The sequence below is a fragment of the Leucopleurus acutus genome (assembly GCF_964270905.1).
Source record: "Leucopleurus acutus genome assembly, chromosome: 4".
In the NCBI taxonomy this organism is placed as follows: domain Eukaryota; kingdom Metazoa; phylum Chordata; class Mammalia; order Artiodactyla; family Delphinidae; genus Leucopleurus; species Leucopleurus acutus.
This window is the reverse complement of record NC_139146.1, coordinates 219,019-290,325: the sequence shown is the minus strand read 5'-3', so window position 1 is coordinate 290,325 and position 71,307 is coordinate 219,019. Positions and strand designations below refer to the sequence as shown.

Here is a 71,307-nt window from a genome sequence, read left to right as displayed (position 1 = left end):
TGCCTTCCATCCCCGAATCTCATCCCTGCTTCTCACGTGGTAATTCTGCACCTCCAGGTGAAGGAGTTGGACACCAGCCTTTGTCTTTGGGGTGAATTCTGGGTGACTGTCCACACCAAAAGTGGACTGAGAAAGCAGGCCCTCAGGATGAGATCGGAGGGGTGGCTTTTGGCCAGTGGGGAGGGTTACACCCAGTGACCACACCTGTCCCCTGGTGACGTGCCCAGCACCAAGGCCATAACAGCCACGGCAAGGCTGCAAGGCAGCTAGCTGGTCACTGTTGGTGCCACCAGGATCCTTTATAAAGGGCGTCGACACCCTGACTCAAGGGGCCTCGGGCAGCCTATCCAGAGACCCTGTTTGTCCCGCTACAGCTGCCCAGGACAGGGCTGTGACGGCGGCAGGCCACCACGTCTCCTGCGCTGAGCTGGGCCTTGCTGGGGACGAAGCTCACGGGGTGGAAGTGCCTGGAGGGAGCCTGGGGCCATCTTGAACCCCTTTCCCTTGGAGGCCTGAGCGTGAAGGGCGGCCTCCCCGCAAGCTGTCGCCCTCCTCTTGCAGCTGCTGCCCAGAGAGTAGGGTCCTGCCTCAGCCAGACTGGGCTGGGTCGGAGGGGCAGGGCCACAGGGCCCTGAGCTCCGCCATCTGGGTCCGAGGGTGCCGGGCAGTGGGCAGGGCACAAGGCGGGTGCTCTCCTGCGGCTCTGAGATTTGAGTCCCGGCAAGGACTCTGGAGCTGGTCCTAAAGTGGAGAAAACCAGTGCCCTTCCGTGGACGGGATGGAATGGAGATGCTGTACCCAGCAAACACCGCGAGGGCCCCTCCCAACCCCAAGCTGCAGGGTGCAGATTCCAGAACAGATTCCAGAATGATGCGGCCGGTGGTCCCCAATGCCCCTTTACTTCACCAGACCCTCACCAAGCCTGTGACCTCACAGGTGCCGGAGGACGCCTCCTCCCCAGGGGTCAGCGAGGCCCCCGCACCTGGTGCGCAGCCGCTGGTCACTGTGTCTCGGGGTGGGCAGCCTGCACTCCCTGCAACAGCCAGCAGTGTGCGCTCAGCGCGGACCCTCCTCCTGGTGGCCATGTCGTCTGAAGAGTGCCCAGGTCCCCTGGACACCCTGCAGGACATCCCACTGGCCCGTGGCATCAAGGCGGGCAGAATGGGGCACGGAAGCTTGAGAGGGTGGAGAAAACCCCAGAGATCCAGGGGCCGCCGACACCAAAGTCTCCTTTTGTGTTCTTTCTTTAAATCGTGGAAGAATTTACATACAGAAATATGCACAGAACTTAAGTGCACAGTTTGATGATTTTTGACAAACTCTAGGTTACCTGTTCCTCTGGTCAAGATGCAGGATCTGCCCGTCACCCCAGAAAGCTCCCCCATGCCCCTTCCCGCGCAGCCGCAATCCTCCCCAACGAAGCAACTGCTGGGCTTCTTCCCACCTCCAGCTCCTGGTCTGTCTGCTCCTCTCCTGGGCGTGAGCGGGGTCGTGTGGTAGGTTCCCTTTTGTGCCCAGCACTTCCGCGTGTCTTGGAGGTGGCTGTGCCCACCTGACGGAGCCGGGCGTGTGGAGGCCCCACGCTCGCTGTGTCCCCACAGATGACCATGGGGTCGTGTGCACTTCAGTCGTAAAGAGCTGCAGCAGAGTCCCTTTAAGGACGTCCGCCTCTGCTTCTCTTTGGTAAATTCCCACGAGTGGCAGTGCTGGGCTGTGGGCAGGTCCGGCCCAACTGAGAAGAAACACCAGAGCTGTTCTGGGGGCGTCAGCAGAGCCAGCGATGCCTGGAGAACCAGTCCCACGTCTTCGTCAACTGGCCTGTCAGCCTCTCAATCCGTTTGGGCTGCTTTCAAAAAGCACTGCAGACCGGGAGCTTTGACAGCACAGTTACTTCTCACGGTTCTGGAGGCTGGAACCCCGAGATCAAGGTGCCAGCAGATTCGGTGTCTGGTGAGGGCAACTTCTCGCTGTGTCCTCACGTGACAGAGGGGTGGACAGAGCCCTCGGGGGCTCTTCTAAAAGGACACTAATCCGTCCACAATTGAATTGCCTCTGAAAGGCCCCACCTCCTAACACCATCACACCGGTGTTTAGGATTTCAACTCATGAATCTGGGGGGGGACACACAAACAGTCTGTAACAGTCTAAAGTTTTAGTCGTTTTGGTGGGTTTGTAATGGTGTCTCATCTTGGCTTTAACTTGCTTGCCTGAAGCTCACGGTGAACACTTCTTCATGTGCCTGTTGGTCATTGTCTATCTTCCTTTGAGAAGTCTCTGATCAAATCTTTTGTCCATTAAAAAAAATTCGGTCATATGGTAGCTCTATTTTTAGTTTTTTGTAAGGAACCTCCATACTGTTCTCCATAGTGGCTGTATCAGTGTACATTCCCACCAACAGTGCAAGAGGGTTCCCTTTTCTCCACACCCTCTCCAGCATTTATTGTTTCTAGATTTTTTGACAATAGCCATTTTGACTGGCGTGAGGTGATACCTCATTGTAGTTTTGATTTGCGTTTCTCTACTAATTAGTGATGTTGAGCATCTTTTCATGTGCCTCTCTAAAAAAAATGGTACTGATGAACCTAGTTGCAGGGCAGGAATAAAGCAGACATAGAGAATGGACTGGAGGACACAGGGTGGGAGGGGGAAGCTGGGGCAAAGTGAGAGAGTGGCATGGACATATATATACACTACCAAACGTAAAATAGCTAGCTAGTGGGAAGCAGCCGCATAGCACAGGGAGATCAGCTCGGTGCTCTGCGACCACCTAGAGGGGTGGGATAGGGAGGGCGGGAGGGAGACGCAAGAGGGAGCAGATATGGGGACATATGTAGGCACATGGATGATTCACTTTGGTGTACAACACAAACTAACACAGTGAAGTTTGTGAAGCAAACTTATAATTGTGAAGCAATTATACTCCAATAAAGATTAAAAAAAATTGGAAAGGTTCATGCACCCTAATGTTCACTGCAGCACTATTTACAATAGCCAAGGCATGGAAGCAACCTAAGTGTCCATCAACAGATGAATGGATAAAGAAGATGTGATACACACACACACACACTATAATGTACTCAGCCATAAAATAAAATAAAATAATGTCATTTTCAGAAACATGGATAGACCTAGAGATTATCATACTAGATGAGGTAAGTCAGACAGAGAGAGACAAATATCCTATGATATCACTTATATGTGGAATCTAAAAAATTGATACAAATGAACTTATCTACAAAACAGACTCTCAGACACAGAAAACAAACTTATGCTTACCAAAGGGGAAAGGAGGGAGGGATAAATGACGAGTTTAGGATTAACAGATACACACACTACATATAAAATAGACAACCAACAAGGACCTACTGTATAGCACAGGGAACTATATTCAATATCTTGTAATAATCTGTAATGGAAAATAATCTGAAAAAGGATATACCTATATATCTGAATCACTTTGCTATACACTTGAAACTAACACAACATTGTAAATTAACTATATTTCAATAAAAATTCAGTTGCTGTCTATTTAAAAACTTATTAGACTTTATTTTTTGGAGTAGTTTTAGAGTTACAAAAAAATTGAGTGGCAAGTACAGAGAATGTCCATACACCCCCTCCCGTCCCCTCCAGTTTCCCCTATTATTTTATCTTGCATTAGTGTGGTATATTTGTTACAACAGTGAACCTATGTGGATACACTGTTATTAACTAAAGTCCATAGTTTACATTAGGGTTCATTCTTTGTGTTGTACATTCTACAGGTTTTGACAAACGCATAATGACATATGCACTATTATCATATAAAATAGTTTCACTGCCCTAAAATTCCTCTGTGCCCCCCCTACTCATCCCTCCTTCCAAATCCTTCCAGTCACTGATCTTTTTTACTGCATCCATAGTGTCGCCTTTTCTAGAGTTTCATATAGCTGGAATCATACGGTAGGTAGCATTTTCAGATTGGCTTCTTTCACTCAGTCATACGCATTTAAGGTTCCTCTATGTCTTTTCATGGGTTGAAAGTTCATTTCTTTATAGCACTGAATAATATTCCACTGTCTGGTTGGACCACACTTTATTTATCCATTCACCTTCTGAAGGACACCTTGGTTGTTTCCGTGTTTTGGTACCTATGAATAAAGCTGCTATAAACGTTTGTGAAGAGTTTGTGTGGATGAGTTTTCAGCTCATCTGGGTAAATACCAAGGAGCACGACTGCTGGGTTGTATGGTGAGAGTATGTTTAGTTTTGTGAGAAACCACCAACCTGTCTTTCCATTGTGGCTGCACCATTCGGCGTTCCCACCGGCAGTGATGAGGGTTCGCCAGCACGTGGCGCTGTCAGTGTCCTGGATTTTGGACATTCTAATAGGTGTCTCATTATTATTTTAATTTGCAATTCTCAAATGACATATGATTTTGAGTGTCTATTCATATGCTTATTTGCCATTTGTATATCTTTTTTGTGATGTGTCTGTTAGGACTTTTGCCAATTTTTTGAGTTGTTTTCTTATTGTTGAGTTTTAAGAGTTCCTGTATATTTTAGATAACAGTCCTTTATCAGATGTGTTGTGTTTTGTGCTTTGCAAAGATTTTCTGCCAGTCCGAGGCTCCTCTTTTTATTCTCTTAATGGTATCTTTCACAGAGCATAAGTTGTTAATTTTAATGAAGACCAACTTACGAGTTTTTTCTTTCATGCTTTTTGGTGTTGTATCTAAGCAGCTGCTGCTAACCCCAGGATTATCTAGATCTTCTCCTGTGATTTTTTAGGAATTTTATAGTTTTTAACTTTACATGTAGGGTTATGATGCATTTCAAGTTAATTACTGTGAAGTTAATTACTGTTAATTACTGTGAAGTTAATTACTGTAAATTCTGTGTTTAGTTTCTTTTTTCTTTCTCTCGCTTTTTTTTTTTTTTTTTTGGCATATCAGTGTCCAGTTGCTCCAGCACCATTTGTTGGAAAGACTACCTTTCCTCCTTTGAATAGTCTTTGCTCCTTTGTCAACAGTTGGCTATATTTGCATGGGTCTGTTTCTGGTCTCTCTATTCTGTTTCACTGATCTGTTTGTCTCTTTTTTCACTGATACCACACTGTCTTGGTTATTGTAGCTTTATAGTAAGTCTTGAAGTAGGGTAGTGTGAATCCTCCAACTTTGTTCTCTTCTTTCAATATTGTGTTGACTTTTGTGGGTCTTTGCCTCCATATAAAGCCCAGAATGAGTTTGTCAATATCAGCAAGATAACTTGCTGGGATTTTAACTGGGACTACATGGAACCTATACATCCATTTGGGAAGAACTGACATTTTGACAGTATTAAGTCTTCCTACCCATGAACATGGACTCTGTCTCCACCTATTTAGATCTTTGATTTCTTACATCAGAACTTTATAGTTCCTCATGCAGATCTTATACATATTTAGTTAGATTTATACCTATGTATTTCTTTTTGGTACTAATGTAAATGGTATTGTGTTTTTAATTTCAAATTCCAATTGTTTACTGATGGTAGTTGCTGTTTTTTAAATTTATTTTTTAAATTATGATACACTAAGACCTTTTTCCTTTAGTGTACAATTCTATGAATTGTGATGTATAGAATTGTGTAATTGTGTAACACTAAACGGTGAAATACTGAATGATTTCCCCCTAAGCTAAGAAACAAGGTAAAGATGTCCTCTCTCACCACTCCTACTCAGTGTTGGAGGATCCAGCCAGTGCAATAAGGCAAGAAAAGGAAATAAAGGTAACAGAGATTGGAAAAGGAGATACAAAACTTTTCCTATTCACAGACTACATGACTGTCTATGTAGAAAATCCCAGACTAATCTAAAACAATATGTCATAGGATAACACACAAAAATCAATCCTATTACTATGTACAAGCAATAAAAAGCAATAAAATATTGAAAATTGCAATTGAAAACAACAGCAGCCTTGAAAGAAAGAATGCATGCGTGAGGGAGAGAGAGAAAGAGACAGAAAGAGAGAGAGAGAGAGAGAGAAAAGCAGACAGAGAGACTTAGGTATAAATCTAACCAAACATGCACAGGATCTGTATGCACAAAATCCTGATTAAAGACACAAAAGAAGACCTACATAAATGAAGAGACATAACATGCTCATAGACTGAAAGACTCAACATGTTATTGAACCAAACTTGGGTCCACTCACCAGCACACAGTAAAGCCAATCTTCTGACACTGGCTGTGGTGAAGGAAAGGGCAGCATTTATTGCAGGAGCCCAGCAAGGAGTCCAGGGCAGCTAGTGCTCAAAAGACCCAAACTCCCCGATGGCTTTCAGGGAAAGGGTTTTAAAGACAGGGTGAGGGAGGGGGGTCGTGGGGTGTGTGATCAGCTTGTGGACGTTCTTCTGATTGGTTGGTGGTGAGGTAATTAGGAGTCAACATCATCAACCTTCTGGTTTCAGCCAGTCTCGAGTCTATGTGTTTGTGGGCAGCATACAGTTAACTTCTTCCACCTGGTGGGGGGCTTTCAGAATCTGCAAAACAGCTCAAGAATATGGCTCAGAATAGTATCTATAGCCCTCGAGGTCCTTGACTATTTAATGGCTAAACTATTATTATTTTGTCTTGCTTGGCTGTTTTCCTTTGTCTCTGCATTTTCCCACTTCTCTGATTAAATGTATTCTTTGGAACTCAGGGAAGGCCTAGGAGGCTAAAGGTTTTCTATAAACAAGAGGCAGGCAGAGGACATGGTGGGGGATGTTTGTCCCGGGAAGGCTGCCCAGGGTCCTGCTCGGTTACCAACATAGTCGAGATGTCAATCTCCCCCAAAGTGATCTATAGAATTAACACAATTCCAAAACTCCCAGCAGAACATTTTTTAGATATAGATAAGAAGAGTGTAAAATTTATATGGCAGGGTAAATGAGCCAGGGTAGCTAAAATAATTTTTACAAAGAAGAACAAAGCTGGATAAATCACTCTACCCAATTTGAATGCTTTCCATAAAGCAACAACTATCCAAACAGTATGGTATCAGCAAAGGACAAATACACAGTCAGTGATCAGAAATTAATGATAAGGAGTCCAGAAACAGATCCACATAAATATGGCCATTTGACCTTGACAACAGTGCAAGTGAATCCAGTGGAGAAAGGACAGCCTTTTCAGCAGTGCTGAAAAGTTGATCGGTTGATCGTCCACATGCAAATAATCGAACCTCAACCGAAGCCTCACATCTCCCAATTAATTCAAAATGAATCACACATCAGTGTAAAACACGAAGCTGTGAAATGTTTGGAAGAAAACAGAAAAATACCTTCATGACCTGGCCTTTGTCAAAGAGTTCTTAGACATGATATCAAAAGCGTAATCCATAAACTAATTCATAAACGAAGAAATCAACTGGACTTCATCAAAATTAAAAACATTTGCTCTGCCAAAGACAGTGTAAAGAAAATGAAAACACAAGATAAATACTGGGAGAAATATTTGCAAATCATGTATCAAACTTAGGACTTGTATCCAGAATATATAAAAACTCTCAAAACTCAGTAAGAAAATAACTCAGTTAAAAAGTAGGCAAAAGACATGAATAGACACTGCACCAAAGATGATGTAATGACAGATGAGCACATGAAAAGAGGATCAACATCAAAGCCATTAGGGAAATGCAAATTCAAACCACAATGACATACCACTACACACCACCAAAAACGTCTAAAATCAAAGAGAACACTGGCACTTTGGGATGTGGGGTGCTGGAATGGCTCAGGCCTTGCAGTTGGAAATGCAAAGTCGGGCAGCCAGTCTGGAAACTGTCGCTCGGAGGTTTCTTTTCTCTTTTTCTGTTTTTTTGGCCCACAACACACGGCATGCGGGATCTTAGTTCTCCAACCAGGGATAGAACCCGCGCCCGCTGCATTGGAAGGCGGATTCTAACCACTGGACCACCAGGAAATCCTGTTCAGCAGTTTCTTAAACATACACTCACCATACGACCCAGAAATCCTACTTTGTAGAGAAACAAAGCTTACGTCCACATGCAAACCTGTACATGAGGTTCACAATCATCAAAAATTGAAAATGCAAGTCTTTTCATCAGGTGAACCGGCAAACTGTGGTCCATCCACGTCACAGGACATATGAGCCATTTGGCCACTCGGATGGATCTCAAAGGCAGTATGCTGAGTCCAGGAGTCCAGTCTCAAAGGTGACGCGTACAATTCTATTTACATGACATTTTTTTTTGACAGATCCTGCCTGAGGTTTATTTATACAAATAGCACAGGACACCAGCCCTATGCAGACAGCAGCCCAGGGGTCACACTAGTCCTTCTGTCCTCACATGGGCAGATAAAGGTCTCTACTTGGGAGCCTTTGTGGGGACCTGAGTGGGAGCTGGAGCCGCCTTGGCCTTGGTAAAGGCAAGATTACAATGCCGGAGATCAGTGGCTGCCAGGAATTATGGGGGGTGGTGGCAGAAGAGGACCGGCACTCAGGAGGTCTTTGGGATGATGGAGCTGTTGTGTCCTGACTGTAGTGGTGGTTGCATGAATCTGTGTATGTGTTAAAAATCCAAAAACAAAACAGAAAGGTTACTTAAAAATTTTTTTTTACTTAAAATTTGTAATTTAAAAAATGGAAATTACACATTCTAGACTAAAATGTCTAGTGAGCTTTAACAGAAGGAAATTTCTCGACTTAGTCAACGGTATTTATCAAAACTCCACAACTGTGCTTAAATGGAGACGTCAAGAGTCTTCCCACTCAAGTCTGAACGCACAGCAAGCTTCCTTCACCGCCAATATTCTTCGAGATGCAGCCGCGCACATGCAGCCCGCAGAGAAGCAAAGGGGTCCGTGTGTTTGCTGTGACACTGCTGCCTGGGTGGGCGTCCAGGACACCCACCCCGCCACTCCCGGAACCAGCAGATTGGGTACAAACACCAGTGTCTTCTCCATTCCATATAAGCAGGTGCCCCGCCTCCCTGAGGAAATACAAGAAATAAGCCAAACTAGAAATACGTGAGCCCTGTGGGAAGAAAACCCGGAAGCCCCTCTGCAAGACCCTGAAGGGGGTCTGGGCGCACGAGCGTCACGCGTGAAAAGGCAACACTGACACAGCGCGAGGAAGCGCTTTCCACGCTGGACGACAAACAGAACACACACCCTGCGATTCTGGCAGGCCCCCGGGGGCCCCACTTCACCCTTGGGAGCGTCACTAAGCAAGCCCCCAAAAGGAACCCTCACAGGGGCCAACCTGGGCGTTGAGGAAGCAGCCGCAGCTCCATCAGGCAGTATTTCGATCCGTGCTGGCTGCGTTCACGGGAGATGGGGCTCCCGGCCCCTCCCGCCGCCCTGGGTGTGGGGTCAGAGACAGCCGAGGGGCAGGGGGAGTAACACTGTAACACCTGCACAGCCAAAGCACCACGCGGGGCCAGGAAGAGAAGTGTGGATCCCGGGGACCCCTGACCCTCGGGAGCCCTGGCTGTCCTGGGACCACTCCCCATATCCCTCCAGAGCCCTGGGGTCGCAGGACCTCCCCGCCCAAGCCCTGGGGTCCTACAGACAACAGCCTGTAAGCAGTAGAATCACCAGAAACACCTCCCAGGACCGAGCTGGGATTAATGCCTGCTTTGTGCTTCCTGAGGTGTTAGTGGGAAAAGCCATTTCCCACCAACAAGAATACGCACTTAGCTGGTGCCTTTTCATACTTGGGCCAGATCTGTTTATGCCTCAAAAGGTTTTTGACTAAACATGTTCCTAAAGAAGCAACTTTGTTATCATAGTACCCAATACACATTAAAAAAAACAAACAAAAAACCCCGCAGGATTCATTGTCAAATGATTTATATTTTCACATTCAAATAAAATCCAGAGACAATCAGGCTGCAACAAGAGTCTGACGGACACGTCAGCCTGCTGGTGGCTGAGACTGACAGGCCTCCCACGGCCACCTGCACGTAAAGGCAAAACACACCAAATGATGGGGTGTTGCCTGCCACCTGGACGGAGGGGCTGCCTGCGCACCCTGCAGGGGCCTGTTACCTACAGGAGCACAGCTGCACTCCAGCGCAACTGGGAGTGGGCGCCGCGAGGTTACCGACCTAGCAAGAGGGCCCCATGCCCCGGGCCTGGCCACAGCTGCCCCAACGAGGACTGCTGGCCCCACTGGGGGTTTTATCTGTAAGAACCAGAAGTCAGAGGGAGACATTTATCCTCAGCCAGGCAGCAGGTGTGGCAGAGGCCCCTGGCTGTGTGTGCTGCGTGCTCCTTTCCTGCGGCCCCCAAAGCCTCTGTCTCACGGCAGGGGATGCAGGATCACACCTGTAACAGCAATGCCGGTTAAAGCGGGACTTGCACGTTTCATGCAAATGGAGTCTCGCTGGAGAAGCAAATCTCCTGTGTGAGCTACAGGCGGGCGCAGCCTCCCCTCAGTCCCTCGCAGCCCCTCCTCCCAGGCTCAGGGGCTGGGGGGCAGGGGAGACCTGGGCCTGGCTGATCTCCTTCTCACTCTTTCCTGGAGTCATGGGCCCTGATGAAGCCTGCTTCCTGCCGTCCCTGCAGCCCACCCAGCGCCCCGGTGAACGTGGACATTTACACGTGGCTTCGGCACCTTGACATTCGTTAGCTGGAGTAAACGATTTACCAAAAATAAGTAAAATAGGTAAAATTAGTTTCTTAAGACTAAATTTATCTTTAAAGTTTAATGATCTGAAACCCACGAGAGCATAATTTTGGTCAACATATTCTCCCTTTTTTTCAGTTCTGGTTTCCTCAGATTTTCAAGATTGCTGTAAATTACTTAACTTTAAAAATTAAAAGTTATGGATATAGTCAATTGTCTGCGAGAGCTGATCGCATGTGTCAACCTGACGGGGCCCAGTGCCGAGATTAAAATTATTCTGGTGTGTGTGTGAGGGTGTTCCCGGAAGAGATGAGTCTTAGAACCTCCCGTGTGGGAGGGCATCACTCACCGCCCCCACCAAGGCCTGGACAGAACAAAAGGGAGGCAGAGGGCACCCTCACGAGAAATGTGTATGCACACGTGTCCCAACACGCCAAGAGAGGGTCCACCGCTCAGGGGAATCAGAGGTTTTCTTTCACACAGGTTCCCTGGCACACACAGCTACCAGCCAAAGACAGTTCTCTCTCCAGGCAAACAGATGCGTGCGGGCTCCCAGAGTTCCCATCGAGCCTCTGGCGCCAACACTGGACCAGCTTCATGAAGTGCTGCATCCACGGTCAGTCACAAACGCCATGTGGGGCAGAGTCGTTAACCTGTGAGGGTCCAGGCTGGGGGTGGGTGGGGAGGGCCCAGTGTGGCGTGTGTGCGCCCTCACCAATACCCACGGCACTCTTCGTTACACCGTATCACCCTAACAGGGCACCTATCTCACGCTCTTACAAACATCTTAGGTAACAAACGTCCAGCCTCAGAGAACTAGGTAGGTTTTCCTTTTGCTTTTATTACAAGCATATAATATCAATTGGCAAAACACTGAATACAAGCTTCACTATCATAAAATCAAAACAGTTAAGCAATATTCCAAAAAAGATTTTAGATAAAACCTAGCCACCAAGAGTACAAAAAATTACACACCAACACGAAGCATAAAAAATGTAAACTTCCAAACTAAACAGTCAAAAACATGTGTCTGCAGCGCCACCTCCACAATCCCCCAGAGCCCCCGATCTCCACGCGGGATGCCAGGGTCGGCAAGGGCTCTCGCCCCTGAACGCCGCATCATACGGGAAAAATGGTTTTCTTGCACCCAATGAAGCTGTTGAACTAGACATTTACGCTAATGCTACACACGTTCTAGGGGACACGTAAACTTCAGGCCCCCTTCAGATGCACCCACGGACGCAGAGACCACGTGAGCTGGTGAGGGGCCCGGCGGTCCCCAGGAAGGGACAGAATCTCAGTGATGATTGTGGTGTCGCTTGAATTGTTTTCTAACCGACTTATCCCAACCTATGTAGTTTGTTTAAATACCAAGGCAGAGAAACACGTTGGTTTATCACGCTAAGGTCACATGTGATGTGCTGGAGTGTAAATGATTTCCTGAGGAAACAGAGAAACTGAACTTCTTGTGATCTATCTGCACTAAATGTGTTTTCAATGTTTTGAGAGCACATCAAATATTCACAAGGTAGAAATCAGCTGGCTTGTTCCTATGATATTCAATCCAATGACACACTTCAAAATCACTGTAAAATCCATCCTGTGGGCTTTGAAGAAAAAACAAACGAATTTCTAAAGACCTCGAATGCCACGAGGAGGCATCAAGGCCGCGCGCGCCGGCGGGCTCAGGAGCCTGGGAAGGTAGCGCCGTCACACCTGTGGTCGACACGGGGCGCGTCCTGGGCCACCAGCGCGCGGGCTCTGAGGCACGAGGCCAGCCTGGGCCGCACGCCAACTTGCGGCCGCGGGCCGGCCACTCACGCTTACCGATGGCCGAGCCCCTTGCACAGGCCCACGCACATTCCCAGCAAGTGTTTTCATGAGAACGACGACGGAAAAGGAAAACCAAAGGCTGGACGTACACGTTCTGCGAGTCCCCTACACTGCCTCCATTCAGCGGAGCAGGCGCCACGGACGCTCCACGTACGCGTGGCGCCGCCCGCTGGAGCCCATCGCGCAGAAGCACCAACCGCTTCTCATCCGGGTAACACAAAGCACACGAGTCGGAAGCTACTCAAAGCAAAAGGAAGAAGCTTGCAGAACGCCTCCCAATTTCATCTTATATGCCTGTAAATAAAGCTGGGCCACTGAAACCAAACAACTGGATGGGAAAATATGATAGAAGGCTTAAAATAGAATAAATAATTTTATAAAGTTAAGTTTTCTTCTTTTTAACCCCCCAAATCTTAAATTCAATATTATATATTCTATCTGAATCTTCTATTTTCATGACACCTGTACCTAGTGAGACCCTGTGCTGCTGACGAGCCCACGCTGCTGACGAGGGTGCCGGTCGGTAACTGACAGCGTTTGTTTTACCAGCATGAAGAGTTGTGAAAACTACTTCACAGTAACTCCATCTGTTCAAAACAAAAAACAAACTTAATAGGATCCAATCACTAACTGATCCTGGCTTTTATGCTGGAAAAGATAAAATTCTGCCGTTGATGTTAAACGGACACGAGAGAAAAGTGAAAGTTTCCCTCTGACGGCGAGGCCCCCAGCTCCGTCCCCGTAAGGCTGCGGTCAGACCGGAGGTGGCGGGAACAGGGATCTCCTGCAGTGAAGACGGTCTGCACGAGGACATCTTAGAAAAATGGGTACTTCTGCTGCTGAGGTTTCATCAGGGTAACACGGACACAAACGCGGGATCAGCAGGTGGCCAGGGCCCAGTGGGGATGGTGACGCCAGCTCTGACTCATCTCCACCTCTCTGTGTATTAAGTACGTCGACTTAGCACCATAGCAAATTCAAGTGATTGCAAAGATAGCTGCAAAGTTACAAATATATACTATGAGATTATACAGCCAGGTTCATTTTAATCTGACCTGTGAATTAATTTTATTTGAATTTGGACGCTCACACTGTTTAATCCTTCCTTCCTTTCACCACACAGGAAAATACCTAAATTCTAACGGTACGCTTCAACTGCATTGAGAACACACGGTTTTACAGAATGCTTCAGCAGAAATGTGTATTTGAGGTAGACAGGTAATACTTAGTCATACACATCTACTCACTGAACCCTTGAATAGTGACCCTAACAAATGATCGGGATGAACAGCAGGCGCAGGGAACTGATCATTCAAACGGTCCCGGGAGTAACGGGCTTAAAGAGAGAGATGAACTCTGACCAATTCCTAAGAAAAACTTGGTTTTATGTTTCTGAAAGGCCTTATATTAAAACCACTTGGACTGAGTTAATTTGTTTTTCCCATCACTAAGGGAGCTGCTTCTGACATCTGTAAGTATGAAACAGGAAGCAGAAAACAAACAAACAAACTTGAATGTCGATGAGCCCAACCACCACTTCCAAAGCAAGTTCGAGAAAAACTCTAGTCACCAAGGTGAAGTTCTTCATGGAAAACCCGGCTCTCAAGCCACCGTCAGGACCACCTACCAAGCGAGGCGGCCCCAGGACCCCAGCGCCCCGGTGATGCAGGAGGTGACAGAGGGGGAGGAGCCCAAAGGTCAGGCAGAAGCCACCGGACGCGGACAGGGACGGCCACGGAGCGGGGACCAGCTTACCACCCGGAGAGGCCCGTCTCCTTGCTCCCGTCTTTACACATTCCAAGTTACTATCTTAAAGGAACAAAAATGGATGTGCTGGCAAAGAGTTTATTCTCCACTTCCACAAAAATATTAACATTTGGGAGGAGAAAGGGCTAACAGAGGGTGTGCTGCGTCTGCCCGCGCTGTAGGTCATTAAGTCACTGGAAAAGCCGCTTCAGCCGCACAGGGGCCCGCCCGCCCGCCCTCTGTGGCTCTAGCGTGCCCGCCAACAGCGGCCAGAGCGCGCCAGCTGCTCCACGAGAGCACGGGGACGTGCCCACCTCTGAAGGCGGGTGTGGTGGGACCCGGGGTCTGCACACGTGGGGCTTTGGTGGAGACACGCCCCCTGGGCACCAGCCCCGCCGCAGACGGGGGCGCCGTCTCGGGAAAGGCCCCCCGCCACCACCATCAATCTCTTCAGCAAAACAAAAATGGGAAAGAATAAGCGGGAAGTTAAACGACGGCACTGAACAACGTGTGCCCTATTTAAGAGAAACAATTTTGGAGAACAAGAATCGTTCTGCGAACTGTCGTCTTCCGGGCCGCCCTGCTGACCGGGCGGGGCAGCCGCGTCGGGGTCAGGGTGCAGCCCCGCAGCTGGGCTGCGGGCCCCCCGGAGTCAGGGCGGCCCTCGGCTTCACGTTCCCTGACGTGGAAAATGAAATACCATGGTTAACTCACGATACTCATGGAAGCCTCTTTTGGTATGCTTTTAAATTAAATTTTTATATATCTTCTAAGTCTTCAGGAAGCTAAAGGCCACATAAATATCGTCATTCACGTGAAAAGACATTTTGTCAATAACTTAGGAAGGATTCAGTAAACGTACAAGTATTTTGGGGGCTTATCGTGAAACCTAACTCATAAACTGAACGGAAGTGACCGAGATTTTCAAGACCTGGAAAGCAAGCAAAGGTCACGGGTCGGCGAAGGCCGTCGCCACACCCTCCCGCTGGGGCAGAGGCGCCCCGGCCGCGAGGCGAGGCGAGGCGAGGCGCGTCCGTAACCCTGTGCCGCAGCGCCTCGCGAGTGTGATTCTCATACAAAAGTGATAAATATTCTCTGTTCGGGACCCAGTCCAAACGGTGCCCAGGGCAGCATCCTACGCGGTGGCGGCCCCGCCTGGCTGCGTACTCGCGGGGCGCCCGGCGGCTGAGTCTCTGCTGTGCCGCGGCTCACAGCAGGTCCATCTTGGGTCTGTAGTGCAGCAGGAGCGGTGCTTTCTGCAAGACAAGGGGGCGAGGGAACGGCACCGGTGACCCCAAGGGGACAGGCTGGCGACGGTCCCACACTCGTCAGCTCCGAGGGTGAGCCCCACACCCAGTCCCCACACCTGCTCCTGCCTTTTCTCTCTGTGCCCCACTCGCCCTCAGACCTCGGCTCCAGCTGGGGGCGTCGGCCAGGCTGTCTCTACCCTGCTCCCAGGCAGCCCCCGAAGATGGGGTCCCACTCATCCGCCTCCTGTTCCAGAGAGAGGCGCTGCGGCTCGAGGGGACGTGTCCTCTGACTGCAGCGGCCACTCCCTCCCAGGACGCCGGTCACCTCAACCAGGAGGGGTGGGGCGAGTCAGGGCCTGGAGACCACGCCTTCCCCGACCACACAACTCTGAGGCCGATGCAGCTTCAGAACGGCCGCATTCCTGACAACCCCGTGCCTGGTCTGGTCGTTATGCCTAAACTCCAGGAAACAGATGTGCCCACAAAGCAGCTGCTGTCCTGAGCAGACCCTGAAAATCACACACAACGCATCACGCCAAAGTCTCACCTTGAATCTCCACCTCGTGACGACGACGAACTTGAGCGTGTGGTCCTTGCCAAGGATCTCCTCGTTGCATAAGATGTCCAGCTGACGGGAGAACAAGACCTCGGTCAGCGGGGCCAAGGGCTCGGCGCTCAGGACACACGGTCTCTGGCGCCACAGCGGTCACGCCAGTCGCTGAAGGGCCACCTGCCCTCCTTCTGGGGCAGCACAGGTGGGAAGTGGCGCCTGGAAGGCCCAACCCCCCCAGCGGGCCCAGAGCACCGGGGGGCCTCCGTCCGCACACAACAAGGCAGCGCCCCCGTCACGGGGCTCTGGCGCCCAGACTGCCTTCACTAGAGAGCACGCTGTCCCCCGACATCAGTCCCCTCTTGGCCAGGTTTGTCCCCTTCACCTCAGTGGAAGAAGGTAATGGGCTCCACAGACAGCTTCTCCCTTTTTAGTTTTAAAAGACTTTTTAGAGCGGTTTTAGGTTTGCACAAAATTTCACAGAAGGCAGAGTTCTCATGTATCTCCTGCCCCCACCTCAGCCTCCTCCACCATCAACAGCCCCGATGAAAACGTTCGTTACAACCGATGACCCCCATCACCACCCAGCCTGTGGTTCACATGAGGGTTCACGCTCCGTGTTGTGCCTTCTGGGGGTCTGGACAAACGTATGACGACGTGTGTCCTCCATGACAGCGTCACACAGAGTCGTTTCCCTGCCTGTTCATCCCTCCCCGTCAGCCCCCAGCAGCCAGTGGCCCTTTCACTGTCTCCACAGTTTTACCTTTTCTAGAATGTCATAGAACTGGAGCACACAGTGGGTAGCCTGGCTTCTTTCTCTCAGTCGTACGCGCTGAAGGCTCCTCCGTGCCTTTTCATGGTTTGATAGCTCCTTTCTTTTTAGTGCTGAGTAATATTTCTGTCTGGACGGGCCACTGTTTACGTATCCATTCACTTTCTGAAGGACACCTTAGCTGTCTCCAAGTTTTGACAACTACGATTAAAGCTGCTATAAACATCTGCGTGCCGGTTTCTGTGTGGACGTAAGTTTTCAACTCCGCTGCGTAAGTACCAAGGGGCTTGACGGCTGAATCGTACGGTGAGAGTGGGTTTAGTTTTGTGAGAAACCACGCAGCTGCGTTCCCAGCGGCAGGGATGAGGGTCCCTGCTGCTCAGCACCCGGCGTCGCCAGCGCTCTGGATTCCGGCCACTCTGACAGGTGTGGAGTGGATCCTGCTGTTGTTGTAATTTGCATTTCCCTGATGACAAATGCTGTTGATCCAGATGGTCTTTTATTTTTATATTTTCTAGGTTTTTTTGGCAGCACCGCACGGCTTGCAGGATCTTAGTTCCCGACCAGGGACTGAACCCGGGCCACCTCAGTGAAACTGCTGAGTCCTAACCCCCGGACCGCCAGGGAAGCCCCCAGATGGTCTTCTAAACTTCTCTCTCAGGGCAAGGGAAGAAGGGTCCGGCACCTGTGTCTCCTGTGGCTGCCATGGAAACACCATAACTTTGGGACGTGTAACTCCAGAAACGCAGCCTCAGAGTTCGGTCTGGGAGTCCACGGGCTCGCAACCTCTGGAGTCTCCAGGGTTCCCTGACCTGTGGCTGCATCCCTCCAACCTCTGCTTCCATCCTCAGGTGGCCCTTCCACTCTGTGTCTCAGAACTCTCTCTACTCTCTTCTCTGTGGGTATCAATAGTTCATTCCTTTATATTGTTAAACAAATTGTGGTAAAATCCACATAAGATTTACCACCTTAACCATCTTAAGTGCGCAGCTCAGTGGTGTTAAATACACTCGGAACGCGCACCTGTCACCACACCCATCCACAGACTTTTCATCTTGTAAAACTGTAACTCTGTCCCCATTATAACTTCCCATCCCCCTGTCCCCAGCCCCTGGAAACCCTGATTCTACCTTCTGTCTTTATGATTCTAGGGGCCTTGTATAGTGGAATCAGACAGTACTTGCCCCTTTGTGCCCAGCCCATTTCATCTGGCATCGTGTCCTCAAGGTTCACCCACGTTGTAGCGGGTGTAGAATTTCCCTCCTGTCTGGGGCTGAATATTCATTGTATGGACGGACCACATTTTGTTCACGTATCACCTTTTGCCTACTGCCAATAATGCTGCTACGAACATGGGGGTACAAATATCTCCTTGGGATCCTGTTTTCAATTCTTTTGGGTATTTTTACCCAGAGGTGGAATTGTTGGTGTTCATGGTAGCTCTATGTTTAGTTTTTTGAGAACCCCCCGTACTGTTTTCCAGAGTGGCTGCACCATTTTACATCCACCAGCAGTGCACAAGGTGACAACGTCTCCATTTCCTCACCAGCACTTGCTTACTTGTTTTTTACAGTAGCCATCCTACTGGGTATGGGCTGGGTCTCATTACAGTTCTGATTTGCATTTCCCCTATGATTAGTGATGTTGAGCATTTTTTTTTTTTTTTTTTTGCGGTACGCGGGCCTCTCACTGCCGCGGCCTCTCCCGTTGCGGAGCACAGGCCCCGGACGCGCAGGCTCAGCGGCCATGGCTCACGGGCGCAGCCGCTCCGCGGCATGTGGGATCCTCCCGGACCGGGGCACGAACCCGCGTCCCCTGCATCGGCAGGCGGACTCTCAACTACTGTGCCACCAGGGAAGCCGAGCATGTTTTCAAGTGCTTGTCAGCCACTCATGTATCTTCTTTGGAGAAATGTCTACTCAAGTTGTTTGAGTTTGTGTTGAATTTTAGGAACTGTCTATATATTCTGGATAGTAATTCCTTGTCAGAAATATGACTTGCAAATACTTTCTTCCATTGTGTACAATTTTTTTTTTTAATTTCAAGGAAGTCCCAATTGTCTATTTTTCCTTTCGCTGCCTGTGCCTTGGGTATTCTATCCAAACAATCACTGCCAACTCCAACGTCATTAAGCTTTTGTCCTGTGTTTTCTTTTAAGAGTTTTATTGTTTTAGGTTTTACATTTATATCCCTGATACATTTAAAAAAAAATATTTATTTACTTATTTGGCTGCACTGGGTCTTAGTTGAGGCATGTGGGATCTTTGCTGCGGCACGCAAGGATCTTTAGTTGTGGCATGTGAGATCTAGTTCCCTGACGAGGGATTGAACCCGGGCCCCCTGCATTGGGAGCACGGAGTCTTAACCACTGGACCACCAGAGAAGTCCCTTGAATTAATTTTTGTATATCGTATTAGGTAAGGGTCAAACTCCATTATTTTGCATGTGGATATCCAGTTTTCTCAGCACCATTTGTTGAAAAGACTACTGAAGGTTCCTGGCACCCTTGTCAAAAGTCAGTTGACCACATATGCGAGGGTTTATTTTTGAGCTCTCTATTCTGCTCCATTAGTCTGTCTGTCTTTATGCCAACACCACACTGTTTTGATTCGTGTTATCTTTAGAGTAAGTTCAAGTCCTCCAGCTTGGCTCTTTTTCAAGACTGTTTTGGCTATTTGGGTCCCTTGAGAGTCCATAAAAAAGTTAGGGTGGATTTCTTTTTTTTTTCCCCGCAAGAAACATCTTTGGGATTTTGATAGGAATTGCACTGAATCTGTAGATTACTTGGGTAATACTGACACTTTAACAATATTAAGTCTTCCAGTCCATGAATGTGGGATGTGCTTCCACGTGCTTGTCTGTCTTTCAGCAATTTTCGTAACTTTCATTGTACAAGTCTTTCGCCTCCCTGGTTAATCCCTGAGTATTTTATTCTTTATGCTGCTATAAATGAAATGAGTTCTGTAACTTCCTTTTCAGATTGTTCATTGCTCATGGACAAAAATGCATCTGATTTTTTTAACATCTTTACTGGACTATAATTGCTTTACAGTGGTGTGTTAGTTTCTGCTGTATAACAAAGTGAATCAGCTATACATATACATATATCCCCGTATCCCCTCCCTCTTGCGTCTCCCTCCCGCCCTCCCTACCCCACCCCTCCAGGCGGTCACAAAGCACCGAGCTGATCTCCCTGTGCTATGCGGCTGCTTCCCACTAGCTATCTATTCTACATTTGGTAGTGTATATATGTCCATGCCACTCTCTCACTTTGTGCCAGCTTACCCTTCCCCCTCCCCGTGTCCTCAAGTCCATTCTCTACATCTGCGTCTTTATTCCTGTCCGGCCCTTAGGTTCATCAGAACCATTTTTTCCCTAAGATTCCATATATGTGTGTTAGCATATGGTATTTGTTTTTCTCTTTCTGACTTACTTCACTCTGTATGACAGACTCTAGGTCCATCCACCTCACTGCAAATAACTCAATTTCGTTTCTTTTTATGGTTGAGTATTATTCCATTGTATATATGTGCCAATCATCTTTATCCATTCATCTGTTGATGGACCCTTAGGTTGCTTCCACGTCCTGGCTATCGTAAACAGCGCTGCAGTGAACGTTGTGGTACATGTCTCTTTTTGAATTATGGTTTTCTCAGGGTATATGCCCAGTTGTGGGACTGCTGGGTCATATGGTAGTTCTATTTTTAGTTTTATAAGGAACCTCCATACTGTTCTCCCTAGTGGCTGTATCAATTTACATTCCCATCAACAGTGCAGGAGGATTCCCTTTTCTCCACACCCTCTCCAGCATTTACTATTTCTAGATTTTTTGATGATGGCCATTCTGACCGGTGAGAGGTGATACCTCATTGTAGTTTTGATTTGCATTTCTCTAATGATTAGTGATGTTGAGCATTCTTTCATGTGTTTGTTGGCAATCTGTATGTCTTCTCTGGAGAAATATCTATTTAGGTCTTCTGCCCATTTCTGGATTGGGTTGTTTGTTTTTTTGATACTGAGCTAATGCATATGATTTTTCTGTTGACTTTCTATTCTGCTACCTTGCTCAATTAATTTATTAGTTCTGACAGGTTCTTTTTCATGTCTGTGTGTGTGGAATTTTTAGGGTTTTCTACATATAAAATCGTATCATCTGCAAACAGAGATAATGTTTTAAATTCTTCTTTTCCAATTCGGATGTGTTTTATTTCTTTTTCTTGTCTAATTTTTCTGGCTAGGATTCCCAGTATTATGTTGACTAGAAAGGGTAAAAGTGGACCTCCCTGGCTTGTTCCTTATCTTAGAGAAAAACCTTTTACTTTTTCCCCACTGAGTGTGATATTCAGAACGGTTTTTTCATGTATGGATTTTATTTTACTTTCATATATGGCTACTCTTTCTAGTTTGTTCAGTGTGTTTATCATGAAAGGGTATTGAATTTTGTCAAATGCTTCTTCTGCATCAACTGAGATGATCGTGTGGTTTTTCCTTCACTCTGTGGATGTGGCGTAATTATATTAATCAATTTTCATATGCTGAACCATCCTTGCATTCCAGAAATAAGTCCCGCCTGCGCATGGTGTGTAAAACCTTTTAACATACACCGAATTCTGTTTGTTAGCATTTTGTTGGGATATTTGCATCAATGTGCATACGGGATATTGGTCTGTAGTTTTCTTTTCTTGTAGTGTCTCTATTTGGCTTTGTCATCAGGGTTATGCTGGCCTCATGAAATGAGTTGGGAAGCGCTCCCTCCTCTTCGACCTTCTGGAAAAGTTTGAGAAGGATGGGTATTAATTCTTTAAATGTTTGGTAGAATTCAGTGAAGCCGTCAGGTCCAGGGCTTTTCTTTGTTGGGAGATTTTGATTAGTGACTCAATCTCCTTATGAGCTATAGGTCTATTCAGATTTTCCACGTCTTTGTGACTTAGTTTTGATAGCTTCGTGTTTCTAGGAATTTGTCCATTTCGTTTGGTTATCCAATTTGTTGGCATACAATCGTGCATAGTGATCTCTTACAACCTATTTCTGAAGAATCAGTAGTGATGCCCCTACTTCCATTTCAGATTACAGAATTTGAGTCTTCTCTTAGCTCATCCAGCTACAAGTCTGCCAACACTGCTGACCTTTCTGAAGAACCACTGATTTTCTCTATCGTTCTCCTGTTCCCTATTTTGTCTATTTCTGCTCTAATCTTTACTATTCTCTTCCTTCCGCTAGCTTTGGGTTTAGCTTACCCTTCTTTTTCTAGTTCCTTAAGTTGTAAATTTAGGTTGTTGATTTGAGATCTTCCTTGTCTTTAAGGTAAGTGTTTATAGCTATGAATCTCCCCTTAGCACTGCTTTCACTGTATCCCATTAGTTTTGGGACGTGGTGTTTTTGTTCTCATTCTTCTCTAAGTAGTTTCTAACCTTTGATCCGTTGGCTGTTTAAAGCTGCGTTGTTTCATTTCCACAATTCTGGGCATTTTCCAGTTTTCCCTTGGTTACTGATTTCTAACTTCATGCCACTGTGGTCTGAGAAGATACGTTGCATAATTAAATCTGTTGAGACAATCTGTGTCTGCCTTCTCTCATAAGGACACTTGTTACTGAATGTAGGGCCCACCTGGATAATACACGATGGTCTCTTCATCCCAAGACTCTTTACATGTCTGCAGAAATCTTTCTTTTCAAATAAAGTCATATTCACGTGTTCTGGGGGTTAGAAGTAGACATATCTTTTGGCTGCATCACCACTTAACATACTACAGTCTGCCTTCTGACCCAACAAAATCCACATCCATCCCACGTGCAAAACACATTCACCGAACCCCAACATCTCCAAGAGACCCAATCTACTCCAGCATCAACTCCAAATCCCCAAATCTCATCTACACACCATCAACTCCAAGTCCCAGATCTTATCTTCTAAATCACAGGAATCAGATATGGGTGAGACTCTGGGTACGATGCCTCCTGGGGCATATTCCTTTCCAGCTGTGGATCTGCGAAACTAGAAAACACATTATCTGCTTTCCAAATACAAGGCTGGGGCAGGATAGATATTCCTAGTCCAAAAGGGATGCACATTAGAAGGCATAAGGGATCACTGGTCTCAATAAAGTTTGAAATCCAGCAGGGAAAATTCCATGAGGTTTCAAGACCTGAGAACAGCTCACTGTGGGTCAAGGTTTTGCTCTCTGGGCCCTGATGGCCTCACCCTCTGGGCCCCAGGCTCTGCCTTGGAGCTGTTCCTCCTTTTCCTTTAGGGGTAGCTCACCTTGGCAGCTCCATCAGCCTACTCCCCGCGCGCAGACTTTTGGAAGTCTGATAGCCTCTCATTTCTTCCTGTCTCTGTCCCCTTCAGTACGAGTTGGTGGTGTTTCTGCTGACAGCACATTCTTAGAAACCTTGTGAGTCTCCCATGTGTCTCAGAGGTCCAGGCTCTGCAGATCTTTCCTGGATAACTCCTCTCTGTTCCGCCCATGAGATGGCTGAGCCGCCATGAGTCAAACAACTAATCCCTTTAGCAAAAGGCTGAACAGCTACACACTTGGCCTTCTCTCCAGAGCATGTTTTTCTAACAGTCAAACTCCTAATAGTACCATCTTTTTGCAATCTGGATAGGCTGTGACTTTTCAAAATCATCAAGTGCTGGTTCCTTTTTGTTTAGCAGTTCCTTCCTGAATTCATCTCTCTCCTCTGACATTTTATTACAGGCAGCAAGAAGAAACCAGACCACGTCTTCAGCACTTTGCTTGAAAATGTCCTCAGCTAAATATCCGTGTTCACCACTTCCAAGTTCTGTTTTCCACACACCGCAGAACACAACTCAGCCAGTTTTCTGCCACTGTGTAGCTAGAATCACTTTTCTCCCCCATTTCCAATACTATGCTCCTTTTTCCCTTCTGAGCTCTCACCAGTAGCATCTTTAATACTCCTATTTCCACCAACACTCAGTTTGTGCAACACGCACCTTCAAAGGTGACGGGCGCTTTCTCCACCACGCTCCGTGCTTCCCTCTCGGCCGTCCCCAGAGTCACCTTTAATGGACACGTTCATATCGACAGTCTCTTCAAGGCGATTCGGGTTTTTAAAAATCGTGTTTCTCAAAATTCTTCCAACCTGTACCTCTTACCCAAATCCGAAGGCACTGCCACATTTTTAGGTATTTGTTACGGCAGCACTCCACTTCCTGGTATTGAAATCTGTTTTGGTTTCCCATGGCAGGTATGACAACGTACCACAAACCTGGTGGCTTAAAACAACAGGTACTTATTTTCTCACAGATGTGGAGGCCCGAAGTTCAAAATCAAGGTGCCGGCCGGGCTGTGCTCAGTCTGGAGGCTCCAGGGGAAGATCCTTCCTGCCTCTTCCAGCTTCTGGGGGCTCCAGGCATCCACTGGCTTGTGGCCGCATCACGCCAACCTCTCGTCTCTGTCCTCACACCGTCTTCTCCTCTGTGCGTGTCTCGAATTTCCCTCTGCCTCACTTTTGTGAGGGCACATGTCACTGAATTTAGGGGCAGCCCAGATAATCCAGGATTATCTCATCTCAAGATCCTGAACTTCAGTATATCTGAAAACACCCTTTTTCTGGCAAAGACCACGCTTACAGGTTGCGGGGTTGGCTGTGGACACACGTCTTTGCAGGGCCACGTCCTACCCACTGTTCTCTACAGCCCACCTGAGAAGTCGGCCTCAGTTTTCCATCCTTACTGCACTACCCTGGCCTGTCTCTCCTGGGACTTCTGCCACAGACTCCCCTCAACCGGTCGCTCCTGCTTCCGTCTCGGAACCCCAGCAGCCCACCTGCCTCACAGCCTCAGGGCTGTTCTCACCACAAGCCCCCGGCTTGAGGCCCCCCAGTGCCTCCTCTTGACACTTGCTGGTACACAGCCAGCTCCTGCTGACAGTTTATGTCTGAGCAGAAGTGAACGCCCTCGGGAGGGTTCCCCAACGACCCTAAGCTGATGTGCTCTCACCCCTCTGTGCACCGCCCTGCTCTGCACCACTAGGGGACACGTTTTACTTTATTCTCAGCATTTATCGGAACTGGGAAGTATCTTCTCTATCTTCCCACCCATCCTATCCATCCCCATCCACCCATCCATCCATTTGCGAAACTGAAGAACAGAACTTCTCTTTGTGGTGAAAATATTTAACATATCCTGGGCTTCCCTAGTGGCGCAGTGGTTAAGAATCCGCCTGCCAATGCAGGAAACACGGGTTTGAGCCCTGGTCCAGGAAGATCCCACATGCCGCAGAGCAACTAAGCCCGTGCGCCACAACTACTGAAGCCCGCGTGCCTAGAGCCCGTGCTCCGCAACAAGAGAAGCCACCGCGGTGAGAAGCCCGCGCGCCGCAACGAAGACCCAACACAGCCAAAAATAAACTAATTAATTAATTAATTAAAAAAAAAAAGAAAATATTTAACATATCTTGTTGCAGCCCCCTTGGCATTTCCTCTTCTCTCAACAGTGGCTTCCCGTGTTTGTGGGCTCTGGGCCTCCACTGTCTTCACCGCTATTTGCTATCACACTATCTGGGGGTAGGCAAAACAAATTCAGATTTTCTTTTCTGATTGAAAATGTCCAAACAGGACTGTAAAAGGCAAACAAACCCGAAGAACTTCCGAAGTGTCACTTTTACAAACAAGAAGTGACTCGTTATAGCTTCTATTTACCTCGTTGAAAGACGAGAGGTTGAGCTTTTTGGCAATGAACTTCTTTAGGTGCAGGACTGTGGCCTGGGCTGAGCAGCGGATCCACTTCCGTTTCAGGCCCCGCAGTTTGCTGCTGTTGCATTCCAGGCAGATGCTCACCTGCAAGAGAAAGGACGCAGCTGGGCAGGCTCATCAGGGGCTACTCACTGGAGGCTTTCTTAGGTATCTACGGATTCCATTAAATCGAAGAACGCTGACTCTTTTGGAATCATAGATCTGTTTTGACCTAACGCCGTAGAAAAAGAATTTCACTTTAATCTTTTTACACTGTCTTAAAAATCTGTTTACTATTTGCCATTTTGTGAAATAAAAATCTAACACTATTTAGTCTGTCTTATTAGCATAGTACTTTAAAGTAAACCCGAGAACTATTTATTTATTGTGGCAGTATGTGCTGGCCTCAGAGTTAAACTGACAAAGACTGGAATCCTGTTCCAAAAGCTTCTGGCCGGTGGGACACACACGCATCTCCCCAGAGGCTGTGCTAAGTGCTCTGCAGAATGACAAGGAAAGACACGCCACACACACGGCAGGCACCACGGACCCTTCATCGAGGAAGGTCTCCAAAGGAGGTTGAAGGAGACAGCAAACTCACTAGAGAACAGCGTACTCTGAGCAAAGGCGCAGAGTCTGAAGCTCACAGCTCTATCCTGGAAGATCGCGTTCAGTGGGATTAGAGTACTCGGTGTGTGGCAGGAACTTCAAGACGACAAACTAAGGAAAAGTGACTCTAGGATCAGGTGGTGCCTGGCAGACGCAGAAGGGAATGTGCTGAGGAGGGACAGCCCCGGCCACAGTTGAGAAAGTCCCACCTTAGATACCTCACCTCACCTCACTCACAGGCAAGTAATTCTCTGGCAACAGCCACAAAAAATGGCACAAGCAGACCCCCAAAGTTCAGACAAAAGAATTAACAAAGGAATTAACTGAAATATGTATGCCTAAAACTACTAGAGGCATGAAAGTAGGAATTAAAAACATAACACACTAAGAATAAAGAACAGGCAGGTACAAAAGATAACCAAATGTAACTTCTAAAAATAAAAAACCTATTCACGTAAATTAAAAATTCAATGGATGGTCAAATCGCAGATTAGTCTCAGCTGAAGGCAGATCAATTTTCTGAAAGATCAATTTGAGCAAAGATATCAATTAAAATAAGAAAACAAAAGAAAGGTAAGAGACGTGCAGACAGATCAAAGAGTCTAACAAACACATCACAAGAGTTCCAGAGGAAAGAAGAGAAAATAAGGGAAAGGCAAAATTTGAGAAATAATGACTAAGGATCCCCCCAAACGATCAAAGACATAAGGCCTCAAATTCAGGAAGCAAAAGAACCCAAAACAAAGGAAGTAAGAGGAAACCTGCACCCAGACAGACATGGCAACCCCTCAACACAGGGGGCCAAGGCCCAGGGCAGCCACAGAGGTGGGCCCACAGGCAGGGCTGGCGCTCAGGCCACTGAGCCCAGACCCTCAGTCGACAAGAAGGAAGAGCGAAATTATCATTCAGGGTGGAAATGAATAAAGTCATCTGCAAACGAGAACAGAACGTAAGTAGGAGAAGATGTAGCTCAGGAAGAAAAAGCCTGAAGTGGATGGACTGGCTGGGGTTTAGGAGGCGCCCAGGCAGCAGGCAAGCTCTGGTGTTGTTTAGGAGGGACAGAAAGAGACTCATGTTAATTCTGGACTTTTAAAAAATGCATTCATTTTAGAATTTCATTAGCACTAAAATAATAAAAATAGGACATATAGCCTGCTAATCAGAGGCAAAAAAGAGATTAAATAAAATTTATTAATTCTACAGAAGGGACTCAAGGGAGGCGGCATAAAAAATACAAATGGAAAGCACAAACTAAAGCAGAAATAAACCCAACTTTACTAGCAATCGTGGTAAATGTAAAATAACTTGCCAGTTAAATAAATTTTGATTCAATTTTTAAAAAAACCCCAGCTCTCTGCTGTAGAAAGTGTCACATTTAAGAAAGATGTTAAAAAAACTGAAATACCAAATACCAGGCGAAAATAAAACAGACAGAGCTATGTTATTACATAAAACAGATTTCTTAATAAGAAGACGCTCCCTAAGGATGGGGAGCATTTCTAAAGCCGAATGCACCTAGCAGCAAACTTAAGTTGACAGAACGATGAGAAGCAGAAGTCCCCGGCGCAGTGGGGCTTTCAGAGTCTCTGTCAGCCGGCCTCAGGCACACGGGCCAGACGGGCGTCTGTGTCCAGGGCCAAAGCAACAGGCCCAAGACCCCGGCAGGAACCAGCCGCACACGGAACCCTCAACCCAGCACCGGTAGCCGCGTGGGCACGGGCAGGGCTGCCGGCTGCACTCCTGTACCCCAGCCGGAGAGGCCTCGTGCCCGTCAGAGGTGCTGACCAGGTAGAGAGGGCACAGGCTCCCCAACTACGGGCGTGTCACCCGACGAGGAGGCTCAGTTTGTGTGAACGCAGGGGTGACCACGGAGTATGACTTACGTGGAGGAACTCAGGACGGTAACACGTTTAAACCTTTCACACAATGTTAACCTCTGGACTGTATGAATGTATTACCTATTTAAACGCACCAAGATAAAGCATGTTTGTAACTTTTTAACCGCTTCACTGCAGTATAACGTACATGTATCTGTTTTAAGTATACCACTCAGGAATTTTCAGTACATTTAAAGAGGTGGGCAGCCATCACCACCATGCAGTCTGAGGTCGGTCCCGTCAGCTCATACAGACTCTCGGAGCCTCGGTGGTCAACCCCGCCCCACCCCAGGCGGCCACCCCTCGGCCCGTGTCTGTGGACCGGCCTCTCCTGGACGGGCTATAGACGGGATCATACAAGACGCAGTCTTCCTGTCGGACTTCTGTCGCACAGTAAAGCGGTGTGAGACTCAGGTGCACGGCAGCACCTTGCACCGCTGACCAGTTCCCATTTGTCAACATCCCGTCAACGCCTGTCAGCGGCTGTCTTTTTGATTGTAGCCATCCTGGTGAGTGTAAAATGCTACTTCATTATGGTTTTAATCTGCATTTCCCTGATGACTAAAGTTGTTGAACATCATTTCACGTGACTATTAACCATTTGTAATTCTTCTTTGGTGAAACGTCTACTGAAATCTTTTGCCAATTTCTTAATTGGATTGTTTATCTTCTTCTTGAGTTTAAGAGTTATATATTATAGATACAAGGCCTTTTCAGAAGTGTGATTTGCCAGTATTTTCTCCCAGTCTGTGGCCCTTTAAAATTTTCTTAATAGAGTCCTTTGAAGAGCAGCAATTTTTTTTTTTTTTTTTTGGCTGCACTGTCGTTAGGCCCCTGACCAGGGACTGAACATGGGCCCTCGGCAGTGAGAGAGCAGAGTCCGATCCGTCGGACCGGCAGAGAGGTCCCAAAGAGCAGCAGTTCTTTTATTTCTTTTCTCAAAGTGCTGCTTGCTTTATGTTTAATTTGTCTTAGTTTCTGGCCCCACCATGCGGCACGCAGGATGTTAGCTCCCCGATCAGGGATCAAACCCACACCCCCTGCAGTGGAAGAGTGGAGTCCTAACCACTGGACCGCCAGGCAAGTCCCACGAGCAGCAGTTCTTAATTTCATGAAGTCAGTTTATCAATTTTATTTCCTGAGTTGTGTTCTTGGTTTTGGATCTGAGAACTAGAGGCCTAACCCAAGGCCCTAAACGGTTTCTCTCATGTTTTCCTATAAAGATTTTCAACTTCTGGCTCTTATATATATTTTTTAATCAATTTATTTATTTTATTTATTTCATCTTTGGCTGCATTGGGTCCTTGCTGCAGTGCACGGGCTTCTCATTGCGGCGGCTTCCCCTGTTGCAGAGCATGGGCTCCAGGCACGCGGGCTTCAGCAGCCATGGCACGGGGCCTCAGCAGCTGTGGCTTGCAGGCTCTAGAGCGCAAGCTCAGTAGTCGTGGCGCACGGGCCCAGCTGCTCTGTGGCATCTGGGATTCTCCCGGACTAGGGCTCGAACCCGTGTGTCCTGCATTGGCAGGCAGATTCCTACCCACTGTGCCACCAGGGAAGCCCTAGCTCTTGTATTTTGAGTTAACTTTCATATGTGGTGTGAGGCAAGGCACAAATGAACCTTTCTGCACGTGGATGTCCGTCCAACTGTCCCAGCACCACTCGAAGACGACACTATCCTTTCCCCAGTGAAGGGCCGTGGCACCTGTGCTGAAAACAAAATGACCCTCAATCTAAGGGCTTATTTCTAGACTCCAGAATTGGTTCCATTGACTTAAAAGTCTACCTTAACACCTAAAACAAACGTCTTGATTACTGTAGCTTTTTAGTAAGATTTGATGTTCAAAATTTTCAATGCATACTTTAAAAAATAAGTAGTGGGTCAAAAAGAAATCACAATGAACATTTCAAAATATTTAGAACCAAACAGTATAAAGGCAACTATATGAAAATTCAACTCAAGAAATTAAGAGCAAGTACAAGAGGGAATGTAGAAAGAGCAGAAGGAAGGGGACTGGCAGAAAAGAAAGTGGTTCAGCCTCTGGCAACAACCACCAAGAAAGCGGGAGGCATGCTGTGACGCCAGGAAGACAGACGGAGAAATAGGTGCACAGGTGGCAAGGCCCGAAGACAAGCAAAGAATTCTAGGGACCGTTTCATGCCCCAAGCGTTGAAAACCTAAGTCCAAACAGAAAGTTTCCTAGAAAAAATATAACTGATCAAATGAACTGAAAAAGAAACAGAAGATTTGAGTAGGACTGAAATCATTAAGGAAATTTAATTTGTATTGATAGTTAAAAATCTTCCTACCCCTCTCCAAAAGAATTAACCAGGATCTGATGGCTTTATACAGGAAGTTTAACCAAAACAGTCAACAAAACTGATGCTCTTAATCTCATACAAACTCTCCTAGAGAATAAAAATGGGAAAAGAGAGCCTATCCCCAGCTCTGAGACTTACTACCTTGATACCAAAACTAAACAAATGCCTATGAAAAAGGTGTAGGCCAATTCCTGCAAAATGACTGAGAAAATGTCAAAAGACCCAACACACAGGTCCACGAACACAGAAAGCGATCTGCATGTAAAGAAACCGAGAGAGCCACACCCCCCTCCCCGGGAGCTGGAGATGGAAAGGAAACGACCCGCGGAACCCAGGGAGTCTGGGACGGGCAGCGCGTGGAGGACATGCCCGGGGAGGCTGGGGCCAGCACCCAGGAGTCCGTGAGGGCTGGAATGATCAGAGCATCAGACAGAAAACAGTGAAATCCTCACCCCGTGGCGTGTGCTATGCACGCGACACGGGACACACTGCCGGTCCTACAGCTGTTCCGTGTCACACGGCACCTACAGGAAGCGGCTACATGACGCACCTCAAAAAAACTCAAAAGTATAATTTTACCTGAGAAAAGGGAGCTGCACAAAGACACCTGTTCTGTGGGCTCTGTGGTTTGTGGCTACATCATACCACCCAGCTGGGATATCCGCTCAGTAAACAGTCTCTGGAGAGCCCAGCAAGTCCCGCGGCTGCTTTCTAACCCTTCCCGGGCTGAGCGCTTGACGCCCTGTGCCGCGCGCTGCCCACGGTCCGGGGCCCTTCCCCGCCTGGCAGGCCCTGCTCCGGGCCCGGCCCACCCTCTCCCCTCCTCCCACGCCCCACGCCTGGAGCCCCTGGTGCGTCCCCGCCTGGTGGCTCCGAGCGCCCCGACCCCAGGGCGCCTCAGCCCCACAGGGCGGGGGTCCTCGCGGGCAGCGCGTGGCGCGTCCTGGGGAAGGGCAGGCCAGGTGCCGACCGACCGGGCGCCCCCCTCCCGGCGGCAGGACACCTGATTCCCAAGGGAGCCACGGTGCGGGCGGCAGGGACACTGCCGAACAGGCGGCTGAACAGACTCCCAAGCACAGACCCTTTGAGCCCCACCGTGGACGAAGCCACCGGAAGGACAGAGTGTCCTGCAAGGAACAGGCCCGGGACAGCCAGGAGCAGATAGGCCGCCAGGGTCCCGATGCCGGAGAGGAGGTGGGGGGACGGCAGCAGGTGGGGGGGTCAACCCCACGCTCAAAACCGCCTGTGTAATCAACAGCAGCCCACCCCCGGCACAGGCTGAGGAGGAAGGAGCTGGCCCTGCCCGGTGGGCCTGCAGCTGCCCTGGAGGATGGAGGGGGCAGGCTCTCGGGAGGAGTGGCCTGGAACTAAAGTAACAACAGAACAACTTATTTGAAAAAGGGAAGAACAGCTGTGAAGGGGTCTGAAGTTGAAGCCCTGGGGCTCAGGGTCCCAGGAGGCAGCGTGGAGAGCAGGGTCCCCGAGTGGGAGGAGAAGGTGGGACACCAGACACAGGATGGTAGCAGAGACGGGCTCCCGAAGCCCTGACCTCCCCAGGACAGGGATCCTGCCAAGTTCCGAACGGGGGAAACAGCGCGCTCCTGAGGAAGGGGAACGTCTGAGGAAACGAACGTCCTGGTTACTGGAAGCCATCTGGTGAGAGCACGCGGCTCAGAGCAGTGACAGACCAGGTGCGCGGCGCTCAGCCTGGCACTGACTCTCGCCCCACAGGGATGCAGCGGGGCCCACCCCCCGGGCAGGCTGTTGGCTCTTGAAAGCAACCGATCAAATAGACAAATCTTCGGCACGTTTGGGGTAAAAAACAGAAGGGAAATATTAGTAACGATAAACACGAACACTGGAGATTGAACACTGACGGAGCAGGGGTTAAGCGAGAGGGCCCACCCTGTGCCTGGAAGGGCCGGGCCGGCAGCTCCGACCCCAGATCCCGCGGGGCCTCCAAGTCCAACAAGAGGTAACTCATCAGAGCCCAGGAGAGGGGACATGCGGGCCCCAGAGGGGCGCCCTTCACCCCAATGTTTATTCTTCTCTCCATTCACGTGAAATGCATCTGAGCACACCCAGCATTCCACACAGACGCGCTTCTACTCCTGTGATGCTTGTGGAAATGTTTTAGCAACACAAGCACATAAACTGGAAAATTAAGGTTCCGTTATTCCATTCTTATACCTAAACCACACTATTTAATTACGTCTTTAATAAATATAAGTGTACACATCTTCATGTTTTACTTATTAAATATATATGCACTGATTAGAATATGTATGTATATATAGAAAGGTGGATATGAGCAGACCTTGCTTTATTGTGCTTTGCAGATACTGTGTTTTTATGAACTGAAGATTTGTGGCAGCCCTGTGTTGCCAGATGAGGACCAATGTTTAGCAATAAAATATCTTTTAATCAAGCGATGTACGTTGTTCTTTAGACATGACGAAACTACACACTAAACATACACAGTGGACACGTAACTTTTATATGCACTGGGAAACCCCCAAAATTCACAACTTGTGTTATACAGCGGTCTGGCACGGAACCGCAGTGTCTCCCGAGGTGTCCGTCTGCGTAAATATGTGTGCGGGTAGCTATGTCACACGTATACCCTGACACAGCCAATGGCCCTAAGTTTTCGTGGCTATTCCAGAGCTTTTCCTCTCCCAGATGAGGCTCAGACGCCACTGGTTAAATTCCTATTCATAATAAACGGTTAAAGTCACAACCACGGAGATTAATTTGGGGAGAACTCGACACCAACTTTCCATCCAGAAACATCCAACTATTCGGTTTTCTTACGTTCTCCCATAAGAAGAGCGTGTCTTTGTTTCAGCCTCACACATTTCTCGTTAGGCGGCCTCAGCGTTTTTATTAGTTATGTGAACAAGGCCGCCCACTGCGTCTGACTATGACACACTGGTCCCATCACCCGAATGAACAGTTTCCCTGCGCTGTCCGAGGTGCCACGTCACAAGACGTGTAATCTGAGAGCCACGGCGCGCCCGGCTCACGTTCTCCCGTCTCCTAACTATTTGGGCTGGATCCCCCAACTCATGCTGAGTGACAGCTGAGAAGGGACATTTTCTTGCTCTGACACTCACGAGACAACTCTGTTCCATCATGAAGTGTGACGACTGCCGTAGCTGTCGAGTCAAGGTACCCTAATAAAAAGATCCACAGACGTGGATACGGGATTTTATCAAACTCTTTTGTAGCATCACTGTGATGACTTAGTTTTCCTTTTTTAATCTGATAATGTAGTAAGTGACATATGAATAGCGCCCTCAAGGTTACATTCTCACCTTATTTTGCATGGAAGATGCCTGCCCCACATTCTCCACAGGACAACCCGGGGTTGGGGTCGGGGGGAGCTGAAGATACCCACGGGGGGTGCAGGCTGAACTTTAAACTTTTTATACCTAAAATGTTCCACAGTGAGTACGCATTACTTTGGCAATTAAAAAAAGAAGGGAATGGGAATTCCCTGGTAGTCCAGTGGTTAGGATTTGGTGCTCTCCCTGCCAAAGGCCCCGGTTCGATCCCTGGCCTGGTCGGGGAACTAAGATCCCACAAGCCACGCGGCACGGCCAAAAAAAAGGAAAGAAAGGTAAGTAAAGGAAGGAATTGGAAGGAAAAACTAAGAAAGTTGCTGACGTTTTAACGTCTGTACTGTCTGTCGCCCTCGGCCTCCTTCTTTGTTAAACGAGAAGCGCCCCTGGGAGGGCGGGGGCCGAGGTAGCGCCCACCTGCTCGTCGCTCCTGTGGTAGTCGCCGTCCTCCTCCTGCTTCTCTTCTGCCGCTTCTTTGTTCGAACTGTCATCCGCTTTGGTTTCTCCTTTTAGCAAAAACAGAAAATACTGGGTCATGAATCCAAAGTGTTAAACCGTTGTTTTTTAACTCTACAATACACTTGAACGCTATAAAAACCCACTGTATTAAGAGTTTGCACACGTGAGAGTTGGGGGAGCACTGCTCTCCACGGTGCTTTACGTGCTGCGCCCTCGGGGCCAGTGGCACGCGTCCGGACAGAGGCGCCCCACCAGCCCAGCACCACCGACGCCTCGCGCCTCAACTACGCCAGGCAGCGAGCCATCCCCGAACTCTCACTGTTCCGGCACGGCTTTAAATGTTAAGACCCCACCTAGGGAAAGGCGGGATTCCTGGCTCCCTAGCTGCCTCTTGGCCTCGCCTCCCCGGGGGCCCCGAGCTCGCACAGTCTGCAGCCCCCGCTTCCCAGGCCGACAGCCAAGCCTCTCCCTGCTGCTCACACTGTTAGAAAAGCACACGGCGGACTAAAGGGGTTTCGGAATCTGTGTGGTCCACGGCGTCAAAGATTCAAATAAGTTGTTATGATACGTACAGATTCTAAAGCACCATTAATTTTACGTCATAGCCAAAGCGGAGTTTGGCCATTCTGTGAGAAAACAGACAAAGACGGGAGAAGAGCCCTGGGAGGCCCGCCGTCTGCATGCCCGTGCTCCCTCCACACCCCACCTCCAGGCACCTTCGGGTACCCCCTCAGGCTTCCTCTCACTGGCCCACCACGTAACCCCTCGGTCGGAGACGCCATTTCTCAGCACCACCTAAGTGAAACTGACGGCTGCCCACACCTCTGTCAAGGACCTGTGTGGGGGAGTGGAGGGACACAAGGGGCTCTTAGCAAAAGGTCTAGCAAATAAAACCCAGCTCACTCACCATTTCGATGGGAATCTAGGTGCTGTTTCGCAGAACAGGTCTCCCCCTTGATGTCTCCAGGCACTTCCAGGCCTAATTTGTGGTAGAATTCCCTCTGTTTTCTCATTTCCGCTATTAAAAATTAATATATAATCCTTAATCTTAAGTAGGCAATGGATCACATTAAAATTCTGCTCACAAATATCACATGAAGAAAACTGAAGACTTGGATTAAAAGTCTGAAGGCTTCTACTCGTGAGAAAATAACAACTTTGGACCGTGCCCCCTCAAATTTTGGAGCAGCTACCAGCTGTGGGCCGTGGGGCGCGTCCCGGGTCGGGGCCTGAGCCCCCCAAGTGGTTCTCCGGATGCGCGTTCACAGCCCCGCGGGCCCCTCCCAGGCAGGGCTGCCGTCCCCACGGCTGCTGTGGCCGCCCCTAGGTGTGCCCGACGGGGGGGAACCAGTACTCCCTGGCGTCTGTGGCTGGCGGTCACAGCTCGCTGAGTCCTGGAGGCACGGAGCCGCCCACCACAGGGGAAGGGTCCCTACTGAACGGGGACGACGGGCACCACGCGGCCTCCTGCCCTGGCCGTCGGCCTCCAACCACTGAGTGGGGACTGGGCCGGGCGGCGAGAGGACAGCTGGTCCAGGCTGGACCCTCGCACATTCCTGGGAAGGGCCGACTCCGTGACACAAGGTGGCTACTGATGTACAGTTCACATGCACGTAACGAAGCAACGGTCACCGCCCAGGGCCACACGGGAGGTAGCAAAGGAAATTTAAACCCAAGCTGCTCAAACCAATAACGTGTAAGTCACGCTGTGAAAAAGATTTATGTGCAGGTGACCAAGGAAAGCTCGGTGGTACCTCTCCCCTGCACGTCTGTCTCGCCTAAACACCACGAGGTCCGCAAGGGCCAGGAACATGCCTTGGTCGCTTCCTGGACCCACACAGACACTCCAAAATATCTGATTGTGCAGGAAAAACTAAAAGTGTGAGGCAGCGGACTCGGACGGAAAGAGGGAGGCCTCTCAGAACTGAACTGATGAGCGCAGGCCAGCCCAGAGCCGGAGGCGTTGGAACCAAAGACAGCGAAACCACGAGTCTGTAAATCTGGGATCAGCTTGAAAGGAAATATTTCCCTTAAACAGTCACATAAATGCCGGCAGAGGAATGAAGCCCTGAAACGCACTGCTGGTGGTGGGAGCCCGTTCCTGTCTGTCCTTCAGGGAGGGCGGGGTCTGCAGGTAACAGCCCCCCTGATGAACGCGAAGAGGGACTCCTCACCTGACAGTGGACAGGATGCCGCTTCACACACGGGCAGACACTGCACTCGGAATGCAGTGGGGGTCTGTGGCCGCCCCGCGTCAAGCGAGTCTGTCGGCACCGTTTTCCAACAGCATCTGCTCACTTGGGGTCCCGTTTTGGTAATTCTCGAAGTACTTCAAACTTTTCCATTATTGTTCTATTTGTTATGGTCTCTGTGATCAGTGATCTTTGATGTTACTATTTTAATTGTTTTTTTTGTTTTGTATTTTTAATTAAAAGATGTATATTGCTCTTTAGGCATAATGCTATTGCACATTTAATAGACCACAGTATAGTGTAAACATAACTTTTTTACATGCACTTGTGTATGATCTGTGTGATTCACTTTATTGTGACATTCGCTTTACTGCGACGGTCTGAAACCGAACCTGTGGTATTTCCGAGGTCTGCCTGTACCTGGTTTTAATTTCCATTTCTTTAATTTTCACCTATAAGAATGAAAAAGGATCGAAAAATAACAATACTCAATGTCAGGTATACACAGGTGTAGAAATGTCAACTGAGATAACTTTTCAGGAAAGTACCTCAACATATACATAAAAAATATTTTAAAACTTAACTGCTGACCCAAAAGTCCCTACTGCTAGTGATGTATCCCAAGGAAATAACCCGGTAAGGGCATAAGAAGATAAAACCTTATTTGCAACAGTGAAGTATCAGAAACAACCTAATTGCTAAGTGTCTGACAACGTAGACTGGGCCAATCAGAAGAGCTGACTCCCGGGGCTTCACTGGTGGCGCAGTGGTTAAGAATCCGCCTGCTAATGCAGGGGACATGGGTTCGAGCCCTGGTCCGGGAGGATCCCACATGCTGCGGAGCAACTAAGCCCGTGCACCACAACTACTGAGCCTGCACTCTAGAGCTCGCAAGCCACAACTACGGAGCCCGAGTGCCACAACTACTGAAGCCTGCACGCCTAGAGCCCGTGCTCCACAACAAGAGAAGCCACTGCAATGAGAAGCCCGTGCACTGCAACGAAGAGTAGCCCCTGCTCGCCACAACTAGAGAAAGCCCGCACGCAGCAGCGAAGACCCAATGCAGCCAAAAATTAAATAAATAAAATGAAATTTATTAAAAAAAAAAGAAGAGTTGACTCCCTGCCAGACTCATTCTGTCCCAGAAGACATTTCCAGACAGGGCCACAGAGCCTCAGAACCCTTCTCAACACCACACTGGAGATACCACTATCATCCACTACTGACAGCTGCCACGCAAGATACATCTAACTTATCTGCTACGCTGGGGTAAGAGAGTGGGCCATTTATTCAGTGGATACTTTGCAGCCAACAGCAAAGATGACACAGATCATATTTACGGATGCGGGGCAGCTCTACAACGAACTGTTATGAGAACATTATAGACAGAATATGACCTCATCTTGGGGTGAAAGTTATGATAGTGGTAAGACTAGGATGTGTGAGTTCAGGGGACGGAGGAAAGGCTTATAAAAAGTAACACCGCCCTGGGCACATGTACTCCACTGCACCACAAACCTCGGGATCATCACAACAGGTGCAGAAGCAGCATCTGATGGAATCCAACATCCACCGCTGACAAACAGCAGCCGCGCCTGATGAAGGGCACACGGGAGCCTGCAGCCGACCTCAGGCTTGCGGGTCAGAGACTGAGCACCTCCCCGGGGTCAGGAACAGGACGGGTCCCACATCACAGAGTTCTAGCCCGGGGCTGGCAGACGCTGCTGTGAAGCACAGACAGCAAATATCTGGGGCTCTGTAAGCTGAACATCAAAACTGAGACATTTCATCAGTACTTACGTAACAGAAGAGAGAACAGAATTTTTATTGAGGAAACTGAAATAGATATACATTCAATACAATATGTACACAGGCGTACATATCGGGTGCATTGCTGCCATTATTATCTTGAACAAACTGTTATCTATTAGATAAATGAAGAATAAGAAAATTAAGCGTCTTTATTTTACCTTCACTTATTTCTTCTTTGATGCTCTTTCTTTCCTTAGTAGATCTGAGTTTCCGACCTTTATCATTTTCTTTCTTTCTAAAGAACTTCTTTTAACAACATCTCTAGAAGGCAGGTTTACTGGCAACAAATTCCCCAATTTCTCTTTGTCTGAGAAAGTCTTTATTTCTCCTCACTTCTGGAGGATAATTTCTCAGGGTACAGAATCCTGGGCTGCTGGTTTTTCTCTCAACACTGTAAATATCTCACTTCACTCTTTGCTTGCAAGGTTTCTAAGGAGAGGTCAGATGTAATTCTTATCTCAGTTCCCCTGTAGGTAAAGTGTACCCCTCCCCTCCAGCTCCTTTCGGGACTTTTTTCTTTATCTTTGACTTTCTGTACGTTGAAACCGACATGCCCAGGTGTAATTACTCTGGCATTTGTCCTGCTGGGTGTTCTCTGGGCTTCCTGGATCTGTGGTTTGGTGTCTGACATTGATTTGGGGAAATTCTCAGTTAAAATGTTTCAGTATTTCTTCTGTTCTTCTCTCTCTTCTCCTTCTGGATTTCCCATTATGTCACACCTTCACCCCACAGTCCTTAGATGTTCTGTTCTTTACAGGCTTTTCTCTTTGCTTTTGGGTTTTCAGGGACTCTGTCGAGATGTCCTTTCGCTCAGAGGTTCCTTCCTCAGCCGTGTCCACTCTAATCAGCCCGTCAAAGGCAACCTTCATTTCTGCTGCGGGGCTCTGATCTCTGGCGTTTCTTTTTGGCTCTTCCTTAGGATTTCCACCTCTCTGCTCACATTCCCCTCATGTCCTGCATGCTGTCTACTTTATCCATTAGAGCCCTCAGCACGTTGACCACAGTTGTCTTAAGTCCCGGTCTGAGAATTCCAACATCCCTGCCATGTCTGGTTCTGATGCGTGCTCCATCTCTTCAGATTCTGTTTTTTGCCTTTTAGCATGACTCGTCGTTTTTTTCTTGTTAGCTGGACATGACACTGGGTAAAAGGCACTGCTGTGAACAGGCCTCAGTGCTGTCGTGGTGAGGTGGTGGGGACGGGACACCCCACAGCCTTGACCACGGTTGTCCTCGGTGAGCCTGAGCCTCTGGACTGTGAACCTCGCTCGTGCTTCTCAGGTTTTCCTCCCCACTCGGGCGGGACAAGGTGGCTGAAGTTGGGTCTTTCCTGCCCCCAGGCCAGTTTTGCTCTGATAATAGCCCAGCAGGCAAGGTTGTGGTTAACTGGGTCCCCAGAGCTCAGGTCTTCTTCAGATGTGCCCAGGGCTTGGGGCATTTCTTTCCCCTCCCCTGCTGGGGGAACCTGGTCGAGGTCCTGGAGACGAACCTCACAGCATCGCGAGGCCCGCTGTGACAGCCCCCGGGCAGGTCTCAACTCTTGGACTTGTCCACCAGGAGCTTCAGTGACCCCTGAGTCACAGGTCAGTCTCTCCTGCGCAGGCTCTGGTTCCTGGGCGTTTCCAGTCCTGAGTCTGTGGCAGGCAGCCGTGTGCCCCCGCGTCTGTGGTCAGTCCCCCATCTTGGGGGCAGCGGCTGGCCCTGCACCCTCCTCTCTTACAATCTAAGAACGGCTGATTGTTCAGTGCGTTCTGCCTTTTACTTCTCGTTGGGACGAGTGGAGACTTCTAAGCTCCTTAGGTGAGGCACCAGAAACCTGAAGTCACGAAGTTAAAAACACAGTAGTAATACCCGAGTATGAACTTTACAGTGCGGCCACTAACGAGAAGAATGGACGCCTGTCGGGCGGCGGATGACGTTTGTTTAGTGGGGTAAAAAGTGCGCGCTGTTGAGCGTCAAAACTGAGCGCTCGTGTTCATCTGTAAGGAGATCTTACATACTTCACCTTGAATATGTCTTTGCGCACAGAAATACTGACCTCAGTCCAGAGCAGTCATCACTCAGAAGGCGCTGAGGGAATTCTATTAGATTCTTCTCCTGGGATTTGCCTTTGTTCCACAGACTGATCACTTCCCAGTGGAGGTCAGGCGGATGCCCCTCGACTGCACAGCTATATGGATTCTGAAACACGGAAGCTGCTTCACCTGCACCGGGCCCCAGACTCCACCAGAGCTGTTTGCTGGGGCTTAGCAAACAGGTCTGCTGCGAGTCTAGGGGGCGGTCTCCGCTCCCCTTGAGCTGCCGACAGCCCGGGGCGTCTGCACGGCAGCTGGACGGGGCTTGCGATTCAGGAGGCGTTAGTTGTTGAAAACGTCCCACGCTGCAGGTTTTGCATTTCAGTATTGCTCTCCTTATGACATTAGGCTGGATTCATCAAGAAACATTATCAGGTCTTTAACAAAAGCAAATTTCCAAAGCCATTCGGTGTGACGTTGTTAAAGGTGTTTCTTTCCATTCAGAAAAACTTCAATCTGCCCTTAGCTCAAAAAAACCTCAAAAAACAAAAAAACACACACACAACAAAAAACTTAGCACCGCCAAGGCATCAAAATATTGTGCGGCTGTGATAAGGGAAGTCGGGGTACTCAGCTTTTAACTCTGACAAAAATTCACACAAATGATTACGTCCCAAAGCGTGAATGGATTCCACCGTGGACACCACTGGTTCAGGACATACGAGAGATCCAAGTATCTTCTCTAAAGTACCTGCTGGTTGATGAGTATCGTGATGAGCTTTCACTGAAAACCTAACGTTTTCACAGTTTAGTTAATTTGTTCAACCAAGTATCTCCCTGACCCCCACACACGTTCACCAACACGGCTGTGACACATCTCAACAGAGCCCACTTCAGGTTGTACTGAATTAGCATCTTCTCAACTTCCTGGAAAACCCTCTCTCCTGCAGTTGTGCCCCGTGGACTCTGCGCAGAGGCTCATTCGCCCGTCACGTCAAACGCACCCAATAAACACTGCGCAGATCGGAGACTCCGGAGCCGAGGAAAACCACTCAAACTGCCCGCCTCGCTTCCGACGGCTGGCGTTGCCCCTAACTGTCAGCTCCCTGAGCGACGGTTCCCGCCACGGCTCCTGTTCTCAAACAGGCTCACTTTCTCTGGACAGACTTCCTCAGCTGCTGCAGTCAAACAACGTCTAACCAACTTATCACTAGTAAGTGACTTTCCTTGCGTGGGCAACAAATGAGCCAACCAGAAACCTACTCTGACTGCAGCCTTGTAGGTTATTCTTATTTTTGTGAAGAAATCCTGCTGTGATGAGACATTCCATTGCAAATTTTCAGTTCTTTCTGAAAGCTGCTTTCCTCTGAGTGTTTAGTCTGATGCCAACACGTCTTATAACTTTCTACTTTAACACAGATGTAGTGTCACCGCAAGATGAACAGGACGCTTCCCCGGCCGACAGTGACAATCCAAGGACAAATCCACCCACCCGTCACCATGGCTGAAAAGCTGGACGCTTCTGCCCTTGTCTCGATGCGGTGGGTGCTGCTAATACAGCCTCCACAGCGTTTGTGCCGACGGGGCTGGTCCACCTGCTGCAGATGCTCCAGCCGCCGTCAAGCGTGAGACAAACGTGCGTCCCTGAATGAGCGGGGCTGTGTATCCATGGATGGAGACATCTCAACGCAAAACTCTCATGTCACAAAATATTCTCTTTCTTTTGATTTTTTCCAACTATTGAAAAACGTGGGGACTTCCCTGGTGGTCCGGTAGTTAAGAATCCACCTTCCAATGCAGGGGACACGGGTTCGATCCCTGATCCGGGAACTAAGCTCCCACGTGCCGCAGGGAAACTAAGCCTGCGCTTCGTAACCAAGAGCCCATGCACGGCCAAACACAGCGAGGACCAGCGCAGTGGAAAAAAAGGAAAAAGTGAAACACACCCTTGGCTCAGGGGCTGCACGCACAGGCAGGGCCGGGTCTGGTCGGCAAGGGGCTTGCCGGCTCCTGCCTCAGCCAGCGCGAAGAGGCAAGAGAAAGAGATGCAGATGCGGAGCAGCCCTGCTCCAGAATAAAGCCCACAGACGCCCTCACCCACGTCCACAAAGTTTGTCACAGAACATTCACCGCGCCCCTCCCCCAGGTTAAAGCAAAAGATGACACACGTGAAGTGTCGGTCAGGAGAGGAGCCTGGATGAACGGGAGGGGCCCCAGCAGACCCCGGAGAGGAGCAGCTGCAGCCGCGCAAGGGCGTGTCACACAAATAGGTCACGGATGAAGCTTACAGGTAAAGATGCTGCCTCGGGGAAAACGGGCTTTTCTAAATTATAAAAACAAAAGGAAACAGAAACAACTAAAAAACTCATTTTCCACCTAAAAGGCTTCAACTACAAGGGAACAGAAGAACAGTCTACCGGCCACAGGCTGGATCCAGAAAGCCAAGCCACTTTTTATTTCCCAAAACTCGCGAGAGGACGCATGCGGGAAGTGAAGCCCCTGCCATGGGGTGGGCAGCTCGAAGGCGCTGCAGAGCAGGAGGGCATCCTCCAGACACCCCGGGCCCGCAGGGTCACTGCTCTGTCTCGGGTGAAATGTGCTCCGGACTCTCTGGAGGACCCGGGAGAGGGCCCATCTCAGAAACCAGCTTTGCAAGCTGGCCCAAAACCAGAGAAACTGCAGACAGCCCACGTTCAGAAAACAGCCCGCTGCTACGGACTTGGACACTACAGCGATCTTTTAAAGAGCAACAAAGGACCGAAAGTTTGAGAAAACAGAGGAATGGATTATTTGCCTACCCAGAAAGCACCCTGGACTGGGGGCAGAGCTCAGGCTGCCTTGGGCATTAGTGTGAACTTGGGGAATTCTGGAATCCCTCCGGTTCTTCCACGTCAGGGTGGCAATCACGGCTACAGGCTGCCTGTGGAGAGGACGAGGGGACGCGTGCACAGGACAGGCTCGGCAGAAGTCGGCAGAGTCTTACACCCGCCCTCTTCCCTCACAAGCCAAAGCTCCACTGAGAACGCGTCACTGTGCTCCCCACGCGCCGACTGCTGGCCTGAGACACCACCGCCCGCAGGGGTGAGCCCAGACCCTGCAGGCCGGCTCCAGGGAGCCAAGCGGGCAGTGCCCGCCAGCCACAGATGGAGGAGGCTTTGAACTTCCAAAAGGACAGTAACTGCAATAACCTGAGAACAGTAAATGCTCAAAGCCATCTGATCGGGGCTGGAGCGGCTGGGAAACCAGCTCATTTTCTGTAAACAAATAAAGGAAAACTTCACACATTTGTTCTGCTGTTCTGTACAGAGTGGATCTTGGGAAACCAAGCCGGGGAGCGTGTCTTTATGGAGGCCTCCCTGCCATCAGGGGAGGCGGGTGACGGAACAGGGGGCGTGGTCTGGCTGCCTCCGGGCCTCACGGGCTCTGCGGGACCTGGCTGCCAGGACCACATCTGCGAGGGCCCCGTCTGGGCGGAGTGACACTGGAAAACGCCAGAGTCCAACAGGGCCTCTTGATCCCACCCACACACAGGAACGTGGAGACAGGAGGGGCCAAGGGGGGGACCCGCGTTGACCTTGACGGAGACCAACTAAACCCCGAGAGACGGGAGCGCCTCACCCACTAGGAGCTGATGCAATAAGGAATCAGTACTATCATCTCGGTTTACAAAGGTGCTGTAGCTCCGAGTTTTAAGAAAAATCCTTCTCTTTGGGGAACGAATGGCAACGTTTCCAGATGAAACAACAGGAAGGGCGGGGGAAGGAGGTGAACAGGTTTCACCACAAGCTGACAACTCCTGACCCTGGATCATAAATACATCGAGTTCTTTACGGGATCTTGCCTGTTGCACGCTGCAAATATCCTGCAACGATTTTGAACGGTGTCAGCACTTTATTTTCCTGCAGTCTTTGCCTTTCCCCAGCACTAGAAAACCCTTCAAATGTCCAAATATGATTGTTTTTATCTACATTTACTCAAGAAATTTAAACTCTTCTTTTATGAATGAATTCTACGAACAATGAAAGAAGACTTTAACGATATCACTCCCTAGGTCGTGTCTTAAAGATCAGATGTGACATCCACTGACCTAACTTAATAAGCCTGTACTTGAAATTATAACCCTCTTCTGAAACACGGCAGCGAGAAAACACTGCCCAAGTGAATTGCTAACGTATCTTATCTTTGAAAGAAAGTTGTGCCTAGCTTTTATCAGCTGGCAGTGCTTCGCCAGCCACTGCCCACACTGAACAGATTTCTGAGGCCTGTGTCCCCGCCCGCCCCCCCAGTCACTGCCCCTCAACAAGGGCAGGACAGTCTCAGTGTTCAGAATTGCAGAAAAGTTTTAAAAAGAACAGCCGTTTCCACTTTCAGGATATTTGTACCACAGAGTATTTCTTCTCAACTCTCATAGATTTGACTTTAACTACAGTTAAACTTTACTGACACAGGGTTCCCGGCCTCACCTCCAGGCGGCACAAGTGAGAGGCCACCCTGCGCCTCCTGAGCGAAGCGGGAGGTGTGAGTGATGATGGATGAAACCGGCCAGCACATGGCCCCCATCTGCCCCGGGCCCCAGGCCAGCGGCTCGGCGGAAACTGCACCGACTGGACGGCCGGCCGAGCGAGACGTCCAAAGCCAGGACCCCGGAGAGAAAAGCCCCTCAAAGGCCGTGCTGCGGACGCAGAAGTCCAGGTGGATGCTCTGACACTTACCTTCTTGGAGGCCTGGGACCAATTTGTAAACAATATCTTGCATGGTTCTGTCATGACTGGCAAAAAGAACAGAACAGGTGGGTTAGCCAGAAGCGTCAATTCTCTAATTCTCGAACGTTTTCCATTTAACAATAATAAACTCTACAATCACAAATTTGGAGTTTTGGTTGAATTTTGCTTCTAGTTTGCACTTCAGAACAAGTCTGTGCTAGCAAAAGTGACACATGGCCGGAAGGAACCCGTTGTTCAATTTGGGCTCTATATGCTTGTGAACATTTCAAATAAGGAGGAGGACACAGGCAAGATCCTTCGGTGACCAGCTCCCTCTGCCCGCTGGGCTTCTCAAGTCCTAACAGGTATCGGGCAGCCTGGGCTGTGCCAGGCCAAAGGGAGTTTCTCACACCTTCCTGACCAGGGTCCGCGCCAAGAAATACCTTTCACACTCCGTGTACCTGAACGCATGGCGCGTGCGCACACACGGAAGCATAAAACACAGCTGGCTTCCAGCAGACACGACACCCTCCGAATTTGCTACTAAAGCCACCAGCTTCTCAGAAAGCTCGTCCGACCCACAAGAACAGGACGCTGGGCAGAACTGCTGCCACGCGGCTTGACATCGGGCTGGCTGGTTCCTAGGTCTTGACCTGGGAGCGGCCTCTCCCTCCCACGACACACCTCAACTCGGGGGTCAAAGTGCAGCCGGCCCCCTCCTTCAGCCCCGCCCCTCCTGGCAGGGCGGCCCCCATCTGCCCCGGGCCTCAGGCCAGCGCCTCGGCGGAAACTGCACCGACTGGGCGGCCGGCCGAGCAGGGCGGCGCGAGGCTCGGGGTGAGGCCCGGGCCGCTTACCCGATGTACTGCAGGGGGTGGCTCTGGTGGATGACGATCCTGCACGTGGGGCACGTGTTGTTCTCCTCCAGGTACTTCACCAGGCAGCTCCGGCAGACTGCAGGGAGCGCGCACGTCAGGGCGATGCGTGCGCACGCCAGAGGGGCGGGGCGCGCATCAGAGGGAACGGGAGCGCGCACGTCAGGGAGCGCGTCGGCGGGGTCTCCACTCCTCCCGGCAGGGCTCCCCGAGGCCACAACGGGACACTGGTGACAGGCCCGCTGCCCGGGTCCACCACCACGGAGGAGCATCAGCTGCCCCTGGACAGAGCTGAGGCCCAGAAACAGGAGGGGAAACTGGAGGAGCAGCTGGGGGGGCCGCAGATGCGCCTTCACGTCCTGTCACAGGGGCTCCGCCACAGGGGCTCCGCCACAGGGGCGAATAGTTACATTCTAGAAGTTAGCCTGAAAGATCATCGGATTTCTTTGTAGGACAAAATGAGATAAAATTTGCTGAATATAACATAAAATACTGCCAGCCAATATCTTAAAATACAATTAACTTTAAAATAAAAATTGTCAAAACTGGCAAATATTTTATTTTCTAAACTGAAAAATACAGCATCAAAACTCGTCAGTGTTAGAGGATTCGTTTTACTTTAGGAAGTGCCTGCCCCTCGGCCTCCTGGGCCGGCCTCACAAGAGGACCCAGCCTCCAGGTGAAGGCTGCAGCCTGCTCGGCAGGGGCAGGGGCGGCGGGGCTTAAAGGAAGGCGCGCCCAAGGTCAGCGCCAGCTCGAAGTCCAGACCTCCAAACACCCACTGGCCTGAGGCGCAGACGAGCAGACTCCTCTGTCTACAGAGTTTAAGGAAGTCATTTGCAAACGGCGAAAATAAGCATTTCTGCCCAGTAGAAACGAATATTCTGTCGTACCACACGTAACGGTTTAGTTGTTATATCGAAATACCTAATTTTTCCTTTTTATTCAGCTTTCTTAAGTGACATGTCTACTGAAATTACCCACAGTGTTTTAACTTCAGACAATTTTTCTCATTTATCTTCAAGATCTCCTGTACTCCTGCTGCGGTGTCCTGCTGTGTACTTGAGCTAAAAGCTTTTGGTAAAAAAAGCCAAAGTATCAAGAGCACACAGAACATTCCGCACATACATGTGTGCACTCAGTACTGCTCCCCCCACGGCTAAGGCCACGTTCTAGAATATTCCGCACATACATGTGTGCACTCAGTACTGCTCCCCCCCACGGCTAAGGCCACGTTCTAGAATATTCCACACATACATGTGTGCACTCAGTACTGCTCCCCCCCACGGCTAAGGCCACGTTCTAGAATATTCCGCACATACATGTGTGCACTCAGTACTGCTCCCCCCCACGGCTAAGGCCACGTTCTAGAACATTCCGCACATACATGTGTGCACTCAGTACTGCTCCCCCCCACGGCTAAGGCCACGTTCTAGAATATTCCACACATACATGTGTGCACTCAGTACTGCTCCCCCCACGGCTGTCTAAGGCCACGTTCTAGAATATTCTGCACATACATGTGTGCACTCAGTACTGCTCCCCCCCACGGCTAAGGCCACGTTCTAGAATATTCCACACATACATGTGTGAACTCAGTCACTGCTCCCCCCCACGGCTAAGGCCACGTTCTAGAATATTCCACACATACATGTGTGCACTCAGTACTGCTCCCCCCACGGCTGTCTAAGGCCACGTTCTAGAATATTCTGCACATACATGTGTGCACTCAGTACTGCTCCCCCCCACGGCTAAGGCCACGTTCTAGAATATTCCACACATACATGTGTGCACTCAGTCACTGCTCCCCCCCACGGCTAAGGCCACGTTCTAGAATATTCCACACATACATGTGTGCACTCAGTACTGCTCCCCCCCACGGCTAAGGCCACGTTCTAGAATATTCCACACATACATGTGTGCACTCAGTCACTGCTCCCCCCCACGGCTGTCTAAGGCCACGTTCTAGAATATTCTGCACATACATATGTGCACTCAGTACTGCTCCCCCCCACGGCTAAGGCCACGTTCTAGAATATTCCACACATACATGTGTGAACTCAGTCACTGCTCGCCCCCCACGGCTGTCTAAGGCCATGTTCTAGAATATTCTGCACATACATGTGTGCAGTCACCGTGTCCCCCCACCCCCACCCCCAGCTAAGGTCACATTCTAGAATTTTCCGCACATACACGTGTGCAGACACTCGGTCACCGTGGTCGCGTCGATGAGATACCCGCTGCACAGGCGGCAGGTGATGTGGGCGTTTATGTCCCAGAGTTTAATCTTTCTGGTCAACATCTTTGGCTTCTGCAAGAAAAAAACACATATTAACTAATACATGAAATAGTGTGATGTTTCATCAAAGGTTTGGGTTCAGCGGAAATCGAGCTACAGTCTGTGTGTCCAGGAGGAGCTCAGAGTGAGCAGGGCTGAGGCCAGGTCCCCGCCCTGCGGCCCTGCTTCCACCATGAGACAGGCAACCACCCAGCCGCCTGGAGGACTGGGTCATCCTGGCCCCAGGGCAGCGCTGGGCTGCGGACACGCTGCCGCTTCTCGTTTCTCCCCCTTCCGGGCCCCCGGGCCCTCTCTTCCTGCTCAGAACCCCGGAGGCCAGCTGGTGAGGTGACGCGAAGCAGGGGAGGTTTGTGGAGCAGTGGGTGGAGAGGCCAGGGAGCAGGTGGGCCGAGCTGAGGCTGGGTCTAGGCAGAAGGAAACGTGGTCTCTCTGGAGCTCTGGTTCCTCCGTAAAGCCGACCACATGGGAGCAGCTAAGGCCCCCCCACCCTGGGAAGCACAGCCCACAACACGGCATCGTAAAAGTCCAAACATCTGTGCACTGAAGTGTGGACGCGTCGTCTCTGTGCCGGTGGGCGGGTGCCCTCCAGAGCTGGGGTGGCTCTGACTGGCTCTCCTGCCAGACCACAGGCTCACGAGGGCAGGGTCTTGTCATCTGACCCAATACAATGCTGTGCAGCAGGGGAAACAGTCCCAAAGACACCACATCCTACCCAAAACCTGTGTGTCACCTCACATGGCAAAAGGCCCCTGAGGCAGGAGACGGCCCTGGAAGCCCCAACGGGACCTCGTGCCACCACAGGGCCCGTACGAGGGCACGAGGCTCGGAGGAGACAGGAGAAGCTGCCTGTGGGCTGTGAACAGGGAGGGGGCTTCTAGGAGCTGGAAGGAGCCTCTCCGGGAGGAGCAGCCCTGCCCACACCTGGATTTTAGCCCCGTGAGACCCGTTCTGGACTCTGGCCTGCAGCGCTGGCAGGTCAGACACCCATGTGGCCACAGCCACTAGATTCCTGGGGTTTCCCTGCAGTACAAGTAGGAGACTCGCCGGATGCTGACGCCGTGCAGGATGCAGGGAATTTTCAAGACAAGCATCACCAAGAGAACTCCGCAGAGAGAGACAGGACCACGCTCCAGGAGACGGAGGGCCTCCGCATCCGCGTGGGCGGCAGGCTGGACAGTGGCGCCTCGCCCAGCAGCCACAGCGCACATGGCGCAGGGGCTCCCGCGGCTCAACACTGTTGCCCGAAGGCAGAGGGAAGGAAACGGCTGGGCAGGCGGGGCCCCCTGGAGACTAAATCGTCACCTGCACTGAAACCCAGCGGAAAAGACTGTCAGCGCAGACTGACGCAACCAGCAAGGCTGCCAGGCTCAGCTCACCCATAAAGCGAGAGAGCCTGTAAACCAGCCAGAGCGCCCTCCGGCTTTATTCACAGAGAGTAAGACGCGCGGCAGACACTCGCGGTTCCCACCCGAGTCTCTCCTCTCCCCTCGACCACAGGCGCGCTAGAGACACCGCTCCCTCGGCCCCTGCAGTGGGCTCTGAGCTGTCAGGAGAGCCTAAAAGGGGTGCTTCTCACAGGCGCCCCAGGGGCCGACCCACGGGAAACGAGCCCACGTCTGCGAGGCCCACTCGCTCTGGTGTCATGGTCACCACGTGCTGTGCCAGGCCCGGCCTGACCACTCGCACCCACTAGGACCGGCTCCGTGGAGAAGGGCCCACACGCCTCGTGGAGCAGGAAGTAATGGGAGATAATCTAAAAGAGAGAAACCCTAGTCACTCCCAAGGGAAGCAAAGCAGAGACGGGAGAGCACTGACCGGGCAACGTCCCCGCTGGACGCCGAGGCCCAGGGTGCGCCGTCCACCACCGGCACGACCGAGCCCGGCGCTGTGCCCTCGGCTCACTGGGCGCTGTTCACACACGTCACCAACCCACAGCCAGATCACAACCAAAACCAGCTCCAAAGTCACACAGACGGGGGTTGGGGTCAGTGCAAACTCGTGCTTAGTGGCAACCAGGCAGACAGGTACACATGTGTACGCACACGAGTGTGGACTCACCCACTCACTCCCAGCTCTGTCTGCTGGGAGGGCCCGGGAGTGACCACTCCTGGGCAGCCCTAGGACCTGGCGTGTCCACACCACGTCTGCCGCAAGGGGCCAGCGCTGCCTGGACACGCAGCCAACTCCGGGCTGGGCAAGGAGCATAGCAGGACCTGGGGCCCCACTGTGCTCAGATAGGGAACAACTACCATCACTGCTTACCACGGCAGGATAACACAGAGGCCCATGAGGCTACACAGACAGACAGACAGACAAGGGACACCCTTCCTCACAGAATGGGAGCTGATAAGTGGAAGGAGGGCTGCAAGGTCACCACCTCAGGACAACTGCAGTGACCACTCGCTTAGGAATCCTCGGGGGGTGGTCAGCAGCAGCGAGACTTCGCCAAGGAAGTGAAGGTTCCTAAAGGCTCCAAGCGTCTCCCCACCAAACACTCATCAGCCCCAAGGGAGGGCGGGACCCTCAGAGGAGAAACCCCTAGAGGTCCCCGACTGGGTGACCAGGTGACACCCAGGTGAGGACCGGCCAACCATCACACGGAGAAGGACACAGCACCCCTGGCAGGACTCCTGCCAGAGGGTCCCCCACCCCGAGTCCCCAGGGGAGAGGTCACTCTGCAATGCCATCAGGGTCGTAAAAGCTAAGGCCAGACAGGGGGCCAGGCTGTCCAGGCGCAGCGCCTGCCAAGGGGCCTGGGCAGCCAGCTCTGCCCACACGGGGCCTCCATGCCGGCACCAGGCGCACAAGTAGCTGCCGTCGTGAGGGGCCAACGCTCATGGTCACCACCGCCGCGGTACGGTCCCCAGGCCGCCCTGCACAGCATCCGACACCCAACACCAGACACCAGGTGGGCGCCCATCCAGACAGAGAAGGATGGCGGCTCGAGGCTCTGGGTCCCGTGCTCCCCCGCCAACTGCGGGGCCCAGGCGGTAGCTTGGACACTTCCTGGGACAGCAGGCCCGCCCGGAGAAGGCCGCATCTCCCACCTCCTTGCGAGGCCGTCTGTCCCCTCCTGCTGCCTCTGCATCGGACGCTTCCGGCTACGGGTGCAACGCGGTCACTCCTCGTCCGCCGTGCCCTCCGCGCTCTGGCTCGTCACGTCTGTGCCTGCCTTGTGTCTCTCGCTGTCTTTCCATTTTCTAGCACAGAAACGGGACCTGCTATTCAATTTCGTGTCATTTATGTGACGCACACAGCCCTGTAATTACAGTCTTGCTAGAAGTCTTAGATGAGTCCCACGTAGCAAACAGTGGGACAGAGTCGATAAGAAACGTTAATCGAGAGGAAACTTGAATATGTGTAAATAACTGTGCCCTGATCCGCTCTGGAGCTGCCCCACGTTAAATTTTAAAGGCGCTACAAGGCACTGACTTTTTCTGTGGCTACAACAGACTCATAAGGTGTAATTCAAGGTAAATGTAATCAATTCACATGCACTGAAAGAAGAGGAAGATCGAAGTTTACGCCGCATTTACCTGTACACACAGCCGGATCCTCCGCTACATTCTGAAGCCTGTGGAGACACACGGGACGAGGCGTCACCCACACGTGCCGTCCACACAGAGCCTGGCTCCCCGGACCCGCAGCTTCGGCGGCTCAGGTAAACAGGTCTCTTCCTTTACCTGCTTAAAACAACCAAAAGAAAAACAAGCCTGGCCGACAGTAAAGGCACGGGCCACGGAGACAGGGGCAGGTCTGGGTGGCAGCCTGGTGGCACCGAGGCCCAGGGTCTGCTGGGAGCTGGGGGCATGCAGGGGCTGCACCACGTGCTCTGGGGACCACGACAGCAGGACAAGGGCCCTGGAAAGCTCCTGGGGAGGCGGTGGGCTTCAGGGTGACCTAGTGGGAGGCTGGGCCTCAGGGACGCCGGCAAGAACGAACCGTGTTATTTAATTTCTGTGATGCTGTTCGCATCTCACGTCCTGTGAAGGTGTCCCCCGGGCCGCTCACTCAGTGACCCGGAACGAGGACGCCCACAGGCTCGAGCCGGGCTCTGGGCCAGCACGGACAACAGACAAACCAGCGCGTGGGGATGGAGCGGGCCCGTGCAGGCTCGCGTGGGGCCTTGGGGCCTCAGCCAGGTGAGCACAGGCAAGCACAGGTGAGGGGCTAGGACGAGTGGCAGGCCAACCAAGGGGCAGCGGAAGGGCGGCACTGAATCGGTAGCACAAGGCCCCTGGAAGGACCTGGCCTCAACTCGGGGCAACGGGAGCTGCGGGACCAGAGAGCCGCCAGTTGCTCTCGGAGGTCTGAGGGGTGGGGTGGCTGGGCGTCCAGAACCTCGGTGGACCCCCCCTCGTCTGCCCATGCCCCCCCTCCTCATGGAAGCCCGAGGTCTCCCTACCCATCAGGGGGGAAGGGGGCAGGGCCTGGGGGCTGCTCCCTTCTGAAAAGCAGGGGTGGAAAGCACCAGGGCCCCGAAACCACGAGAGGCACCTGGGACAAGAGGCCTGATACTCAAGTGATTCGTATCACACCCAACTTATAGCACTTTTACTCTCCAAGTTTTCCCATAACTGCATGCTTTAGTAACTAGTCTTTAAAGCTCAACTAACTTTTACAAGAAAAAGGAAGAAAGGGAGGAAATGGGTCAGTTACTCAGGGAGATTAAAAGGCACTTACAAGAGAACACAGAGGAGACCCGAACGTGGGTGTAGACCACGACCCCTGTGGGATGTAGCCCAGAGCCCCTGTGGGGTGCAGAGCAGAACCCCTGTGGGGTGAGACCAGAGCCCCTGTGGGGTGAGACCAGAGCCCCTGTGGGGCGCAGACCAGAGCCCCTGTGGGGTGAGACCAGAGCCCGTGAGGCTGGAAACTGCTCCACCTGCCATCCACACGGCGGCCACCGAGCCCTTGAACTCCGGCCAAGTGTGAGCGCAGCACCTCAGTGTACTCAGTTTGATTTAATCTCGGTGTGGCCAGCTACACAGTTATAGACGCTTGACATGAGTTCTTAGACAGCAGCGAACAAAAAGGACACAAATCCCTAGAGCCCACATTCTCATGGAGGAAGACAGACAATAAATAATAAATGCCACGAGCGGGTCCATTATTTAGACATCAAAGGTGACAAACACGACCAACCAGAGCAGGGAAAGGGGGTCAGGAGAACAGGGTGGCTGGGAATATTTCACTGAGAAGGTGACACCTGAGTAATAATATAACATCATGAACAACTTCATGCCAATCGAGTTGAAAGTTCATAAGAAATGGATAAATTCCTAGAAAAATAACTCAGCAGAATTGAGAAGTGGAAACAGAACCTGCAGAGTTAGTTCTAAGGAAGCTGGCCCAGGCCGGTTTTACCAAACCTGTGGGAGCCCCCCTCCCACGCAGACCCGCCCAGAGAATCCTTGAGACAGATTCCCAACTCTTGCGTGAGGCCTACACAACACACACCGGAGTGGAACGGGGGACAGACCAAGTGACAATCGTGACACGTCCTCCGGGGTGTGCAGGAGGGCCACCCCAGAATACGAGGGACTCGTGTAAGAAGCGGATGGAATTCATGACAAAAGCTAAAAGGAGGGAAACGATAAGATCCTCCCATAGACACACAGAAATCACTTGATGAAACTCATTATCCATTCGTGATTTTCAAACAACTCTCAGCGATTAAGAATAGAGGTAACTGTCCACACCTGATAAAAGTTCTCCATTTAAGAGCCACTAACACACACACCCACTAGACGTGCCTGACGTTCACAGCTCTTCCCAGCAGCCGCCCGTGGGGAGCAGCGCGGCTGAGCGTCCCGAGTCCTCTGGACGCGGCCTACGGCAGAAAGTCAGCACCCCTGGGGGGCTCGTGACTGGCCAGACGCTCCAGGACACCAACGCTCCAGGAGGCCTGGCCTCCCCCGAGGGGCCCCAACACTGCCAGGTGGCCTCTTCCCACCTCCCCACTCCCCCTGCACCCCTGCAGCACCCAAGGGTCCCTTTCCAAGGGGACCCTTCTCCCTCCTCCCTGGGGATAGAATATCAGCTTCCACACCCCCTTCTCTGGTCTCCAGGCTGTTCCAGTCTCCACTCTGCTTCTCGAGGGCTCTGACGGTCCCAGCAAGCCCTTCTCATTCCAGAAACTTCCATACCTCCCTCCCGACAGGACCCCCTCGACAGGACCCACCCACCCGCTCAGACCTCTCCCTCCCGTCTTCCGTCCCATACCCCACAGATGTGCTCTCGACAAGTTTCCGGTGACGAGGACAGCGCCAACGCCCCCAATCTCCAAGGCCACTGCCCACCCTGCAGCCCAGCTGACCCCTGTCATGTGGCCCCTGACACGGGGGAAGCAGCAGGTCATGGAGACCGACTCCAGCCCGACACTGCAGAAGGGCCAGGCCGCGCTCCCCACACCCTCAGGCTCACCCCGGGTGCCGGGGGCATCTGCGCCTGCGAGAAGAGGCCCTGCCTTCCTGTCCACTCACCTCGGATCACTGCCCACCCCGTCTGCCCTGCTCCCGCCCCCGCCCCTGACTCCACAGCATGTTTGAGGGGTCTTCCCTGCACCGCTGCCCTTGTATTACACCTACGTTATCCCTTTTCGTCCTCTAGGGAAATGCACTGGGTTTGTTTTGCAGCATAAACGCATTTACTAATCACAATCTGGAATTCTTTACTGAATGTAATTAAGGAGAAAGCCCTACAACCCTAACCACCCAACATTTACTGCTGTTCCTAGTGTAACAGTGCACTTCCCTCCAATACTTCTAACACACACACACCCTCATTCTCACTCAAATGCATCCTCAGACCCTTGTGACGCACGAATAAAATGCGAGAATGCGCTAGCACTCAGCACGGGGCACACACAGTCCGGGGTCTCCGACTGCGGCCATGGCCACATGTGACCGGGGGGCCCCCTCGGCCCCTCCCAGAGGCGCTGGCCTCAGCCAGTCCCATCCCCTTCCCCTCAGGACCCCCGGAGAAAGAACTGCCTCCCCACACAAGCCCACCCCGGTCATGCGTCCCGCCATTCACATTATCTTATGAGAACCTTAACATTTTCTATTTATTTGGGGGTTAGTGTTGCTAAGTTATACTTTCCTAGGAAACGGGTCATCAAATTTATTGGCAAAGAATTGCTCACAGTAGCCTGTAAACTCATTAAACAGCTGCACCACGGAACGTCTGACAAATAACAACAGCACGTACTTTAAAGGACCGCCTGGGCCCTGACTCTGGAAGCTGTGTGAACGGGGCAGGCCGCCGTCCTGAGACTCGCCGAGCGGCCGCATGGACGGCGCATGGACGGTGGCTCACTCCTTCTGTCTGAGCGGCGCCTGCCCTGACGCCCGGCCCCTCGCCCACAGCGGGCAACCTGCCTGCATCCCTCGGGGCTGTGGGGACGAGGCTGCCGCGAGGCGCTGTGGCCGCGGCTCTGTGCAGGCGGCCGTTCCGGGGACACGCCCACTGTGGAGGCCACCTGTGCCCGGAGGGCCGTTCTCCCAGCCTCGCACCAACACCACAGCCTCCGCGCCCTTCTGCGCCCGTGGCCCCGCCCTGGATGATGCCGCGGCTCCTGTCCGGACGGCCCCCTCAACCACGGCGCCGCCGATCCCTTCTCCACAGAGAAGCCTGAGCAGCCTTAGAAGCACAAACCAGACACACACCCCTGAATAAACCAACCGAAGGAACCCGACTGCTGACAAGGGGTGCCCTCCCTCCACGTTCCGCCCTGACCACGTCGGTGTCCGCGACGGCGCCTGTCCAAGTCGGCTCCATTCCCCTTGGCCTTGCCCACCCCTCAGCTGTGTACGTGCTGCTCCCTGGCAGCCTGACACTGCATCCTCAGGGCGGCCACCAGAGACCCCAAGACTCCCGGAGAGGCCACCCAAGCCCCAGTCCTAACCCGCTCGCTGTCCTGTCCCCACGCTGTCACCACCCTCGGTGTCTGTGCCGGCGCCCCCGGCAGGGCCGAGCCTGTGTCCTCAGCACGGGGCACCACGTCCAGCAGGGCGCCCGCCCCAGAGCCGGTGCCCAGGAAGTAAGACCTGTCCAGTCAGCCGGCACCCAAGCACTCTGGGAAACCTTCTCCTCCTCCTTTCACCAAACTGCCGGCCTCTGCTCCCCGCCGACACCCTCTTCTCAAGACCAGCCGCTCTGCGCGGACGCTGTGCTCAGCTCCGCCCCCGACTGCACCCCGGCGAGCTGGACAGGCCACCCCGGTGCCCCGGGCGGGTGCACGAGAGGAGCCCCGCTCTGCCGGGCCCCCCGAGGCCCTTTGCCCGGCCGAGCCGGCCCCACGGCCTCACTGCTCTCCCTGCGGCCCCGGCGGCCTCACTCACCAGGCGAGCCCACACCCATGACGGTGCCTGGCACACAGTGGGTTGCGGGACTCACACTCTGGTAGCAGCGCTGAGTCTGAGCAAGGCCTGAAAGGTGGACGGCCCCGCAGGGCTCTATGCTCACACCTGCCCTGCTCCCGTGCCGTCCACGCCGGGCCACACTGACCCCAACACGGCTCGAGGGGTCCCCGGTGAGAAATCCTGCAAAGGCTCAGGGAAAGCTTTGGCCTCCGGTGGCCCACGAGGCCCCAAGGCCACCTTCCTCCACGACGGCCACGGTGGACCCCCTTGGGGGTCTAGAACATTCTAAGTGCAGTCCCTCCTCGGGGTCCTCGCATTACTGTACTCTCTGCTGGGACGTTCTCTCTCCGACGGTCACCCCCAACAAGCCTCTGCTCCAGTGCCACCTCCCTAGCGAGCTTTCTGAGGCCACCCTGTTTAAGGTCCATGCCCACCGGCACAGGACTCTGAGCTACCACCCCCCACACCTGTAACTTACTGATTCTGTATCACCCACCTCCCTAGACTACAGAGTCAGCCATGTGACCAGCACCACTGAAAATTCAACAGGACTGTATGATAACGTTGAGAAAATCCTGGGACCTCCCTGGTGGTCCAGCGGGTACGACTCCGCACTCCCAATGCAGGGGGCCCGGGTTCGATCCCTGGTCAGGGAACTAGATCCCGCGTGCCACAACTACGAGTTCGCGTGCTGCAACGAAAGATCCCACGTGCTGCAACAAAGACCAAGCGCAGCCAAATAAATAAATAAATATATTTTTCTAAGTTGAGAAAATCTTTCCAAAGGGTAGAAAAGACAGGAAAGAGAAGGGATGCAACATCCAACTAACAGGTGTTTCAGAAAAAGAAAACAGAAGGGCCTTGACGTCCAGTCTCACGCTTTACTTCTCAGGCTGGGTAATGAGTACCCGTGTGTTCCTGTGTCATCCACCATGCTCGTTTACAGGCAGTATTTCATGACTTGGAAAAAGTGATTCGAGTATTTCCCCAGCTGGAAGAATCAGACGGCAAGGGACCAAGTGCCGACCCATATCCAAACAGGTCCCCGCGTCTGAAGCCATCAAGGGCGCCAGGAAGGATCCTAAAGGTTCCGGGGAAAGGAGGTGCCCCACGCAGGGCAGGAGTCAGCCAGCACCAGACTCTTCACCTGCAACACTGAACTCCACGGGGCAAAGCGGTGACTCTTTCCAAGGTCCAAAGACAGACAACTTTAAGGTAGATTCTACATCCAGCCGAACTACCGACCAAGTGCGAACTTTCAGAGGTCTCAGGAAACGCGCTCAAACACTGCTTCAAAAAACGCCCTTGAGCACGTGTTACGTGCCAACAGGCGCTCGCATGTCAGCACAGGTGCAGTGATGAGCAGGCTGGGCCGCTCTGACTGGGACCGAGTACAACCACGTGGAGGGACGTCCCAACTTTGACCCCGGGGGGCAGGGCACTGTGCAGACAGGGCGAGGGACCCCGCACGCCCAGCACCAGCCCTCTAGACAGGACAGGGGTGAAGACAGGGGGCCAAGGAGGGTGCGGGATCAGGCCCAGCCCTCGAGAACCTGGGCCAGGACAGTAACGTCAGACAAAGTGAGGCCGAAGGGAAGGTGCAGTTAGAACGTAGCCTGAAACAGACTGTATTTGCATAATCACATAGATTTCCCACTCAGATCCAAGCTTTGGAGAACCATGAAAAATGCCACGGAAGGACTGGGGGACCCCAAGTTTCCACTGGCAGGCAGCTGGCTGCAGACGCTACTCCACAGCAGACACGGGGCCCCTTCATGAAAAAACCACGGGCAGAACCACAGACCTGGGCCGGGATCCCCACAGGGTCTCAGAACTGCGCGGCAACTCGACTCCTTGTCACCCCCCTACTTCCCGCGTCTGAACTAGGACAGCTGCACCTGCTGGCATGTCTGCCCTGTGGTGCTATGGGGCGGGCCCAGCGCCCACCTCGCTGGTTCACAGCTGCACCAGACAGGTGATCCAGGGGATGAGGCTCCGCGGAACCTTGGAAGGGAGGGGCAAGTGTGGTTTGCATTTGGGGGATATGAAATTTAGGGGGGCCAGAGGGGAGACTATGGTAGGCAGAATTCTGAGAGGCCCCAGGATTCTGGGTCCCGGTGTACACACACCTCTGGCCTTACTATCCCACATACTGCTGTAAAGGGGTTTTTGAAGATGTAATCGAGGTCTCAAATCAGCTGACCTTAACACAGGGCGGGTATCCAGTGGCCTGACCAAATTGCATGGTCTTTCAAAGCAGAGTTTTCTCCAGCTGGTGGCAGAAGAGAAGGTCAGAGGGATGAGCCCTGCTGACCTGGCAGAAAGCAACATGGTCTGTCAGCTGCCCATGGCCCCCTGGGCAAAAAACGGGGGTGCCTCTAGGAGCTGAGGGCAGTCCCCAGCGGTGAGTCCCAGACAAGAGCTGCAGCTTGGCCCACACACTGACTTCAGCCTCTGAGGCCCTGAGCAGAAGAGTCAGCCACACCCGGCTGCACTCCTGACCGTGGAACTGTGACTAATAACTGGGTGTCCTCTTAAGCCACTAAGTTTGTGGCAATTTGCTTTCCAGCAACAGAAAACGAAGACAATAGTGTTTAGAGAAATGGACGATGCTGGCAGAAGTCCCAAGCACGTAAAATACAGAGTCACCACCAACTCTGGAAATATTCTCACTAGGCAAGTGTTCTCCCAATTCTAGAGACCAGAATCAGGTTAACAAACACATGGAAGCAGCGGGAGTCCCCTGGTATGGACTGAATTGTGCCCCCAAAATTCATGTGTTGAAGCCCTAACCCCCATCTCCAAACATGGGGCCTTTGGGAGGTTGAGATTCAGGACAGTGGGGCCAGGATGGGATTGGTGCCCTGAGAGGAAGGGCTCAGCAGGCTCCCTGTGTGCCTGTGAGGACACAGTAAGAAGGTGCGTCTGCAGGCCAGGATGCGGGTCCTCACCAGGAACCAAACCCACTTGGTAGTACCCTGAGCTTGGACCCCAGCCTCCAGGACTGTGAGAAATAAATGCCTGCTGTTTAAACCACCCTGTGAAGGACTTCCCTGGTGGCCCAGTGGTTAAGAATCCGTCTGCCAATGCAGGGGACATGGGTTTGAGCCCTGGTCTGAGAAGATCCCACATTCCATGGAGCAACTAAGCCCGTGCGCCGCCAACTACTGAGCCTGTGCTCTAGAGCCCACGAGCCATGACTACTGAGCCTGCGCTCTAGAGCCCACGTGCCACAACTACTGAGCCTGTGTGCCGCAACTACTGAGCCCGTGCGCCACAACTACTGAGCCCGTGAGCCACAACTACTGAGCCCACGAGCCACAACTACTGAGCCCATGCACCACAACTACTGAGCCTGCGCTCTAGAGCCCGTGCGCCACAACTACTGAGCCCATGCACCACAACTACTGAAGCCCGCGCATAGCAACCAAGAGCCAATGCAGCCAAAAATAAATAAATTAATTAAAACAACAGAAACCAGCCCACGACGCTCTATCCCGCAGCCACGCTGAGGCACGCTCTCCGGGCCCCTTCAGTGAAACGCCAGGGAAACCCGTCTGCCTCCAGCAGCTCCCAGCTCCAGCGTGCAGAAGGCGGTTTCTCTGCAATAGCAGAAGCCCTATTTCCTGTAACAAGTTCAAAAAATTTCTACCCACTAAACCTTTTACATATATATATATATTTTTTTAATAAATTTATTTATTTATGTTTGGCTGTGCTGGGTCTTCATTGCTGTGCGCGGGCTTTCTCTAGTTGTGGTGAGTGGGGGCTACTCTTTGTTGTGGTGCGCAGGCTTCTCATTGCAGTGGCTTCTCTTGTTGCGGAACACGGGCTCTAGGCACGTGGGCTTCAGTAGTTGTGGCACGCGGGCTCTTGAGCACAGGCTCAGTAGTTGTGGTGCACAGTCTCAGAAGATGTGGTGCACAGGCTCAGTAGTTGTGGCACGCGGGCTCTAGAGCGCAGGCTCTGTAGTTGTGGCACACGGGCTTAGTTGCTCCGTGGCATGTGGGACTTTCCCGAACCAGGGCTCGAACGCGTGTCCCCTGCATTGGCAGGCGGATTCTTAACCACTGCGCCACCAGGGAAGCCCTAAACCTTTTATAAAGTCTGCTAAGAGCAACAAATTGGACTGGAGTGGGACTCACCACCATGTGCCCGCAAGAAGGGATGCAGCGGCTCCAGGACGCCTCCCCGTCAGACACACATGGAGGCGGCTGATGGATTCACCCTCTTGCAAGAGCGAGGGCAGCTCTCCAGCACGAAGGCACGACTCCCCTGGGCTCCCCAACAGTCTCTGCTCCCTGGGGACTCAGCCCAGCCCACAGGGCCCTGGGAACCGAGGCACAAGAAGTGTGACCAGCAGCGCTGGCCGAGCAGTGCCACAACCTGACGGCACGGCACGAAGCACAACAGCGCCTGAGAAGCCAGCTCAACCCAGAGCCTGGCCCAGCCTCCGGCTCACCCCCTGTAGTCCACAGAGTCAACAGGACAACAGACGAAGGTGGACGACACCGTAAGTGAAGAATCAGAAAAACTCAGATGTGACAGATGGCCTGGGAAAGTCGATGCTGTATGGGGAAAGTGGGGAGCCTGAAATGAAAGACACTACGGGGGGCATGACCCCCAGTGCCCCACGGGGAACTGCGGCTGGTTCAGGGAAAACGCCCTGGAAGACACTGTTGAGACAACCGGGGAGAGTTGAAAGTAGACAGGAAATTAGCCAGTATGTGGATAAGTGTCTACTTCTCAGGTGTGGTCATGACATTACCGTCGTGTGCAGACCATCCTCTTACTAGGACCTCCGTGCTCTGAATTACCTACGGAACATGGCAGCTGGTTTGCAGCTCCTTTCAGATGATTCAACGATAAATATGTATTTAAAAAAAGAGATAAGCAAAACATAAGTAACTGCTGGATCTAGGGGAAGGCAGAAGAGTGCTCATTGGCTAATTCTTCCGGTTTTTCTCCACTGTGTTTTTTTTCTCAAACACTTCAGTAAAAAAGAGTAAATTACTTGAGAAGAAAAGAAGAGGCTAACCTCCTCTGCTCCTCACTACCTGTGACCGTGCCCTGTGCCTGCATGTCCTCGCCAGGTACGTGCGGGTGAGCAGAGAGCAGCCTGGGGTGACTTTAAGGTCGAAGGTGTTGGGATTTCCCTGATGGCCCAGTGGGTAAGACCCTGCGCTCCCAATGCAGAGGTCCCGGGTTCAACCCCTGGTCAGGAAACTAGATCCCACATGCCACAACTAGAAGATTCCACATGCCGCAATTAAGACTCGGCACAGCCAAATAAATATTAAAAAAAAAAAAAGACTGAAGGTGTTAATTCACAGAACACCTTCAGAACAGGGCCACAAAAGGGAACAAGGTCAGCTTTTAGTCATTCTTCATTGAGCACCTATTACAGGCCAGGCCTGCTAAGAATCAGCAAATATAGCAGCTGACGCGACCCACACAGGTCAAGAGGTCTGTGGACAGCTTTCCACTGTTCGCTTATTTTGTGTTAAACAACTGGAATTTGCTGTTAGTGTTGCAAAGTCCAGCAAATATTGATGCATTTGCCCCCCCCAAAAAATTCCAGTTAACCTCAACTCTCTAAATTCACCTAAGCATTAGAAGTTCTCTTCAAAAAAACACCCAGTCAACCTAACAATTGGTTTTTAAGGACAATATTTTCTAGTGAGTTTTAGTTCTTCTCAATGAAGGGTTTTGCTTAATTTAATGGACAATTCTGAAGCAATGCTCCCGCCTTAACCCTCTCATCACATGTTAAGTGTTTCATTATTGTCGTCTGGGCCTTCATATAATTCAGTGCTGTAGGGAGAAACATGCAGATTAGAAAAGACAGTCTATGTTTATTTTTTAAATAAATAAATAAATAAATTTATTTATTTATTTTTGGCTGTGTTGGGTTTCTGTTGCTGCACGCAGGCTTTCTCTAGTTGCGGCGAGCAGGGGTTACTCTTCATTGATGTGCGCGGGCTTCTCGTTGCGGTGGCTTCTCTTGTTGCAGAGCACGGGCTCTAGGCACGCAGGCTTCAGTAGTTGTGGCCTGCGGGCTCCGTAGTTGTGGCTCGTGGACTCTAGAGCACAGCCTCAGTAGTTGTGGCGCACGGGCTTAGCTGCTCCACAGCATGTGGGATCTTTCCGGACCAGGGCTCGAACCCGTATCTCCTGCATTGGCAGGCAGATTCTTAACCACTGTGCCACCAAGGAAGTCCCTCTAGTTATTTTTAAAAAGTCACTTTTTAAAATTCAATGAAAAACTATCAACTTGTAGAGCTGAAGAACAGTTCCATTTTTTGACACACAATGAATTGTGCAGCATTTTTGCAATAGTGACAGCAAATATCAGAAAGGTAGTAAGAAACCATCCCCAAACCTCAACATATTTCAATAGAGAAGAAAATTACATTTTCAAATTCGATTCTGACCATTAACCAAATAAAGCTCCAATGAAGTAACAAATCCTGCCACTCAGTAGATTAAAGAGTAACAGTACAGACCAAAACAAACCTCGCTTTATAATCCAAAGCAAACAACCCAAATAAATAATTCCAATCACTGGCAAAGGGCCCTGCCTCACCCCAGCAGGGTGGAAACCTGGCAGGTCCACAGAGCAGGGTGGCAGGGGGGACACCTCCCTCCATGTGGTGACAAGTTCTCGAGGGAGCCTCCCATGCGGGCCCTGCACAGGTGCCCTTCACAGCCCTGTGCTGCAGCGCCAGCCCAAGTGCCACAAAGTCCAAGCACTGGAGAGGAGAAGCCACAGGGCTGAGCACAAGAGACCCTTGCACACAGGTTCCTGGAGCATCCTTCCCTACAAAGGTCAAATAAAAACATTTTGGGATCTCACATCTTAAAAACGTCTTACGAATGTCAGTTGATCATTTCTGGAGGAAAATAATTAGCAGGAATAAAATGAAGCTCTAGAAACAACTAAAATCGCTGTACTTGAAGCTTCCAAGAACTCTATATCACCGACACATACACACCTACAATTTAATTGTGTGTGGGAAGCGGGGGAGCTTATGGCTTGCTACAGCTGTTCTAAGTTAATTCCTAAAAAGCTTTCTTATTTGTAATTTCTCTCCTGTCATGCGTAAGCTCCGGTGTCATCCCATCATCACAATGGTGACATCAGAGCAACCTGTGTAACTAAAGAGACAGCTGAGCTGCTGCAACCTTGGGCTGAGCACACAGCTCCACACAATTCTGTTCATTCACCTGCAGGGCACTTCTCAGGCACAGGCCCTTCAGGAGCTAACACCACCTGATCAATGCCAGGCATTAGGATGGCCCAGGCCCACCCCGCCCAGGAAGCACACCCTTGTGCAGTTCCTCCTCCTTAAGCGTGGGCTGGGCCTGATGACTAGGTTCTAACAAGGGATATGGCAAAAGGCCTGGGATATCACTGCCAAGATTAGGTCATGAAGACCGTGGCCTCCTGCTTGCTCCCCTGTCCTGTCGCTGGCCCTTGAGCTGCCCCACAGATGTCTCCAGCCAGCAGCCTGGAAGCAAATCCTCCCCAGATGAACCTCCAGACAAGACCACAGTGCCGGCGGGCACCCTGACGGCAGCCTTGTGAGACCCTGGGCCCAGCTAAGCTGTGCCTGGACTCCTGACCCACAGACACTGTGACATAATAACTGGTATTGTTTTAAGGCACTACATTTTGGGGTAACTTGCGGGACAGTAATATATAAATAATACAACCATCCAGCACTATCACACCTTCAGAAATCCAAAAATGGGAAAATAAAGAGCCTAACCAAACCTGAATGCCCAGTTTTACAAGTCTTTTCCAAAGCTTCACAAAGCAAATTAAGTTTTTTAAAAAGCAAAGTACATGTTAAAAAAAAAACAAAAACCCACAGGGACTTCCCTGGTGGTCCAGTAGTTAAGAATCCGCCTTCCAATGCAGGGGACGCTGGTTCGATCCCTGTTGGGGAACTAAGATCCCACATGCTGCGGGGCAACTAAGCCCACATGAGCCCAAGAGCCCACAGGCCACAACTAGGCAGAAGCCCGCGCACCGCAACGAAAGATTCCGCGTGCCGCAACTAAGACCCGACGCAGCCAAATAAATTAAAAAAACAAACAAACAAAAAAACACACACACACAGAAAAAGCAAGCACTGAGTAACAAGGTCGCAAGTGTGGTTACATTTGACAAATCAAAATAGGCTGGACTATTCAGGGGCTCCATGCGCTTAAGCTTAGCTACAGTGAAATGTTACACTGAAAATGCAAAGGGGTTTCTCCTAAGTAATCAAGAAGTGAAGTTATGGCACAAAATGAAATACTGAACTGACCACTTCAAGCATCTCCCTTGGGAAGTTTAGACTCGTGCCTCACCCTAACACAGGTCGACCTTTCTGAAAGCACTCCCGCCTTTCGTCCACGCAATGAATGTGCTGCACGCCCACCCCATGCCAGGGAGCCAGTGCCTGCCTGGGCTTTCCATCCTCTCAAACTCCTCCAACATTATCCTACTGGACACACTCTGGAGCCCTTCCCCAGCCAAAGGGCAGCACTTCTCCATGCCCACTTCCAAATTAAAGGACAACACAGGCAAGATCTAAATGAAGTCTGCTTCGAAGGTTTCAGAGAAGCAAAGCTCCCATCCCAAGGTCCTTTCCTGGAGTGCAGGAGGTGCCTGATGGCTCACCTGACACGCACTGGGCCGTCTGGCTCCAAAGCCTTCCCACAGCCCACACTCCCAGCTTGGACCCCAACCCCCTGGAAATTCCTGGACACAGAAAACACCTCCAGACCTTGAGAATGGGACTCTTTTGGTGACACCACTGGAGGGAGGGCAGGACAGGAGTGGTTGAAGGTGCCTGACACTGACCACAGGGCCCAGGCAAGGAAAGGATGGCAGCCCTGGAGCAGGGGCTGGGAGAACAGGGTAGGGGACAGCTTTCTGGGTCTGGGGAGGGGCAAAGCACTGGCCTGGGGCACGGAGCCAGTGGGGACTATGAGCCCCCACCCCCACCCCCGCTTGAGTCCCCAGAGCTGGGAGGATGGGCCTCAACCCTGCCTACCCCCAGGGCCCAGCCCAGGCAGCATCTGCTGAAGGTCAGAAGGTTTGTGAGGCCCAGGTGCTCAGGGGCCTCATGGAGAGGGCTGGTTTGCACCTGTGGGGCTCAGGTGACCAGGATCCCTGATGCTCCAGAGCCTTTATAGAAGCCAGGTCCAGCTGAGTGGGCTGGGTAGCTTCTGGGCACCTCTGGAACCTGCCCCAGGGCCCAATCCCCTGGGGGTCCAGCCTGAGGTCCCGGCGCCCCTTACATACCACCCTTGGGGTCTGAGTACTTCTCAGGGACTCATTCAAGAGCCTTGGCCTCCCTGGGGACCTGACTCCAAGTTCCAGTTCTTATCACGGTTGTGGCCCTCTCTGAGCGCCAGCCTTCTTCACGGCTGCCCCAACATCCGACTCTCCTACACGACCTGCCTGGGTCATCCCTGGAGCCTGTCACAAGGCAAGAGCCCTCCACATGGCACAGTCCCAGGGTCATGGCCTCCTGGGAAAGAGGGGCTGTCCCAGGGTCCCAGAGGTGCTCACAGGATGCTTCCAGAATTCTGGTCCTACTGGGGGCCAGTCCAGGGGTCCAGACCTCCCCAGGTGACCCATCCTAACGTCCAGGCCTCCTCAGTGACTTGTCCCAGTGTCCCAGCTGTTCCTGGGTCCTGGCCCTGCTCGGTGACCTGTCTCGGGTCCAGCTCTCTCTGATTCCTGCTGAGTCTTAAGGTTCCAGCCCTCCTCCGTGACCCATAGTGAGGCTGGACCCTCCTCCATGACCCATATCAGGGTTGGGCTCTCCTAGGTGATCTGTCTCAGGGTACAGTGAGTGCTTCCTAGTCCTTTTCTTGTTGGGTCCCGGGGTCCAGCCCTCCCCGGTGACCCGTCCTGGGGTCTGGTCCTCCATGGTCCCTCCGCGGTGGCCATTCCTGGGGTCCGGTCCTCCCTGGTCTCTCCGCGGTGGCCCGTCCTGGGGTCCGGTCCTCCCTGGTCACTCCGCAGTGACCCGTCCGAAGGTCCGGTCCTCCCTGGTCCCTCCCCGTCCTGGGGTCCGGTCCTCTCTGGTCCCTCCCCGGTGACCCGTCCTGGGGTCCAGTCCTCCCTGGTCCCTCCCCGAAGACCGGTCCCGGGGTCGGGCCCTGCCCGGGGTCCCGGCCCCGCCGAACGGAGTCGGCGATCCGCAGGCCGGGCCGACGAGGGCGCAGGGGCGCGGGCCGGGGTTCGGAGCCTTCCGGGCCCGGACACGGACCGAGGCCGCGGCCTGTGTAGCGAGCGCCGCGGGCCAGGCCGGGCGGGGCGCGGACTCACTGACCTGCCGTCTCAGCTGCGGGCGAGCGGGGCGCACGCGGGGGCCGCGCCGGGAGAGGGAGGGGGCGCCGCTCCCTCCGGGTCCCCCCCAAGAGCAGGAGAAAAAAATCCGTCCGGAGTTTAAAACAAAGAGGCGGAAATGCCCGAGCAGAGCCGAGCGCAGAGTCGGGGGCGCCGCTCTTGGAGCATGCGCGTTGCGCGGACCGGCTCCCACCCGGCAGCCGGGGCAGGGGCGGGGCCTGGAGTCGGTGGGTCCCGGGGCGGGGGCCAGGGCGTGGTCAGAGGGCGCAGGCGCGTCCGGGCTGGGCTGGGCCCTGGGACCTGGAGAGGCGAGGGGGCCAGCGACGGGACCTAGGAGGGGGCGTGGTCAGAAGGTGTGGGTGGGGACAGGGGGCGGGGTCAGAGGGAGAGGGACCTAGAGAGCCCCGGGGCCGGGCTCTGCGCGGAGACCCGTGAGGGGTCGGGGAGGCGGGGCCAGAGGTGGGGCGGGGCCTCGAGGAGGTGTAGGGCGATCCCTGGCCTGGGGGCGGGGCCGAGGCGGGGACGGGGCGTGGTCGGCTGGCGCTGCGCCAGGAGGGGGAGCGGCTTGCGGAACCCTGGAACCTGCAGGCAGCTGGCGCTCCGGGACCAGGGGTTTCCTCCGAGGGAGGCGGTCTTGCTCTTGCATTCCTGTTCTTCCTGGGAACTAGCACCAGGCAAGAGCGGGGGCGCCTCAGACAGGGAACCTGCCTCCCGGGCTCCCGGACAGTAGACAACAAGGCTGACCCCACAACTCGTCCCTGTTTCCGGCTTTCCGCAGGCCCCGCCCTGGAGCTGTAAGCAGTGACTGTGACGTCCACGCCCTCGTGGGGTCCGCACTGCGAGGGGGGGCGGGAATAACAGAGGAGAACGTAAATGCGGTGTCCTGTGGGAAACAAGCCGGGTGGGGGAGGCAGTGGGTGTCCGGAGTTGGTTACATAGAGTGAATGGGCACGGAAGGGACGCAGGGAGCGAGCCCTGCAAGTGTCTGGGGATGGGGCCGGTTCACAGGCAGGAAGTCCAGCCAGCCTCAGGCCCCGAAGTAGGAGCGGGTTGTGGAGGATGCTTTCCAGAGACGAGCCCCAAAGCTAGAGGGCACAGAGAGGCTGGAGATGAGGTCAGATGCGAGGTGCCTGGGCTGTCTGAGCAGAGGGCTGTGGGCACGGTTCTGGCGTCCCGCTGCCTTGTGTCTGCGGGGGCGAGGCTGGAGCAGGAGGCAGCGCAGGGGTGCCAGGGCGCTACACCTGGTGGTGCCCTGGAGGGCGGGAAGGGTGGGACTGCTGAGAGGAGGCAGGGGTGGGCAGGTGCTGACCACCTGGGGAGGTGATGTCGCTAGACCCCCAGCTGGGACTGCTGTGAGGCTGGGGGCTGCAGGAGTGCAGTGTGAGCTTGCAGTGTCTGGAGATGATGAGATGGTCAAGGGAGCAAGTGAGGGATGGGGGACCAAGCCCCCTGCAGCCCTCCCAGTGGAGAAACCCAGGAGTCCAGGAGGAGCCAGTGAGAAAGACCCAGATGGAGCAGACTGGGGAAGAGGACCCCAGGGGTGAGTGATGTCCATTTGGCTGCTGGAGGGATGAGGGTAGTGAGGCCCCTCTGGGGCCATGGCCAGTGCAGTGTGGAGGCATTGTTGGGGTGAAAACAGATTGCTCAAAGGAGGAGGGCAAATATAAGACAACTTTTCAAGGTTGTAGATGGAAGCCACAAATGGGGCTCGGAGGCCAGGAGGAGAAGACAGTTTGCTATTTGGGCTGGAGCCCTGGTGACCTCAGTGGTGCTGACTGGGTACAGGGGGAGAATGACCACGCTGCATGAGCCGAGGTCCCCACCTAGGACTGGGGACTGGATGCAGGGGGCAGTTGGTAGCCCTTCACGTTGGGGGGGAGGGGAAGACCCTGATGCATGGTCTCTTCTAGCTGCTTCTGTTTTCCAGTACAATGGGAGCTCAGGTGACGCAGGTCGGAAGTGGAGGCCCAGGGGACAGCAGAGTGGGAGCAGCCCTAGGCTGAGGGCAAAGTGGCCCCAGGAAGTCACTTGACAACCCTGTGACACCGTGGCCACCGGTCTGCAAATGGGGCAGAGCCAGGAGCAGGCGTGTGAGGCGTGGCAACGGTTCCAGATTCGTTCCAGGCCTAGGGCCTCTTGCTGGGGATGCACACCAGACATCTGTGCTGCCTGCCTGTTTCCCTAGGTGACCTCATCGGTGACAACACCCCAGACCTTGACCCTGAACTCTGGGCTCCGGTGTCCAGCTGCCTGGCCACATCTCTGCTGGGATATCTTTAGGGAACTCAGGCTCTGATGTCAGAAGGTCATCCCCTGGCCTTCCCACAGCCCCATGGAAGGGCTCCTTCCTGCCTGCTGAGCCGAGGCACCGGGGTCCTTGCCTCCAAGCTCTACTGACGTGGGCTGTCAGTAGACCCCTCAGAATCTGCCACGGCACCCCCACCCCCACCCCCCCGGCCCAAGGCCAAGCACCTCCCCCAGCTGGAGAATCAGCTCAGCACTGGCCTTCTGCTTCTGTCCTTGGGCCCCAAATCTATTCTTAACGTGAAAGAGTAACTCTCATAACACATTAACCAAGGAATGTCCCTTCTCTGCCCAAAACCGTCCAGGGGCCTCACTCAGAGCAAAAGCGTAAGAGTGGAGGTGACGGGGGCCCAAGGACACCTGGGATGATGGAAATGTGTGTTGTGTTGATGGTGGTGACAAGCTCCTGACTGTGTACATGCGTCAGAACTCACTGAAGTCTACAGGTGACCTTGTGTGGATATACCCCATAGGGCGGAACAAAAAGAAGGAGCCAGAAACCAGGACAGAGGCAGTGAGAGGTGACCCCACCCCACCACGCCCACGCCTCCCCTTTCCCCAGAGGGCGAGCGGTCCTCGCTCCTCTGCCTCCTAGCCACCCCCGGGGGCCTCCTCCCTGCCCCTCTCCGATGGACCTGTGTCCCCTTCCCCTCTGGTGGGCCATTCCGGGGAGGCTGCCCATCTGAACAACAGAACAGAACAGACAGGCTCTCTCGACCTAGAGCTGCTCTGCTCGTCTTTGCATATAGCACGACTCCTCAGAAGTGCTGTCTACACTCGCCCGCCCCAATTTCCCTCCCTGTTTCATCTCTTAACCCTGCAGCCTTCTGCCTTCCCCCAGGAAAATGCTCTGGTCCAGGTCTCCCCAGGTTTTGTGGACTGCATCCATCGTCATCTCTGCCCCTCCGCACTGCTCTCTTCTCCTGGAAACACTTTCCCCTTGGCCCACTGCCCCGTGTTCTGCCCCCGAGCCGGCCTCCCCCCTCTCCCTGCAGCCGCTCCTGGCCAGCGCTCTCACTGGCGTCTGTGCACCGCTGTGTCCCTCAGTGGACTGCACATGGTGAACTTGCCCGTCTCAGCCCACGGCGCACCATCTTTTCTGCTGCTGGGCCACAAACATTTGGACTCATGCCTGATTCCTCTCTCTCTGTTTTCCCACAGCCAGTTCATGGCGAAGTCCTCTCAGCTCTATCTTCAAACCTGCCTAATGCAGCCGTGGCGCTCAGCCTCTGCAGCGGCTGCTGCCCCGGCCCGAGCCCACCTGTCCCGTCTGGGTTGGTGTCACAGCCTCCGCCCCCGACCCCCGGTCTCTCGCGGACAGGGCAGCCAGTGGGCCACCCCCTCAACGCCTGGGTCAGCGTGCAGCACGCCTCTGCTCAGCAGCCCAGCAGCTGCTCCACGTCCCGAGGTCCTGCCTCGGGCCTGGGCCCTGCCCCCGCTCTGGCCTGGCGTCCACGGCCCTCCTGGACATGCCGGGCCCTCGCACCTCACGGCCACGGCTGAGCTGCTCCCAGGCTTGGGTGGCGCTCCCTGGCCGCCCACATGGCTCCTCCCGCACTCAGGCCTGTGCTCAGATATCTCCTGAGGCCTCTCTTGACCAATCTGGCAACAAACCCCAGCGCTTGACCGCCTCCCTTGTTGGCAAGACTCTCATCTCATGTATTGTTGGTGGGAACAGAGGGGAGATGGACAATATCCAGCAAAATGATGTGGGCATTTATCCTTTGCCCAGCAATCACCAAGTAGGAATTTATCCCAAAGATACACTGGCAAAAATGCAGAAGATTCATGAACAAGGCTACTAATTGCAACATAATTTGTAATAGAAAAAATTGGAACGGTCCACATGACAGGTGCGAGTCCTTAATAAACCATTGACCCTCCACACAGGGGCTCGCAGCTGTAAAAGGAGCGCCGGACACCTGTACATGCCGTCATGGGGTCTCCTCCAGGACGGTGTCCAGGGCACACCACTAAGATGGGCCTCTGCCACCGCATACCCAGAATGCGGGGTTACTGCTATGCGTTCCACGTACCTACCCTTGTTAGAAATCCACGTGGCTTCCATGAAGGTGGTGCCAGGAGCAGGACTTACGTCTCCCCGGACCCCTCATAAAGCACAGAGGGGGACGCAGCAGCACAGCAAGGCAGGTGGCCAACACTGACCCCAAAGCTCCACGACAAGCAGGTGGCTGCGGCCTCTGGCCTCCGGCCTCCGCTGCCTGAGGTCAGCCTGTGTGTGGAGGGTCTGAGCTCACCCTCCCACCGGAAGCAGCTAAACGCTGGACCACATCAGGCAGTGCAAGCCGTGACTCCCGACAGAGAGGGACAAATG

The 71,307-nt window shown here is 52.1% G+C and overlaps 1 protein-coding gene across 1 annotated transcript; it reads right to left on the bottom strand.

The window, feature by feature from the left end:
• Positions 1-14,503: 14,503 nt before the first annotated feature.
• Positions 14,504-66,775, bottom strand: PCGF3 (polycomb group ring finger 3). The gene is made up of 11 exons (XM_082838321.1): positions 66,652-66,775; positions 51,485-51,631; positions 50,996-51,148; positions 47,843-47,960; positions 45,632-45,728; positions 44,784-44,839; positions 34,963-35,073; positions 34,014-34,102; positions 25,415-25,552; positions 15,974-16,054; positions 14,504-15,432 (listed from the first exon to the last, which is right to left on the bottom strand). Exons 4-11 carry the CDS (start codon positions 47,949-47,951, stop codon positions 15,385-15,387), a joined length of 729 nt encoding a protein of 242 aa, XP_082694447.1. The 5' UTR covers positions 47,952-47,960; positions 50,996-51,148; positions 51,485-51,631; positions 66,652-66,775; the 3' UTR covers positions 14,504-15,384.
• Between the last annotated feature and the right edge of the window lie 4,532 nt (positions 66,776-71,307).

Coding starts and splice junctions, on each gene's coding strand:
- PCGF3 (XM_082838321.1), bottom strand. CDS start 47,951: ATGTTGACCAGAAAGATTAAACTCTGGGACATAAACGCCCACATCACC. Junction 35,074..44,783: donor GGTCCCAGGCCTCCAAGAAG/GTAAGTGTCAGA, acceptor AATTTTTAATAG/CGGAAATGAGAAAACAGAGG. Junction 25,553..34,013: donor ACCACAGGAGCGACGAGCAG/GTGGGCGCTACC, acceptor TTTCTCTTGCAG/GTGAGCATCTGCCTGGAATG.